General features: G+C 39.0%; 1 protein-coding gene across 1 annotated transcript; it reads left to right on the top strand.

Annotated features, from left to right (window-relative positions):
- Positions 1–28,444: 28,444 nt before the first annotated feature.
- LOC307171207 (uncharacterized protein) lies at positions 28,445–33,000 on the top strand. The gene is made up of 2 exons (XM_079892695.1): positions 28,445–29,592; positions 32,758–33,000. The coding sequence occupies exon 1, from the start codon at positions 28,672–28,674 to the stop codon at positions 29,587–29,589; it is 918 nt and encodes a 305-aa protein (XP_079748821.1). The 5' UTR covers positions 28,445–28,671; the 3' UTR covers positions 29,590–29,592; positions 32,758–33,000.
- Positions 33,001–54,666: the final 21,666 nt, after the last annotated feature.

Here is a 54,666-nt window from a genome sequence, read left to right as displayed (position 1 = left end):
TGCAAATACACCTATAAACAATCACACATACATATACACTTCCATGCAAATACACCTATAAACACTCGCACATACATATAAACTTCCATGCAAATACACCTATAAACACTCGCACATACATATAAACTTCCACGCAAATACACATATAAACACTCACACATACATATAAACTTCCATGCAAATACACCTATAAACACTCGCACATACATATAAACTTCCATGCAAATAGACCTATAAACACTCGCATATACATATAAACTTCCATGCAAATACACCTATAAACACTCGCACATACATATACACTTCCATGCATATACACCTATAAACACTCGCACATACATATAAACTTCCATGCAAATAGACCTATAAACACTCGCACATACATATAAACTTCCATGCAAATACACCTATAAACACTCGCACATAAATATACACTTCCATGCATATACACCTATAAACACTCACACATACATATACACTTCCATGCATATACACCTATAAACACTCGCACATACATATAAACTTCCATGCAAATACACCAATAAACACTCGCACATACATATAAACTTCCATGCAGATACACCTATAAACACTAGCACATACATATAAACTTCCATGCAAATACACCTATAAACACTCGCACATACATATAAACTTCCATGCAAATAGACCTATAAACACTCGCACATACATATACACTTCCATGCAAATACACCTATAACCACTCACACATACATATAAACTTCCATGCAAATAGACCTATAAACACTCACAAATACATATAAACTTCCATGCAAATACACCTATAAACACTCACACATACATATACACTTCCATGCAAATACACCTATAAACACTCGCACATACATATAAACTTCCATGCATATACACCTATAAACACTCGCACATACATATACACTTCCATGCATATACACCTATAAACACTCGCACATACATATAAACTTCCATGCATATACACCTATAAACACTCGCACATACATATACACTTCCATGCATATACACCTATAAACACTCGCACATACATATAAACTTCCATGCAAATACACCTATAAACACTCGCACATACATATAAACTCGATGCGCGCATACACATCCATAAAACACTCGCGCATACATATAAACTTCCATGCAAATACACCTATAAACACTCACACATACATATAAACTTCCATGCAAATACACCTATAAACACTCGCACATACATATACACTTCCATGCAAATACACCTATAAACACTCGCACATACATATACACTTCCATGCAAATACACCTATAAACACTCACACATACATATAAACTTCCATGCAAATACACCTATAAACACTCGCGCATACATATAAACTTCCATGCAAATACACCTATAAACACTCGCGCATACATATAAACTTCCATGCACATACATATACACTTCCATGCAAATACACCTATAAACACTCACACATACATATAAACTTCCATGCAAATACACCTACAAACACTCGCGCATACATATAAACTTCCATGCAAATACACCTACAAACACTCGCGCATACATATAAACGTCCATGCAAATACACCTATAAACACTCACACATACATATAAACTTCCATGCAGATACACCTATAAACACTCGCACATACATATAAACTTCCATGCAGATACACCTATAAACACTCACACATACATATAAACTTCCATGCATATACACCTATAAACACTCGCGCATACATATAAACTTCCATGCAAATACACCTATAAACACTCGCACATACATATACACTTCCATGCAGATACACCTATAAACACTCGCACATACATATACACTTCCATGCATATACACCTATAAACACTCACACATACATATAAACTTCCATGCATATACACCTATAAACACTCGCACATACATACATATAAACTTCCATGCAAATACACCTATAAACACTCGCACATACATATAAACTCGATGCGCGCATACACATCCATAAAACACTCGCGCATACATATAAACTTCCATGCAAATACACCTATAAACACTCACACATACATATAAACTTCCATGCAAACATAGGCATAATTTGCTGGTGGGACATGTCCCCACCACTATTTTCTAAGGTCGATATTGTCCCCACCATTTTTGAAACATCTCGCGGCACGAATGTACCAATTAGAGCCCTGCATTTCAGCCCGAGCCCGAAAATGTAGAGCAGAAAATGTCTCATGGCCTGGGACGTTTGCTGCACCTCTGTATACCGCTCCATGAAGCCCTTCACAGAGGGACCGAACAAACCCGCTGATGACACGGGGGCGTCGAGGAAAGTGGCGCGGTCAGACTCGGACATGTCGGACAGCGTCAGCCACAAGTGACGCTCAGTGACGGTGAGGGCAGCCATGTTGCGGCCGATAGCTTGAGCAGTGGTCTTGGTAGCTCTGAGAGCTAAGTCTGTTGCGCTTCTCAAGTCCGTCACGCGCTCTGCAGATGGGCCAGCCTCGTCCAGTGACTGGAGAAGGTTGGCCTGGTGGATCTGTAAAACGGCCATAGTATGCAGAGCGGAGGCAGCTTGACCGGCGGCGGCGTAGGCACGACTGATCAGCGATGAAGTCGTCTGGCAGGCTTTAGTGGGTAGGCTCGGCTTGGACCGCCATCCCGCAGAGGACGGGCACAAGTGAGTCACTACCGCTTCCTCGACGGGAGGAACACAAAGATATCCCCTGTCTTTCGCGCCGTCAACCGCAGAGAGCGTCGAAGAGAAAGAGGATTTTAGCCTGGCTGAGAACGGAGCTCCCCAGGACTTGGAGAACTCATCATGCAGTTTGGGGAGGAAGGGAGCGAGCCTCGAAACAGGTGCAGAGCAGCATCCAGGCAGAAAGCAGCCGTCCAACCTGTTAGGCGCGGGCTCCTTGGGCGTTGACCACTCAAGGCCGAGGTCTTCTACGGCCTTAGTAACAAGGCGGAGAAACTCGGCGTCGACAGAAGCCCTCACGCTGGATTCCTGCGTCTATGGGGCGGGGTCCGGGATGGACCAGCCCTCACTCTCGGATGCCAGAATGGAACAGCTGTCTTCCTCCTCGATGTCCCGCTCCATCTCGTTGGGCGCCGCGACAGCGGGGCGCTGGCCATCGAGAAAAGAGACGGGGGACTCAGAGAAAGAGGATCGCGGGGACCCCGCCGGCGAGTGCTCTTTCACGGAGACTTCTGGTGGCCTTTGTGAGCGGCGCGTTTTACGCCGCGGCCCAGCAGAAGGCGTAGAGGTAGCGGTTTTGGTGGCGAACAAAGCCTGTCGAGCCCGCAGGGTCGAGAGAGGCAAAGATTCGCACTCGCGGCAGCCGCCCTCGGTGAGCGCGTGATCCGCGTGGTCCTTTCCCAGGCAGGAAGCGCACAGCTCGTGGCGGTCCCCGTCGCTGAGAACATGATGGGCATTGACATGATGGGCATTGAAAAATGCCTTTGCTCTTTTAGGAAGAGAAACGTGTGTGTCGCAGCGGCGAACACACACGGAGAGATTTGAAAAAGGATATGAGCGCCGGGAGTGCAGCAGGTATGGCGAGCGAAGGTGGCGAATATCCAGCCGGGTCCTTGACTCGAGCTCGTCCCGCTGAAATGCTGAACGACGGCGTTGCTTCTCTTTCTGGATCCAGTGAAGTCCTTCGCTGAAGGAGACGAAATCACTTGTGCAACCTGTGCAGTGGAGTTTTATAGGCGAAGCCACACCCTGTTCTGGCGGGCTATGACGACAGCGCGGGAAGGCTTATCATTGGCGCTGGAGTCATGTCAAGACGCACTGATAGGTTGCAGCAGTTGCCGCAGTGCAGCCAATGCCAATAGGCGCGCGAACTGTCTCGCCTATGTCTGCCTGCTGCAGCAAATGCGTTTTACATTCTAAAAATTAAAACGATAATTTTTGCTTCAGTATTCTCGAGAAAAGGAGTTTTCCCGTAGCGTAAGCTAAACTTACGCAACATGAGAGTACTCTCGTAAGAGAACAAAAAGCACAAAAAAAGTGTCCCTGCCTGATATACAACCACTGAAAAACATAATCGGTTTTGATGAAAAAAAACACAAAAAAACTATATGAGTGCGGATTAGAACTCAGAACCTTTGACACGCTTGGCAAAAGTTCTATCTCTGGACCACTTAAAAACACGTTTAAATTAGTCGGATCAACATATAATAGGCATCACTGAACGACCAGTTAAACTCAATCAATGTACTATTTAAATCGATTGCTGGACATCGTAATGTTATATCTGTTTTATTATTAAGCATTGTGTTACATCCCCTCCCCCCGCACCCCCGCACATGCAGTGTCCTGTCCCACCCACTTTTTAAAACAAAGTTACGCCCCTGCATGCAAATTCACCTATAAACACTCGCACATACATATAAACTTCCATGCAAATACACCTATAAACAGTAGCGCGGGAAGGGGGGCTGTGAACTAACATAATATTGTACTTTAAAAACGTGAAATAAAAATAAATAAATGGACAGCGTTAACTAACGCTCTTATGCCTAATGAAGTGAGTGTTCAAGCTACTGAGAAAATGAAATAAAGTTTGAATTTGTCAGAGCTCGTGAGCGGAGAGCGCATTTCTGAATATTCCCTCGCTTATTCCGCTCAGAGTCGCTCGCTCAACCCAGAAAGGCCTGCTGGTACCAAAATATGTGGAATATGGGCTGCCTCCGACTAAAGTTTTTTTCTAGTCGACTAGTATTTGTCTATTTAAGCCATTAGTGGACAAATCGCCCCTTTATATTAATTTGATTACTTAAATAGTCTATATACAGGATAATGAGCGTGTAGCCTGTACATAATATAGCCGCACTCAAGCGCACGGCCACACGCATAAAGATTGCCACAAAGAACCGGCAAAAGTATGAGTGTCAAAAATAGCAAGGAGACATTTAATTGTTTATTAATAAACCGGTGTTTTCTGTGACGCTGCATAGATGAAGTTGGCGATGCAGACTCGCCATGAACGCCAGAAAGAAATGCATGTGATATACACATTCCATATGGATTATATAATCAGAGAATAGCCTATTTCTTTTCGTTTTGAATATTTTCGTTTAAAAGTAGACTTTTCAAGCTTTCTATAATAGATAGCCTATATTTCTCAAATCTGTGAGGCACACACTGAGTTTCGGCGCCCTCAGTTCACGCGCAATGCAAGTGATCGTGTCGGCGCCTTATTACATTGTCTGCTATATATTGCGTCTTATTTATTAAATACAGGCAATTGGTTGATAAAACATTGATCAAAATTAAGATACAATTTATACAAAACGGAAATCTCGGAAGTCTTTCTACAAAACAAACTCAATGAAGTGGTAAAAATCATGTCTTACCCACTCCATGTCTCCAGACATATTGCGCATCTCATGATGTATCTTTATTTTTCTCATGCTGCATATGCTCACTTTCATAATCAACATAGATTAAATAAAAAAATAACATTAGCCTTTAATATTTAAACATAAATATGAAACTAAATGTTTTCTTTAATGGCTACAACAGATATACAGTACAGAGAAATTTCATGTCTTGTCGTCAGCCACAACATAATAACGTCACATATTTTCCAACCCAGCCCCTAGCCCCCCTCCATGAAACAGCTTCCAGCGCGCAAATACACATATAAACACTCGCACATATGTGTGTATATGTATGTGCGAGTGTTTATAGATGTATTTGCATGGAAGTTTATATGTATGTGCGAGTGTTTTATAGATGTGTATGCGCGCATCGAGTTTATATGTATGTGTGAGTGTTTATAGGTGTATATGCATGGAAGTTTATATGTATGCGAGTATTTATAGGTGTATGCATGCATCAAGTTTATATGTTTATATTTATAATATTCACAAGTGTATATGCATTCATTACTAACATAATATGTATTGGTATGGATTTCATATAAGTGTGCACGTGTATTTCATATTTGTATTTCGAACATCCAATAGTATACATGTATATGCGAGTTATTTATAGGTGTATATGCACGTGTGTTATGTATGTACTGATAAGCGAAGTTTGATTTAAATCCTATCTGGCGCCTCATACGTGTGTGTGCCTCAAGAAGCGCATGTAAGATAGAGAGCATCTGATTGGCTTGTTTCGGTAAATCAACAGATCAATTGTCAGTGTGGGCGGGCTTTTATCTCTTCTCCCGAACCAATTAATCAGTTCAGTGTATCTAGACACAGGAGTGCCATGGCAGAGGGAGAGTGCCACAAAAAATAAAGTATAAGACATATTTTACGCCAGATTACACGAAAGTGTACCCCTGTCTTTTAAGAGATAGTCTTGCATGCTGTACAGTTTGTAACAGTGACTTCAGCATTGCCCATGGTGGGTTAAATTATTGTAAAAGACATGCTGAGGTGAGTTCAACAAGTTTCATTTCATTCATGTGCATATTATTCAGGCCGGCCAGTTGCCAAGGCTACATGAAAACAACAAACTCCTTAGACCTGTTTAAAGTTCCAATGGAATATAAATAAAAGCAGTTTACATAAATAGTATAAGCAGCTTATATAAATAGTAAAAGTAATCTACATATTAGGGGTGTAACGGTACACAAAAATCACGGTTCGGTACGTACCTCGGTTTTAAAGTCACGGTTCGGTTTATTTTCAGTACAGTAAGGGAAAGAAATGCAAACATTAAACTGCAGGTTGTTTATTACTATAAACTTTTTTTTAACAATTTGTTTACACTTTTTTAAACACTTTTTAATAAAATATAATAAAATGGATATAAAATAAAAAAAAAGAATAAGAAATAAAATACTGCTGCAAAGTTCTCCACTAAATAAAATACTCTCAGTCTCAAACCAATATCACATAATAAAATATAATGAAAAATATAAATAAATAACTATGATTACAGTGCAGCATTACCAATCCCAGCTTGTAGGCCTGCTCATATTTAAAAATTAAGGCTGGGAATCGATAAAAAAAAGAACTAATTAATTGCACAATTTGCTGTAATTAATTGCAATTCCTCCAAGCTTGTAATCATCAATAATTAAACTTATAATCACCTAATTAAATGAAACACGGGGAAAAAAGGAATAGAAAATAGCCCTATATTAAAATAATATTAAACATAAATATATCAATGTATTATTATTTTTCAATAATCAATCAACATAATCAATTTAAGATTTTTTTTTCACTTTTTTAATAATTATCAAAATAAAATATAGTCCAAAGCTATAGTACAAAGCTATTATTACGAGCATGTGATCAGAGCAGGTCATTTTACCATTGTTGCCAGCATAACTATATACCAGCTCAGCAAACAGAAGTCTACTACTGAGAAATTTCACCTTATTTGAGCGGACTTTGCTTTTCCAGTGCGTGATTGGTACATGATTGGAGTGTTTAGGGCAGTTAACGACAGAGCAGAACGCGCAGCACAAACACGGACTCGAACATTGAGCAGAGAGCGCAGCGGGCCGACACACACACACGGAACGGAGAGTGCGGCGGCGCACACGGAGCGTAAAAGCTTTTTTTTTCGCCCTGCAGTCTATTTCATTGGTTTAGGTTACAGTGACGATGGGTAAAACACTGGGAAAACCATAGACAGTAAAAGAAAAACATTAGAATCAGCTGCAGGGCGGGATTTGCGCTGAACGCGGAGACTTCCACCACTTAATATGTTCGTGTGGAAACACGAAAATGTACCTATGTTCCGCACACAAAATATTGCATTAAGTCATTCGGTACACATGTGACAATAGAAATGGAGGGAGGAGGACGATTGGTGGAGGCATGGTTGGAGCAACAGGGACAGGTAATTAGTTGTAAGGAGTAAGGGAAACATGGGGGCTTGAGGGGACCTATAAGAATTACCTTAGGGACTGGGGGAACATAATGGGGGTGTTTGTTTGTAGGACCAGGAGATGGGAGCAGCGGACAGCTTGGGACAGCAAGGGGTAGGATTTGGCCCGGAGGAGCCAGGAGGTGATGGGCCAGCACATAAGGATGGAGAGGTTGGAAAAATAATGTAGTTAAGAGGATTGGAGTTGACCCAATTGTTAACCCATGGGGGTTGTAATAGGTTTTTTTGTTAAAGGATCAAGGGACGGGAGTAGCTGGGGATCTGGAACAGCAAGAAGGGGAAGGAGCTATCGCCAGCGAACAAGGAGAAAATGGGACAACACATGGGGATGGAGAGGTATGGTGCAAAAATAGGGACTTATTGAAACTTTTATGATGACTCTAAGGGTTGATGGAGGGTATAAGGGGTGTTTTTTTATTGAAGGAACAAGGGATGGGAACAACAGAAGAATCAGGACAACAGGAAGAGGGAGAAGGGGTGACCAACGAGCGACCAGGAAGAGACATGACGGAGCATGAGGAGGAGGATTTGGACGTGATATGGATAACTACGGATGAAGTTATAGACAGTGGGGAGACCCTAGGAACGGAGCAAGGATGAGGAGAGAATGATGAGGGGAGGAAGAAGATGGGAGAGCCGGAAGAGGGAGGATCCCAGAGATTGGATGGGGGAGCAGGACTGTGGATGTGTGAAAGACAAGATCATGGGGGGATAAGTTGAAAAACTGGGCCTTGGATCCCAAGAGACGAATTGTGATAATAAGAGATTCGAATATGAGGAATTTGCAAAGATCTGGAATAGATGGGTGCAGGTAGTCTGCTATCCGGGGGCACATTGGTCGAATGCCTACGAGATCTTAAGGAATCATACCCCCATGACAGAAAGAGTGGATAAGGTGGTGTTATCATTTGGGATTAATGATAAGAATCACGCCTTGGTTGAGGCTATGGGGGAATTAATTCAGAATTAATCACATATCTTGTTTCCCCAGGTCAATTTCAGTTGTCATCTGCCTAAGAAACACACCTGTTTTTTAGCTCAGATGAACCGCATCATTGGGGAGACAGGGAAGGGAATGGAGACACTTCCACAGGAGCGGTTCCGCAAGGAATTGGATCTTACCCATTGGACGGGGGTTACAGGGAGGGCAATGTGGGAATACTGGAGGGTGCATTTAAACTGCTGAGGGAGGGGTACTCGGTTAACCAAAGTGTGGGTATCGTGGTGAACCTCTCCCAAATAAGGATCTTAAAGCAGAGATGTCACTGTTACAAAGGGGTCTGTCATTTATTCCGAGGGGGACGGGAAGGGGGAGGGGGGCTGGAATAGGTTGGAGGCGGGCTTAGCAGAGTACCATAGACGAATAAAATTGGCAGTATGTTTTGAGGGGGAACAGGTTCAGGGTGGGAGCCGAGTGGGAGTCAGGTCAAAGGACTGGTGTGGGATATTATGGAGGAAGATCAGAAGGTGATGAAGGGGGTCAGGGAGATTCAGGAGACTTGGAATCTCTCGGAGGATGAAAGGGTGGCTCTTCAAGGGATTAGGAGGGACAATTCCATGGTCATTAAGCCAGCGTATAAGGATGTGACACTGCCACATTAATTTAAGTGTTCCTTTGAAATAGTAACTTTTATGGTTGCTCAGAACGTATTACATTGGTTATATATAATGTTTATGTATGATGAATTATACTTGTATGTACTCCTGTGTAATATATTTAGTTTCCACTGTGTATTTTGGTAAGAATGGGGAATGTCTCTTTAAGGCTTCGGCATAATTTCTATGGAGGCGCACCCAAGCAAGGGAGGGTGTGTTTTGAATACATGGCGCCAGTATTGTTTGCTGCAGCTATAGAGATTTAAAGCTTGTTCTTTATGGTTTGATTTTTTTTTTTAACAACACGTTAAGAGACGGCTTTAACCCTCTGAGGTCGGCAATCACGCTCCTCAATCAGTTGAATTGAGACCCGAAATACTCTTTTGACTTTGATTTTACAAACAAGTTTCATACATCAATCGATTCTGTAAGAGCTTGAATTCTCTTCTTTTAAATGAAGTAATATATAGAAAAAACAAATATTCTCATCTTGTGAAATCTGTATTAGAAGAGAGCGATTCCAGTCGAACACATTAGAGCTCATTCAAATGTAATGTGACCACGCCCCGGAGAGCGCACGCTATTCAAACGCAAATGAATGAGGCAATCCACGCAAACCTGTGAATGCAAATTCTGAGAACCATTTCAGTCCTGTGAAATGCCCACATCAGCTGTAAACACAGCGCGCCGTGAGTGAGGCATATAGCCTACCTAATAATCCTGGAGAAAAGTTTCCTCAGAACAGTGCTGATATGAGGAGCAATAGATCCCGCTGAGGAGTGAGGTAGGCTAAGTTATCTTTTCTCAAGTGTTAATGTGGAATAACGTTATGGAACAACGTTAGTGAAGGCCTGTGTAAACTGCAAAAAGATGAATTGCGTTTCTATAATATGAATTTCTGTGAGATGAATGAAGGGTACATACAGTGCTATGCATAAGTTTAGACACCCATACTAAAGTTGACTAAAAAGAGGAATAAAAAATCATCTTTTGGAAACTGAACTTAATACCTTAATTTAAAAAATTAGGAAAAATCCAACCTTTAAGGACACCAATTTTCTTTGTGAATGAATAATGTATTGTACATAAATAAATGTTCTTCCTTAAAATACAGGGTGCATAAGTTTGGACACCCCTATGTTAAATTCCCATAGAGGCAGGCAGATTTTTATTTTTAAGTATTAAAAAAAAAAAAAAATGTTAGGATACTATGCATCCTGATAAAGTTCCCTTGGCCTTTGGAATTAAAAAAGCCCCACATCATCACATAGCCTTCACCATACCTAGAGATTGGCATGGTTTTATTTCAGTTAGCCTAATAGCTAGTTTGATTTGCATTGAAAGATGATCTTATGGAAAGTACCCCATGCCAATCTCTAGGTATGAAGGCTATGTGATGATGTGGGGCTATTTTAATTCCAAAGGCCAAGGGAACTTTGTCAGGATGCATAGTATCCTAAAAAAAAAAAAAAAAAAAAAAAAAAAAAAAAAATTAAAAATAAAAATCTGCCTGCCTCTATGGGAATTTAACATAGGGGTGTCCAAACTTATGCACCCTGTATTTTAAGGAAGAACATTTATTTATTTACGATACATTATTCATTCACAAAGAAAATTGGTGTCCTTAAAGGTTGGATTTTTCCTAATTTTTTTAATTAAGGCATTAAGTTCAATTTCCAAAAGATGATTTTTTATTCCTCTTTTTAGTCAACTTTAGCATGGGTGTCTAAACTTATGCATAGCACTGTATTTGTAAAGACTGTTTAGCCTAAATATGAATCGCGTGTCTGTGTGTGAAAGAATAAACCGCTTTAATCAACTAAAATGCTTTGCTATACTGAGATGAGTAAAAATTGACTGAAATATGTTGACATAAAATGTCTTTGTATAAGCAACGTATTAAACTGCAAATTAACATTTATATGCCCTAATATTTCATAAAACAACGTTAAAGTCAGGCGAAATATGAGACAACATTTTGTTGACTAGATTTGGGTACAGTTTTTACTGTAGAATATACTGCCACATCAAATAAGCTTTTGTTTAGCAATTTCTGCTCATATGTATATATATATATATATATATATATATATATATATATATATACTATTTTTTTCAAAAATAAAGTCATAAACTAAGATGTTAGATCAGGGTTCACCAATCTCGGTCCTGGAGGGCCGCTGTCCTGCAGAGTTTAGCTCCAACCCCAATTAAACACACCTGAACCAGCTAATCAAGGTCTCACTAGGCATACTAGAAACTTTCAAACAGGTGTGTTGGAGCTGGTTGGAGCTAAACTCTGCAGGACAGCGGCCCTCCAGGACCGAGATTGGTGAACCCTGTGTTAGATGTTCCAATGTTGGCTATATTCAAACAAATGAATACATATGATAAAATGTAGGCCTATAATCTTTTTTTTTACAAAGAAAGAGTACACTTGAAATATTGTTGAAATTGTAATTATTGTTCTAATTGTAACCTTTTTAATAAAATAGCAAAATATATTTACAAGATAGATGTAAGCAAAATCTTAAATGGTCAATTTAAGTCTTCTTCTAAATATTTATTTTGTCCTTGCATTGAGCACTAGTCAATGCCATAATTCCATAGTATTTTTTTTGAGTAGGAAAAAAAATACTATGGAAGTCATTGGGACCCAAAAACTGTCTGGTTACTGATAATCTTCTAATTAACTTCCTTTCTGTTCAGCAGAAGAAAGAAATTCATACAGGTTTGAAACAACATGAGGGTGAGTATATGATGACAGAATTTTCATTTTAAAAGTGAACTTCTCCTTTAATTCACAGAACCTACGAGCTAGACACCAGCAATCAGCTGTTAGAGAGAGAGATACTTGCGAGATGTTGTACTCTTTCAGTGCGATGCTGGAAAAGGGACGCGTGCGTGTGTTGTGGTTTAATTCTTTTCAGGGGAATGACTTCAAAGATATTTGATATCAGAAAAAATTAGACTTTATTAACAAAACAAAGCCGAGTGTCCCTCTGCAGAAAAGACCCTCCCGTTCTGTGGCTAGCTTCCTACATATATACCTGAGTCGTTGCCCCAAAGATGGTTATACATGAGGGCAATACATTCTATAGGTATTTTGAGAAATAGTTTTGTACCATGTGACATTACTGAAATAGAATTTTCTGCTGCAACAACACAGCTCTCAGGTTCCAAAGTCAAGCAAAAGTCACCCACAGACAAGGAAATAATAGTGTACAAAAACCAGTTAAATTACTTATTTTCTAAATAATAAAATCTTCAACATTCCCTCCTCTGGGGCTTATTTAAGCCCCACATTCACTATCATTTTCCAGAGTGTAGTTTCAAAATCCAGTCCCCTCCGTTATACTACCTTAGTGACTAAATTAAGTCACTCATTCTTATTTTCATTGACTAAAATTATGCCACCACACTCCGGTGGAGCAATCGAGCCAAACATCTTTCTCCATAAATTTTTCTCTCTTTCAGTTGTTTTTTCTTTTTCAATAGAGAAAGTAAAAGACTCGAATCCTCCCTAATCAACCATCAAACATTGTTACAAGTGTGTGGATGAAATTGGTTCAGCATTGTCTTATTGTCCCAGTTATGTAGAACATGTCAAACACAAAAATCCCTTATACAATTAAAAGTTCTCTTGCGGTGTAGATATCCTCTTCGACCCAGACACCCTGGATCTGGCTTATTCATTATCTTCTTCATCCTTATTTGAGGTACTTCAATCAATGTCCAATGATTGTAAATCTTAATTTGGTTTATAAGCTCAAATATATGATTTAGTTGCCCTCTCAAATTGGTTTTCATTATCTTTTTAATATGGGAAGTACACAACAGAATAATAACCCTCTTTCAATATTGCAACTCCAAAAAACATTTCTAATTTTTTAAATCAAGTTTTCCTTAACTTTTTTTTTTTTTATTCAATTGTATTTGCTAAATTAATCTCCAAACATAAGTCATTCTACTTTTTTCATGTAATTGTTTTTATTATAATAAAGGCAAATCATTATAATAAATCTCTGCTGATTATAATAGAATAATTGATTCAGTTTGCGTTTTATTCCATATGAATTAAAATAGGGCTGGGTAAAAATAATTTTATCTCTTTTTTATTTGCTTATTATTTTTATGAAGGAATATCAATTCTTAAATTTGAAGAATCAATCTTTTAGTCAGTCATGTTTTAGTTGATGAACAACCATAACACTGTAGTGCATCTTCTATCCATTAAATCGCAATATGCTTCGTTATAACGTTTTACATTTCAAATTCTGTCTACTTTATTACAAATTTAACAATAAATACCATTTTAAAATGTTTAATCTCACGTGTTGCAGCTTTTTCTCATTATAGCTCCTCAGTTCAAGCATACCTTAACTGAATACCTTTTCCTTCCTTTCTACTAATTTCTAAATGAACTATCATGAATAAACTTAATTATGTCACATGTAATCACTGAAACTAAGAAAGCTTCAAGAGCAATGTTACATTTACTTCATAAAAGTAATTCAATGAACTCATTAGACAATTAGAAAAAATAACTCTCGAAAATAACTTTTTATACTATCTTACATATACATTGTACGGTCATTTCTTTTTCTGTATATCTAAGTTTTTTCCTTAACCATTTCAAACATAAAGCCTTATAACTTAATTATTGTTAAACTTCCTTTTCTGTAATTTAAGTTTCTACATACAATTAATGTTAATCTTCAATTTTCTGGAATGACTGCTGACCCATTATTTAACTTAATTCTGTTAGAATTTATCTAAGGAATACTATTTAAATCTAAGGAATACTTCTCTGGTAATATTTAATTACTTCTTCTGACCCTCCTCTGTTGATCTCATTGCCTTTACCCATCTCTATCTTGTTCATATAATCCATTACCAAGTGTTTTATTAGTCCTTCTGGTACTGATATATGGCCTATTTGTGTCACTGTTCCTTTCCTACCTTTATTTTTGTCACAAATTTCTCTTGTGTACAGTCAAAAATTGCAAAAAATGCCTTTTATTTAATTTTCCTTATTCTTTTCCTTATTCTTAATTTAGCCTTTTAATTATTCTCCTTCCTTATTCTTTAATCCCTCCTTATTCCCCCCTTGCGCACTGGATTGCGCAAATCCATGCGCATTTGGATTGTGAATATTCAAAAGTATGTTTTTGTGCAATAACCTGTCATTCTTATCCTCCTCTGGTACCATATATATTGTTGTTACTGTTTGTTACTGAATTCGAACAATTTCCATCTGAGGTGGTCGTTCCATTAGCACTATAAATCAGTCAATAGCATATTGAATCAAATCATAATTCAAATAATAAATGAAATCAAATATTTGTTAATAGTCAGTGTTAATCTTTTCTTTAATTTTCAACTGTAGTCTTAAATTAATTATGTATACCCGTTTTATTGACAAATTACGATCTATTTTAAAATGTCATTTAGTTCTATTTTCCTTCATGACTTGTCTTAATTCTTACTGTGCAATGACAATTACTTGAATTAGTCGCTTATCATTCATTATTTTTATTATTTTTCAGATTTTTCATTATCGTTTACATTGTTTTTGATATATTCTTTAATTCAATATTTTTTCTTCCTGTGGGGTTATTATTAAGTTGCTACTAGTGTATTCAAGGGCTTTAACATTAAATTTAAAGACAGTTTGATTGATGTTGACTATTGTTTGAACTTGTACTCATCTCTGTTGATTCTCTCTTCTTTGCACAACTCCTTGCGAGTTTCTTATTCTGCAACTTTTCATTTAAAGTTTTTCTTATCATTTGCTTCTTTTTCCATTCATGTTGATCATTCTGTTAGCCGTCTTAACCGTCATTACATGTTTCACCAGGGTGACTCTTTACGAGCCGTTGCCTGGACTTCCCTCGGAGGCGAGGGGGCTGTTACTAGCACAAGCCCTCTTGATCCCTCACTTCCTGTTGTGGAGAGTAGAGGCTTGTTGGTGTATTTTAAATTGAGAGGCATGGACTCAAATGTCACTTTGCTGATCAATGTTCAAGCCTCTTCTGAGATGACAAAGTACAGTCACTGGCTCTTTTTTGTTGTTGTTGTTTGAATCGTCTCAGAAACCTTCCTGGAATTGAATTGCTCTCATCTGCGAATGCAACCTTCATTATTTCTTTTTAGTTCTGTTAGTGACAACAACATATATTAGATCATCTGCTCATCTGCTCCATTGTCCTTCTTGGTGTCACCTGTAAAATGATCATGTGGGCTGAGTGGTGTTCTGGCCTCTTTTGTGTGTTTTCTGCTCATTAGCAGTAGGGCTTTTACCCCTATCTTACTTTTTACAATTAGTCAATTCAGCTCAGTTATCTCATTGTTTTGAGTCCCACTATCAGCATACTAGTTATCAGACATCTTAGACAACACTCAACCCACTTTGCAAAAAGACAAGAGTTACAAGACAATATTTCATACTTTTGATAAAACGTCAGCTCCTTCATGATATGCTGAAAAGAAAATCAGATGTGTTATTCTCCATCATGATATTCTGAAAGGAAAGTCAGATGTGTTAGGCGCTGCGCAAATGTGGTACTGTTTTGTTTTCTTTTACAATTTTTTTTTTTTTTTTTTTTCTTTCATTTTCTTTTTCTATTGTCACTACAGTTTCGACCAGGAAATTAACCAAATCCATCCATGGTCATTATTTTATTGGGCAGAATATGCCCTGTGGGCCCACATATCAAATGTAGATACAGCTGTAGGCAAAATAATGGATTTGCCTCGGTGTACACCATCTCTCTCTCCATTCATACTCAGTCACTCATCGGCCATCACACATTCTTCTTCCGCAGGTTGTACTCTAAATGCGTAACTTATAATTTTAGCTGTGGAATTCCAAAGGTCTGACAGACAACATCACAACAGCTATTCAAACACTATTCAGAAGTGTCAGTGATCTTAAGGTTTAGTTCACCACCGTTGTTACAAACCTTTTTTCTTGTTTTTTCCCAAACTCTAATAGATTAAATATTTCAGAATAATAGGCCTTAGTATGGTGCAGTTGAGAGTAAGACAGCCAATTGTAATTTCTCAAATGCATTTTGTAATTTGTTTGGTCTACTTTTTTCATATTCTTTTGGTTTTTGCTCATGAGCTGCTTTAAGAAGAACATTGGAGATATTACTTAATCTTGGATCCATGGCCAATAACATTTCCATCTCATTATCCCAGTTTTGACAGCATTTTTAATTTCATAATTTTTGGACTTTTGGAGTTATTTCTTCTCCAATCTATCTCTTGAAAATTATTAAAACAAGATGGAGTGACCAGTATTATTGTTTTGCAAACAAAAATAATAATTCTTTGACATTTTGTGTCTATCTTTTTCCTTTGCCAGAGAATAATTATATCATGTGTTTATCCCTATTGTTGTCTAATAGCCCTCACTATTCCAAATCCAGCCTTAGTTTTAACTATTTGGTGAGTTGAGCACCCACTTCTCTGTATTTTCTTTTCTAATAGAGCTGGACTTGTACCTATTGAAAAAGCAGAGAGGGTTAGTTTAGCAGAGAATATAAAGAATTGCTATGAGACCAGTGAATAATCAGAATGAATTAAGTTAATAATAATGAACTAAATTTGACGCATTCTCTAGAGTGTTCATAAGGTTTGTCACACCTGTGGTGCCGTAAGGGTCTGTTCTTCTTTTAGCTTGGCTGTTGCTCTGCGTGTTTTGTCAGCCTATAGGCTGTCACTCAAAGGCCGTTGCAGTGCGGAATATCTGTTGTTTCTCTGCCGGACTTTTGATCGATCCTTCTCAGTTTTGCATCTCAGGATTTCTCTTTGTCTTTAGGAAAAGTCTCAAGTGAAAGATTCACCTTTTCCAGCATTAATTTAGTCTTTCTGAGTCTTTTTGAGTGGTCAACTTCCGGAGGGGAGCTGAGAACCCCTCACCCACTTCTGTCTTGAATTCATGTCTTTGCCCTTTGCCCTCTTGTTGCTTCCACAGGACACTGAAGCCATCTGCAATTTGAACACTCAGAGATCTGCATGAATCAAATTGAACTTTTACATATAATCTATTAGCTCTTTATCTACATTCCACTTTTTAACTTGAATCTTTTCACTATTTCTTTTATATAAAAATCTCACTGGTTGACCATAGCATTTCCCTCATTCTATTAGTAAGCAGTTCTTCATTGCAGGAAAAAAGCAAGCTAGTTCTGTTTTTCTATGTCAGCAATAATATAACTCTAATGATCTGAGAATAATTCAATTCAATAATTTTTCCTGTCATAAAATCAGACTTCAATCTTTCTTCTATATTTGCATGCTGTGTTCACAATAATCTAGTCTTCCTCAACAAACATCAAGGAATTCCTCTTATTTATTTACTCTCATCAACTTCTGTAAAGTATTTTTGACTTTTGAAACTTGGTCACTCAATCTTGCTAACCCTTCTGCATTGCACCAGTTATTTTTCTCTTAACACATACTTATTAATCTGCAATGGAATACTTTTCCCACTCTGTCTTCAGGGATAACGAGATACAAATTTTAGACGTCTTCAGATATAATATATAATATATTTAAGCACGTGCAATCATATTTGTGTTCATCTATTAATATTTATCATTACATTTATTGATTAAATATATATCTTATTATTTTAACTTATTTTATACTACAATATTCTGCTAAGTTAATATCTTGAAACAATTGTTTTCCCTTACTTTTCTTTCTTTTTTTTCTAATACACACCATTTCAGTCCCTTCATTCACAGGTCATTCACACATTCTCTGTCCCTTCACGCAACCAGGATCAGAGGTCACTTATTTTCAACCACAGGCACAGTCACACAAGACACAGGATCCCACAAACACTCACACACACACTATTCTGTACTCCCTGTCAGATCTGAACAATACATTAACAGATTCACTAATCAACACAGTGACACTTTTAACTATCCTATTCCATAAACCTCTGTGATTCACTTCCTCAACACAACAGAGTGAAATAAGACCTAATTCCCCTGAGCAGACTCTTATTAGATTAATAAGGTACCCGGAAATTGACTTTATCTGCAATCATGCTCATTTGTATCCTTCGAGGCCCTCTTACAAATGTCTGCAGATCAACTATCTATAGGCTATAAGCTAAACTACACCTGTATCAATCAATGCCCACTTACAGGTATAACACATCAATAACTGATATCCTTATATCAGTACGCTTGTCATCCATTCAAGGCCCTCTTGACAAGTAACACAAACTTAACTGATATCCTTATCAGTGAATTCAAACCCCCTGTGTGCATGCTTTTTGCTCATCATCCATCGAGGCCCACTTGATGAACAAACACAGAACCTTACGTACGTACGTCAAAACTCTTTGCGCTAAATCAGCATCACCAGTAGTTATAGAATCCACTCAGGATTAAACAAGCACTAGCAAACACTATCGGGAGCTGCCCCGCGCTTTTACCAACTACTTGACATCTACAAAGACAATGCATGCAATTTTTCTGATATCAAACACTCCTTTTCACTTTTTAAGTTCTTTAAATTTGGAGAAGCTTTTCTTACCACATCCGGGCCACTGGTGACTAACACATACCTTATTCAAAAGCAAAAACTGCTCACCTCAAAGTACAGCGGCCACTGTCTGTGTGAGTCACCAGCGATCCCTTTGTGGCTCCTTCAGCTCCTAAGCCACGTCCTGCCGGGGTCGCCATTTGTTGTGGTTTAATTCTTTTCAGGGGAATGACTTCAAAGATATTTGATATCAGAAAAAATTAGACTTTATTAACAAAACAAAGCCGAGTGTCCCTCTGCAGAAAAGACCCTCCCGTTCTGTGGCTAGCTTCCTACATATATACCTGAGTCGTTGCCCCAAAGATGGTTATACATGAGGGCAATACATTCTATAGGTATTTTGAGAAATAGTTTTGTACCATGTGACATTACTGAAATAGAATTTTCTGCTGCAACAACACAGCTCTCAGGTTCCAAAGTCAAGCAAAAGTCACCCACAGACAAGGAAATAATAGTGTACAAAAACCAGTTAAATTACTTATTTTCTAAATAATAAAATCTTCAACACGTGCGCGTGTCCGGCTGGTTTGCATCTAGCTTCGTCTTCTGGGTCGTTTCGCAAGACGATGTAAAGGCTCACTTGAATTTAACGTTACAGAGAAAGTTCAGATCATTTCCCTTGTGGAGGGGAAAGGCCAGTAGGAACTTAGTTGCAAAGAACGGCAGCTACGACTCGAACATGTGTTGGTCCGAGGAGAAGGCCAAAGCCTTTCCAGAGGTTCCTGGAGAAGCGTTGCCGGTGAGAAGAGGTCAGAGCGAGAGCGAGGTGAGAGAGCAGGGTGAGAGAGCGAGGAAACAGGGTCTCTTGCTTTTTAAAGACATCTGTTTATGCCCTGTTTTTGTGACAACAGCAAATCAGATCTTCTGATCTGAAGCGGGAAGAAAGTCTCTTTGTTTGTGAAAGAAACGCCTACTTTGACTTTGTCATGTGAGAGATAGAATTCATATTTCCTCTTTCAGAAAAGATAATACCCGTAAGAATACATTTCATTGTAATCTCATACATATATGTAATTCCGTGAGATCACTACGATTAGAATGATACCAGACATGGTGTACAGAATATGGGAATACAGATATGCATTTCTAACGTAGGATTCTGAGCATTTTAAGAGTCAATTGATTTCTATGATAGAACATAGAAAATCTCAATCTGCCATGGAAATTATACACACATAAAAATACATATCAAAAACATGGTTCTTGGATCGCCTGTGTGGAAGTGTATGGAATGTAGGCTTGCAGAGGAACTGGATGAGCTGCAGCTTTGGAGTCATAAAAGTTTATGACCAGGTCGAGGTCGTGTTACAAGACACTACTGAGGAACCTTTAGAATTCAAAATTATACTCTTGCAAACCACACCTCTATTATAAGGCAAACTAACCACACATGCATAATGGAATTGTACATATATTTAAAAGAAATATTGCTTATCCTGAGTTACACACAAAGGTTGGTCTCTTGGTGTGTGTGTGTGTGTGTGTGTGTGTGTGTGTGTGTGTGTGTGTGTGGAATGTCTCGAGTCTTGTCACATGATTCAAAGGCATGGGGGTTTTAGAGGGGATTCTCCAAAAACAGGGTTCCTTTTGTGACTCAAATGTCCCTCTGGGGAGCCACAAAGATGCAATTTTGACCGTTCATGGTAGACTTAGAGGCACCATGAACAGACTGTTGTCTAAGGAGACAACGAAGGATGTGTTTGGAGATCAGGATTTACTAATTTGAACAGCATGTGACCGCATGTCATAGTCATTGTCGCTACATTCCCCCTTTTTGTTAGATGAAGACTTGGGGATGGACTTCATCGAACAACAAATTAGCACAATGGATGACAGGTGGATCATGATTGTCAAATAGCAGGTGGTTGCTAGGCTGATGACTCAGCTCAAATGAGGTTGAGGTGGTCGATGGTGTGGGACCCCCCCCCCCCCCCCCCCCCCCCCCCCCCTTTTCCAGGGTTTGTAGGAAACCGCCAGACACGGCTTTGTGAGTTTGGCTGTGGATGCTCACGTCTCGTTGAGTCTGGTACAGGATGAAAGCCAAGACGAGTGTCGGGTCGTGGTCGGTGACCGTGGAGATGCACATCACAGTGTTAGACTTTCTGAGTGTGAGTCCTGCCTTGGTAATCAGGAGTCGGGGCTGCTCTCTCTCCATGCGATGCCGGATGCCGGATCTGGTGATGTCCGATTGTGGCTGCTTTCTAGCGAACCACCACAGCATCCTGTTAGAGGCCAAAGAGAGAGAGAGAGGAAGGGAGGAAAAATTTCAGCGAAGGTTGTCCTTGGTTGGCTAGGACGGTCTTTTTGCTTCGCTGAGGTTGGTATGCCACATGCTTTGATGTCCCATGCGTGGCTTTGGTGCTGCGGTGTTCAGCACATGGGGCGTCCTTGGTGGCATAGGACAGGTCTGTTCGTCAGAGGCCCGCATGACCTTGTTGTACACAGCGGAGGTAGCGTAAGCGGCTCTGAGGCGTGCAGTGTAGTTGGTAAAGTTCGTTTGTGCTGTGTAGTCACTGCAATCGTGAGGGTGGTTGGTCTGTATGTGGCGCAGACATTGGTCTGGTTACTCAACTGCAGGTCAGTCATGACCTCGAAGCAGTAGGTGTCAGTGTTCGTTTTCTGTGTCTGTGTCAGACGCGGCTGCACTGTCTTCATCTGTTGTGTAAGAAGACTCGGGCTCACCAGTGTTCTGGGGAGAGGGGTTCCAGGTTCGACGGTCTGGGCTTGGAGTTCTGGACGGCAGGTGATGCTGGTTCCAGAATCTTTCCGAGCGCTCGGTCCAATGCTTTGGCTGAGCACCGTCACAGTTGTGCTGCCATCTGCTGGTCTGGAACGGTGTTGATTCTCTGTGGTAAGGCCTGTGACTGAGGGGTTGTTGGACACTTTCTGTGTCTAGCTCTGAGCAGTGCTCAGAGACGGAGTAGATTGTGTGTCTTTTTACAGTCTTTTCATCCATAGCCCTTTGCTTGGTGTAAGCCTTGTGGGCTAAGTCTCTGAGTTTTTGAGTAGACATGGTTCGTGGGCAGACGAGCACACCGAGATGTTTACTCACGGTGCTATGCAGATTCCGCAGAAACAAAGTTCTAAAGGTTACATCTTCTTCCATATGTGGTGTGTTGATTGCTCCGAAGAGCGTTTGTCTGAGTCGGCCATAGTAGGTGTGTGGGTGTTCAAGTCGGGCCTGTTTGACATCAAGGGCCGCGATAAACCCTTGGTCTGCCTCTGGATCAGAGAATTCGCGGATCAAAGCTTGTTGCAGTTGCTTGTAATCTGCTTTGACAGTCTCTGGTTGGCGATCCAGAAAACTACGCACTTCTCTATTTGAGGTGATTCGTAACAAGTACAATTTGTCCCAAGCTGTCACATTGGCGACAGTTTGCAGGTGAAAATCAATGTATTGAAGGAACGCGTGAACACTGTGGTCTCCGGCAAACGTAGGAATGTTTCTTGCCAGCTTGTCAAGGCTTTTGGGAGGAGAGCTGTTGCTGGGGGCCCAATCCGTCTGGAGAGGATTCTGACCCTTTTCAGCTCCGCCCCTTCAGCTTTTGGTGTTTGGCTGACAGGGTTGGGGTGGCTGGCCGGGAGAAACTCTGTGATGTGTGTTTCTCCGTTCCAGCCACTCTGCAGTCTGTAAGAATGTCTCAGTTCTGCATGAACAGTGTCAAATTCATCTTGGAGCTTGTGTCTCTGCTGAGCGAGCTGATGGATTTCAGTCTCTGCTCTCTCAAGGAGAGCTTCAGCCCGTTGGAGCCTTTCGTTGAGTTCCTTCCGGGTGTTTTCCTCCGACTGCTGTCTTTGGTCTGTGTGCCGATGAAGATCGTCTAGGGCATTTTGAAGTCTTTCAACTTCCTGTTGTAGCGTTGTGTCCGTCTCGTCCTCTTCCTCGGTCAGGAAGAGTAGCTGGTCTAGACGGCTCTGTGTGTGTGCTCGGTCCTCCAGGGCCTCTGTGGCCTGGAGCTGTAGTGCGGCTGCCTTCTGCTCCAGGTCGAGGTTGGTCCTTTCGCTGGCCCGGGCCTTGGTGACGAGGTTGAGTGCGAGTTTTCCGAAGATTTTGGCCAGCTGCTCGTGGTCGTACTTCTGGGTTGGATCGTAGGTCTCAAACTGGTCCAGGTACTGTGGGTCAGCGGCGTCCTGGGGTAGAATGGTTGTTGTCATTTCTCGCAGCCATGTCTCGAGGTTGTGCCAGCGGACTGCGGGACTGGGTGAGCTCGACATCTCGGCTTACTGTGGCGAGAGAAGCACAGCACACACAAAAAGAGACAAAAATGCAAGTTTGTTTTAGGGTTAATTAGCTATACTCATACGGGCTATGCCGTCTATGAGAATTTCGGGGCTAACTGATGCCGACAGTTAAATTTTTAGAAATTAAATTTGAATAAACAACACAGGCTTGAGACGCAGGCAGAGGGATAGGCCCCGGCAGTGGGTTTGTGCCACAAAGGTGAGGGGCGTATGTCCTCTCAGTGGTCCACCTGGTTGAGTAGACACAATTTAAATTAAAATTCAAACTAGTTTAAATTAAAATTCAAATAAGCATACAAGGAGAGGTCCAAATGATAATAATAAGGAAGGAAAGAAAATTAGAATGATAACAGTGAAGTATCAATACTAAAAATAATTGAAACTGAAATTCAGAATGACTTCCTATAATCCTTACAATAACACTGAAGTTATTAGTATTGATTATAGAATAATCAAACGAGAAGGGTAGCAATGTTGAGACACTTCAATGAGACTGGGGGTGAAACAGATATTGATAAGTCGACCCAAGATGGCCACACGGTGGCGTCCTTCTTCCTAGGTGGACTATCAATGAACTGAGTGAAGCAAGTCTAAGCTTTAATTCGAAAAAGTTTTTTTTTTCGAACTTCACTTAAAGTGTGACAGTCAAAAACAGAAAAGCGAATTGTCTAACTTCAAATAATATCAGCATAAGCTAAGCTTTGAATGAAGGTAAGTATTTGAGAAGTTAGACCGTTTATTCTATAATCGGGGAAAAGAAGAGAAAATCAATGGCAGGAAATGAAAGCAGGTATTATCTGACAGCGTCCAGAAGGTGGCGTTATTGCGCTCATGCAGGCTGACGTCAGTGGGAGGCGGTGCTCACGCAGGATGACGTCGGTGGGAGCGCGTAATTTGAGAACTGCCACACACACCTAAAGGCTGTTGGTCAGTGTTTCAGCAACTGAGACTGGAATTTTTTTCTTAGAATCACTATACTTTTGGGCTCATTTTGCGCTCAGTTGCATGCGAAAAATGACGTGAGTTTCACAACATGTGACTAACAGGGATTACACGTCTGTTTAATTACACATTATCTATGAAACGATTTAAATAAAAACAGGAATTATCGTCTGTTTTAATTAATAAACTGAACAAACAGGAATTATCGCATCTGTTTAATTAATAGAGCTGTGAGCAAAACAGGAATTTTCCGTCAGTTTAGCAAATAAAGCTGCGAACAACAGGAATTATCCGTCTGTTGCACCTCCCATAAACATTAATCAAAATAGCACTTTATGATTTAATGCATAGGTTTACAAAATTGGTTAGCTAGGCCAATTTTTGACCAGGAGTTTTATCGTTTATTAACGATATAATAAGAAGGCCTATTACGACTGAAAATTGAGGAATTTAGCTCAATTCAGATTTACGTCTTCGCACTAACTTAAGAGATTTCTTCGTCTTAAAGGCGGTTTATTAAATTATGTGTTGAGTGCTGGACTGGCTGACTTTGTAGTCAGCTGGTGAGTTTGAGCGCGACTCATTCTCACAATTTAACACGCGCGTGCACAATCATTAATAAATATAAACACATTTAACTGAAACTGAATTTACCCACCAAATAAAGTTTGAAACTGCCCAAAATTTTCTCCACCATCTAATGTAACATAAACGACTCTGGGTAAATGCGTATTAGCTCAAGGATATAGGGAATTTTGGAAATATTAATAATCATAACTCATGGTCATAATAATTCAGAAATCGCATGTACATTTACTTTATCAATTATCGAGATTACCTTGTTCTGTAACTGGTCTGATCATCAATCATTCGTCCAGCGAATAAATGTCAGATTATCACAGTTAAGAAGTGGTATCCCTATTTACAAACTCCAAGAAAGTTTATGTTCTGGCCACGAACATCAAACTTTCTGAGTTTATGAATTAAAAACTACTCAAGGTAGTCTATAATATCGAGCTTGTAGCATAGATCTTTGATTTCATTGACTTATAAGGTGGGTTTTCAAGCACAGAGACAATTAAAAGTATAAATGGGTTTATTAACCCCCTGGGGCGATACCAGCTCGCTTTTTTTCAGTTCAGTTCAAAAGAAATTAATTTTGCTCTGTTGACTTTGATATTACAAGCAAGTTTCATACATCAATCAATTCTGTTAAATGTGTATTATTTTTGTGTATACTCACAATAAAAACAAAGTGTTGTGCTTTTTGCCAAATGAAGAAAAATAAACGTGATGCGAGTTCTGCCTTCTCTCTGTCAGTGAAGACCATTCTGAAACGCGTCCGAAAATGAACTGTAACTCAGCGAATACTCAGTCAAACAGGCATACAGACACACAGGCATGAAGCTTGAATTATCTTCTTTTAAATGAGGTAATTTATATAAAAAACAAATATTCTCATCTTGTGAAATCTGCATTAAAATAGAGCGATTCCAGTCGAGCTCATTAGAGCTAATTCAAATGTAATGTGAACACGCCCACGGAGAGCGCGTGCTATTCAAACGCAAATTACTGAGGCAATCCAAGCAAACCTGTGAACGCCCCCATATCAGCTCGAGAAAACACAAGTTTAATCAGACCATTGTAGCCTACGTGTTTACACCATCTGGCAGCGCTGTGAGGAATAATAATAATGGAAAATCTACCTCAGAGTGCGGGTATTGCAGGAGAGAGGATCCGAATATGTAGTAAGTTTTTTTTTCCCTTCTCAAGTTAATCGCGTTTCTGTGAATGAATGAACGGCAGCCGCAGAGATGCGCGCTGTTTATCACAGCTCGCAAAAAGACAGTTTAAATTTAAATTGCGTCTCTGTGTGAATGAATGTTTTAGCAAACTGTATTGCTATACTGAGTTGAGTAAAAATCGACAGAAATATGTTGAAATAAAATGTAGGCTATTTGTATGAGCAACGTATTAAACTGAAAATTAACATTTATATGCCCTAATATTTCATAAAAACAACGTTACAGTCAGGCGTTTCTGTTTGTGAATGAATGTTTCGGTTTTAGCAAACTGTATTGCTATACTGAGTAAAAATCGACTGAAATATGTTGAAATAAAATGTATTTGTATAAGCAACGTATTAAACTGCAAATTAACATTTATATTTCTTATAATAAAAATGAAAGACCTATGTTACAGACATATGAAAGACAACATTTCGTTGATTAGTTTTGGATAGATTATACATTTTTACTGTAAAATATCTGCCACCTCAAATAAGCTTTTGTTTGCCAATATTTGCTCATGTTAAATATAGTATGTTTTGTCAAAAATAAAGTAATCAAATAACCAATCAAATCCTTAACTTTAAAATATGTATGATAAAATGTATACTTTAGTTTTTACAAAGAAAGATTACACTTGAATTGTTGTTGTAATTGTAACCTTTTTAATAAAAAAATATATTTACAAGGTAGATGTAAACAAACTATTAAAAGGTAAATATAAGACTTTTCTTTAAATAATTTTTATTGTGTTTTATTAGTGACAAATTTGGGGAGAGGATAAATATTTCAAAACTGAAAATACAGTATGAGAATTAACTGCACAATTACTAGACATGTTTTCCTTGGATATTATAGGCCAATTTGCAAGCACAATATGTGGAAAAATAAAAAAAAATTGAGATGCTTCCAACTGTTGCTCTTGCATTCTTTCCTGTGGCTCAGTGACACACCTGAATGAATGGCTCATTAAGTATGCGGGCCCCATTGTCTCCTCAGGTGTGAACCACTAAATATGCATGATGGTGTTGGATCGTTGACGCCCACTCGAATATTGCCTTTCCAAACAGAAAGTGCTTTGCAAAATTTAAATCAATGTATTGTGTTATGTGATTGATTAGGCAGGATGATTTTCACATCATTTTGAAGAAAAGACTCTAGACGACCACATCCATTAGTCAAAAGTTTTGACACATATTTAGTATGTGTTTTGTGGCCTTATTTCAGAAACTTTAGTTTTTAGTTTTTTCAATAACCATGCATAAACATTATTCTCTCAAAAATGCAAACATGTACATTCTTGTTGCTCACATATTATGGTAGCCCTGTTTGTGCTAAATAGAGTGTAATTTTTTTTTGCCATTAATGTTTATAAGCAACTGAAAAAAAGCACAAATGTCAGGGCATGTCAGAACATCTCAAGGACCCCAAAAACACCTTAGACCCCAGAGGGTTAATGTGTAATGTGATTTAATGCATTGTTAGTATAGAATAGATTCTTATTAGATACTACACTAGTCTTAGTATAATGTATACTATTATTGATTCAGCCTCTCTATTGCTTATCTGCACACTGCATCTAACTCCCCCCTCCATCCCCAGCTCCACCTAACTGAATCTGTAATATTAATTATGTTCATTACTGTCATAGTTCATTTCATTGTATCATCCTTCATATATTTTGGCTTGTTTACAACACTCATGTAAATTGTGAGTGTAATTCATAGACTGTAAAAAAAGATGGACGACGCCCCTTCGCTCTCTTCCATTGATGAGAACGGAAGCCGCCAGAGTCCCGATATGGCGCTGACATATTGGAACTTGAGTCTGCGCAGTAGCGATCTCGGGACCAGACCTGCGCAGTAGTGAGCAGGAAGTAAAGCCGCAAAATCAACGCTCCGTCCTCACTCTCGCAGAATGCACTCAGGGAGAGAGCATTCTGCACACTTTTTTAAAAATTGATTGCAGTACGACAAGAGGCTTGTTAAAATAAAGTAAATACAATCTCCTCAGTCCTCCGAAGATCCCGAAAAAACGTCCGTTGGTGCTTCAGTGACTACTTCGCTCGGAGAACCTGTCAATCACAGCTGTCAATCATGACGTTACACCACCGCATCACGTAACTAACTAAAAACCAACTTATTTTTGAAACAGACACTTGAACTTACAACAGCGTGATAAAAACGACAGCAAATGAAAGAAACCACCTTTGGAAAAAGATATTTGAAGTGTAATTTAATTGTTTAGTTGGTCTCACATCCCGTTGAATAACACGGGGAGGCGGGGCTTATGACCTATACTAGGACCAGTCACCGGGGGGCGATCGAGACGTTTTGGCTTCACTTTTCAGGGCTTGTGCGGCACGCTTGGTGTAATTATGGACTGAGTGCGTTGTTGTGTTTGGAGCTCCGTCGAATTAATTCAGAAACCTTGTTTTTCTTCTTTACACTCTTTTACAAACAAACTTTTTCATTTTTATAGCGTGTGAACATATCTGGAATACTATTCTCCTTAAAAAACAATCGGATTGCTCTGATATCGCTACATATATCCAACCTTTCGAACTTCCGCTACTAGCCTTAGCCCGCTAGCATTACACGCGTGGTCGCGCCTATCGATCGACTTATTTACACCCGTATCACTGAAAGCTATAATTCGCCATTATAGCACATCTGCTATAATGGCGAATATAACGGATGTGTGTCTAACGTTACCTTTGAGTGCAGGTGAGGACACCTTCGAGCTGCATTCTGTGCAGTTAGAGCTGGAATCCGTGGAGAAGCAGATCCGCGACCTACTAGAGAGACAGGCCGAGCTACGAGATCGACGTTTCGCGCTTGAAACATCACGCGCCGATGCTCACAAGTCAGTGGTTAGTAACCTTCTGACTCCGACCTCGTCTACTCCATGTGTTTCTCTGCCCAGGATGCGATCATCCCTGGTTTCATTCACTCCGGCACCGACACAACAACATGGACCCTGGGTGATTCCACAGCGGAAGACGCGGGCCAGGACCAGAGCTAGGACCTCTCCGCCCCTCCCGGCCTTCGAGATCTCCACCCGGAACCGCTTCTCCCCTCTACGCGAGACGGAATGCGACGCTGTGATCATCGGCAGTTCCATCGTCCGGCATGTCCGTGCTACCATAGGTAAAGGTAAGGTTCGCACTCACTGCTTTCCTGGTGCTCGTGTTCTCGATGTTGCTGCACAGGTTCCCGGGATTCTGAACGGTGACGAGCCCGTCGGAGCTGTCGTGCTGCACGCGGGAACGAACGACATCAGGCTACGGCAGTCAGAGGTTCTGAAGAAGGACTACAGGAGCCTGATCGAGACGGTACGCAGTACATCGCCTGAAACAACAATCATCGTGTCTGGACCGCTTCCCACCTACCGACTAGGACACGAAAGGTTCAGTAGATTATTTGCTCTAAATGAATGGTTAATGTCATGGTGTAATGAACAGAGACTGCTCTTTGTAAATAATTGGAATCTTTTCTGGGAGCGACCTAGGCTCTTCCGTGCTGATGGCCTTCACCCCAGCAGAATCGGAGCGGCTCTTCTGTCGGACAACATCTCCAAGACGCTACACACCATATGACTAGTAAGTCAAAGTCCAAATCACACTCTTTGCTGTCCAAACTTAATTGATATAAGTACCAATGTAGAACATTATATTGAAACTGTGTCTATTCCTCGTTTAGTGAGATCAAATAATAAATCTACTGCAGGATCTAAGAAAAATCTAATTGTGATTAAACCAGAAAATCTCAATATTAGTGAACAAAAACAATTTATAAAGCTAGGTCTTTTAAACATCAGATCGCTTACACCTAAGGCGGTTATTGTAAATGAAATGGTCACAGATAATAGTTTCGATGTACTTTGCCTTACTGAAACCTGGCTTAAACCAAATGATTATTTCGGTCTTAATGAGTCTACTCCTCCTGGATACTGTTACAAGCATGAGCCCCGTCTGATTGGTCGTGGCGGTGGTGTTGCTATAATCTATAAAGATATTCTTACTGTTACTCAGAAAACAGGTCACAGGTTTAATTCGTTTGAAGTACTTGTGCTAAATGTTACTCTCTTAGATGTAAGAAAGAAATCCATATTATCTCTAGCCTTGGCTACTGTATATAGACCGCCAGGGCCTTACGCTGATTTCCTAAAAGAGTTTGCAGACTTTCTCTCAGATCTTTTGGTCAATGTCGATAAAGCATTAATTGTTGGAGATTTTAACATACACGTAGATAATTCAAATGATGCTTTAGGGGCTGCGTTTACAGATTTATTAAACTCCTTTGGGGTCAAGCAAAACGTAACTGGTCCCACTCATCGTCTTAATCATACGCTAGATTTAATTATATCACATGGAGCCGATCCAACCGATATAGATATTATACCGCAAAGTGATGAAGTCACTGACCATTACATGGTCACTTGCATACTACGTACTGCTGAAATTTGTCATGTTGCGCCGCGTTATCGACCAGGCAGAACAATCCTTCCAACAACTATAGATCATTTCTCAAATAGCTTACCTGATCTATCTCAGCTGCTCAGTGAACCCAAACAAACAGATGAACTAGAGGAAATGACTAGCACTATGAGCACCATTTTCTCTAGTACATTAGACATCGTTGCACCAATTAGATTAAAAAAGGTTAGAGAGAAAACTAAAGCACCATGGTACAACAGTGTTACGCATGTTCTAAAGAGAGAAACTCGTAATTTAGAGCGTAAATGGAAACAAACTAATCTAGAGGTCTTTAGAGTCGCATGGAAAGACAGTATGTCACGTTATAAAAAGGCCCTAAAAGCAGCCAGGGCTGAGCATCTCCGCAAACTAATAGAAAACAACCAAAATAATCCTAGGTTTTTATTTAACACCATCGCTAGACTAACAAATAAACAGACGTTACCGGAGCAAAATATTCCGTCACAGTGTAGTAGTAATGATTTTATGAATTTCTTCACTGAGAAAATAGAAAGCATCAGAAACACAATTGTAAATGTACAATCTTTAATGGTGTCTTATGATTCAGCCTCAATTATCACCCAGCAAGAACAATTACAGCGCTTTGCAACTATAGGACAGGAAGAGTTAAATAAACTTATCATTGCATCTAAACCAACAACGTGTTTATTAGATCCAATACCAACTAAACTACTGAAACAAGTGTTACCTGTAGTGGAAGAGCCTCTTCTCAATATTATTAACTCGTCTTTATCCTTAGGTCATGTTCCAAGAATATTCAAGTTGGCAGTTATAAAACCTCTTATTAAGAAACCACAATTAGATCATAATAACCTAGCAAATTACAGACCCATTTCAAATCTTCCATTTATGTCTAAAATACTAGAAAAAGTTGTGTCCGCTCAACTGTGCTCTTTCTTGCAAGAAAATGATATCTATGAAAAGTTTCAGTCTGGATTCAGACCGCATCATAGCACAGAAACTGCGCTCGTTAAAATCACAAATGATTTACTTTTAGCTTCTGACCAAGGCTGTATCTCAATACTAGTTTTACTTGATCTTAGTGCTGCGTTCGATACTATAGATCACACAATACTCTTAGACCGACTACAAAACTACACTGGTGTTCAGGGACAGGCATTAAGCTGGTTCAGATCATACTTATCAGACCGTTACCATTTTGTCTGCGTAAATGGGGAAAAATCGAAGATAACGTCAGTAAACTACGGTGTACCGCAAGGATCTGTGTTAGGCCCTCTACTATTCTCAATATATATGCTGCCACTTGGTAATATTATAAGAAAACATGGAATTAATTTCCACTGTTATGCTGATGACACTCAATTATATATTTCATCACGACCAGATGAAAACGCTAAATTATCTAAATTAACAGAGTGTGTTAAAGATATAAAATACTGGATGACATGTAATTTTCTGCTATTAAATTCAGATAAAACGGAGGTATTACTTATTAGTCCAAAAAACTGCCCACAGAACCTCTTACAATACAACTTTAATTTAGAAGGGTGTCCTGTTACTTTATCCTCTACAGTAAAAGACCTGGGTGTTATATTAGACCGCAACTTGTCTTTTGAAAATCATATTTCATATGTTACAAGAACAGCCTTTTTCCACCTTAGAAACATTGCTAAGCTACGTAACATGCTATCTGTTGCTGATGCAGAAAAGTTAGTTCATGCATTCATGACCTCGAGACTAGATTACTGTAATGCTTTATTAGCTGGTTGTCCTGCATCCTCAATAAACAAGCTACAGTTAGTCCAAAATGCCGCCGCTAGAGTTCTTACTAGATCAAGAAAATACGATCATATAACACCAATTCTGTCGTCTCTACATTGGTTACCTATAAAGTTCCGTATCAATTACAAAGTATTGCTACTGACCTATAAAGCCCTAAATGGTTTAGCTCCCGTGTATTTAACGGAACTTCTATCGCCCTACAATCCATCGCGCTCTTTAAGATCACTAAATTCGAGGCTTCTGGTCATTCCTAGGATATCTAAGTCCACTAAAGGAGGGAGAGCTTTTTCACATTTAGCTCCTAAACTGTGGAATGGCCTTCCTGATATTGTTCGAGGCTCAGACTCGCTGTCCCAGTTTAAAACTAGATTAAAGACGCATCTCTTCAGCCAGGCATTCACATAATACTTACATTTTATACTACAGTTGAATCAGATTGAATGCATTAATATTGCGAACAGCAGCTACGCTAATTATTTCCCATATGCTTTTCTGTTGTTATCTCGGGACGCTAGTTAAATACAGATCGTCAGCTCCAGTTTGTATCCAGCCTCTCATGGAAACTACAGATTCTCCAACACCCGTGCAGAGACGACTCGGCGCCTGTGAAGAGACGACTCGACGCTGGCGATGTTTATGCCCTAAATCAATACATGATTAACTAACTGTATTTCTCTATGTACATTTCTGAAATGCACTTTCTGTAAAGCTGCTTTGAAACAATATGTATTGTGAAAAGCGCTATACAAATAAATTTGAATTGAATTGAATTGAATTAATTATGTATGCATGATTACTGGATGTGTTAAGTTACCCCAGGGGGTTTTACTTGCTGCTGTCGCCGCTCTGTTCAGGCATGGCTGCATAGACGGGCATGTGGATTTTGCCCATAACAGAACCATACCGCCAACACTAACTGTATGCATCATTATAATAAATATACATTTGACGAAAGTGGCCCTGACTGAATTGTAAATTAGTTATGAATTGCCTATTGAACTACAATAGTGATGTGCAAAGCACTTACCATGTCTCAGTTTTTGATGTCTTTAGAGTGAGAATGTGTTGCTCTTCCACTGGTTTCTGGTGGTTTTATCTGCTGGTTTTGAACTCTGTGTGGTTGCAGTTCTCAGCTCACAAATTCTGACTGTGGTTTCAGTGATAGGCCTTTTTTACACAATTAAACGTCAAGGGTATATTATGTCAATTAATGTTATTTCCACTACAAGTCTGTGTCTATTATATTAATATGATCTTTTCTCTATTGGGTGCCTAATGGTTAGAGAGTCAGACTTGTAACCCAAAGGTCACAGGTTTGATTCTCAAGAATGATAGGAAATGTCACTACTCACTGCTCCTAATGTGTGTGCACTAACTTGGATGGGTTAAATGCAGAGGACAAATTCCCAGTATGATAATAAAACTTAATATAACAAACTTAATGAATAACAGAAAATCGTGGGGAAATAGATAATTTATCTACACTACATTTACAGAGGTGCTATATAATTTCACTTACAGCTTTTAAACATTTAAGTAAAGATGGTTTAAGTAGATATTATCCGTGTTTCTTACTGAAACCACAGTCAGAGCTCAGATGTCAGAGCTGAGATCAAACCAGCAGATAAACCAGAAACCAGCAGATAAACCAGCAGATAAACCAAAAACCAGCAGATAAACCAGAAACCAGCAGTAGAAAAGAGAAGAAAGAGCAAAAACACAGACAGAACGAGAGAAGAAATCAAGCAAGACTGCAAACGTTCTTATGCCATGAGCACAGCGCTGCAGAAATCTCCTGAATATATCTAGGTAAGACATGGTTGTTTATTTCAATTTATTTACTAATAAATCATAATGTATGCCATTTTATATTCAGTAATACACTTCATAATATATATATATACTGTATGTATATGTGATCAGATATGGTACTGCATGTGTAATATATTGCAGATATATTTACTCATGCAACATAAACACACATATAGAGAAATATATAATGTAATATATTTATACTTTTTCATTATTTACATTATAAATGTTTCATATTTTCAAAAGCACCAGAACACCTGCATGTACTAAAGTATTTAGCTAAGAGACTATCACTGTGTTGAAGAGAGCACAGACATTACTTTTAAAATATAGTAATTATAGTCTTAATAATGTTCAGCCAATCATCAACCGACCCACAGGCTCTACTCTTTAGCACAATGACCCCAAAAACACACACACACACACCAGAAAACCTTTTAAACTCCAAAATAATAGAGCATTAAACACTAACAGATCCTATTATCCTTTTAACATTAAATAACACTTCATTTTAACATTTGCTCTCCTTTAAGAGTCAGAAGTAAAGCATGCTGGGAACTAGAAATCTGATGCAATTCAATCTGTTGTAACAAATTCCGTGAATGTGTGTGTGTGTGTGTGTGTGTGTGTGTGTGTGTGTGTGTGTGAGAGAATATACATTCACATTTATCTGGGAACATGTATGTGCAGTATTTGTACACAATAAAGGATAAAACTTTGTGAATATTACATGTAATGCTATTTTTGTCGTCATTTATAAATATGTTATATGTATTAATATACAGCCATACACAGTCAGTGCATATATTGCAGCATATTGAAAAATATAAGCACTAGTTTCCCATATGGAAATCTGTTATGTAATATAACGCATTATATTTTGCAGTATATTCGCATATATTTTTGTTTCATAATGGTAGAATGCATTAATATTTTCAGTCTGAATATTTTCAGTCGTATGTTTAGCTGGAAATGAGCTTTGTGACTTCTGAAAGTTGCTCAGCATTTATTCAGCAGATACTAATTTTTCACTTTTTCATTTATTAATTACATATTTTCAGCTGGATATTCCAAAGAGATCAAAGACATCAAAGAATATGGAAAAGTATTTATTTTTCTGGGATCATGTCCCTCTACAGATAAGGGTCAGATGGTCCATCTTCATCATCATCGGTGTATGTGCAGGTCTACCAGCTCTTGTTTGGTCTGCCAGCGATCTAATTCATCACAGAAAGAATGGACACCGTATTTCAGCCATCATCATCCTCCTCCTCATCACTGACTGTGTTGAGATTTTCTTGAGTCCCTATATACTGTTAAAACTGTTCTTATTTGAGCTCCACAGGATTGAAGATTGGTCATTTCGTGTTTTTGTATCTTTATGGTCCTCATCAAGAGTCTGTGGTCTCCTCCTGAACCAGCTGGTGGCGCTAGAGGGAATTCTCTCAGTGAAATATCCACTGGACACTGCTTCTGGTTTCTCTTCACCATTTATCATTGCTTTCTACATAGAAGTGTTTCTCTGTATCATTATCTGTGACATTTTATTATTAGAATTGTATTTTTTGGTTGATCTTTCAGTGTTCATTATATCAGTGATCACATGGATAATATCTAGTTTTGCTCTGTGTTGTGCTGATCGTCACTCTCACACATCCAGAGAACCAGATCGTCATATTTGGGTTGTGTTCATATTCACTCTGCTGCTTTATCTGCCCAGTGTTTTCTTATTCTTTAATCGTTCGTTTCCTCTGCCTCTTCAAGTTAGTATTATTCCTTGTATCTTGGTGAGTGTGAGATTGATTTCAGACCCTCTCGTGTGTGTGCTGGTCTGCAGGCAGAATCTCAGTGTTCAACATCTCAACCCGACAGGACCAGTTTAGTCTGAGCTGGTCTGCTAAGATGGACTCGTTGTGATGACATAATATTTTGACCATATCAAATATGCAGAACTATTGCTGTCGACCGATTAAACAAATGAATGAATTAACCACACATTGAGATTAATCGCAGCCAACATTAAATAGGTCAATTTCATTGAATCTCCAAATTTATGCAGCTAAAGACATTAAGACAGATCTTTTACATGTTTGCTGTACTCCAGTACTAGAATGAAGGCCAGTATGACCAACACTGATACTGATGCCTCTTATTTGTTGGATATATTTATAATTTTAAATTTCTGGGGATAAAATTGGTAATTAAAGTCATTCAGCATACAGTTAAAAATATTTTTATTTATTTAATAGGCCTAAAATTGACAGATGTTTATGTTTTATTAACAATCACTGAACATTCTAAATATTATAGCAACTTTTAATTGACATAAACTTTCCTTTTATTTAAAGCTGGAGTCCGTAGCTTTTTTGGGTTATAAATTATCCAAAATATTTTTTTGAGCAAGTACATAACCCAGTGTTCAAAACTCTCTGCTTGCCTTAGCGCGATTCTAAATGGTGAGCGTGTAATGATGTTTTAACTCCAGTGGTACTGGTGGAAATTCGATCATGTCTTTGCGTCATTACGTCACATCTGTCCACATAAAGTCACATCTGTCCACATAAAGTCACATCTGTCCTGTTGTTTTACAAATTTATTAAATGTTTAATTTAGGTTTACATTGAATTTAGCATGTTAAGGTTATGTATAAATGATGATTATCAGAGTTTCTAGCAAGAGACTCCGGCCAGTCCTGTTTTCTGCATTTGTAAGATTACTGAAACTCTTAATGGCTCTTGGAGCTCGTGTTTTAGCAAGAGAGTCCTGCCAGTCCTGTACTCGAGTCTCAGCATTTGAATAGATATGCTGAGTGGATTAGGATTGGCAACACTCTCAGTCTAGAACAGGTTCCTAAACCTGTCTCATCACAAAGTTTTGGTTCCTGCCCCTAAATGTATATACAGTAAATTGTAAGAGATTGTTCCCTTAGTCAGACTTGATGAACTACAGACTTGGAAGAATAAATCTCTTCTGCTTAAAAGATACAACCCAAGCCTCCTGGTCTTGCTTCGATGAAGGAATAAAGTTTCTAACAATTTGGTGCAGTGAGCCGGATGGAGAAAAAGGAAACTCAACAAAGAATGAACTTTTCCAGATTAAATCTTGAAACTTCAAGCTCAAAGATCTGAATCTTGAAACTTCAAGCACAAAGAATCAAGACTGAACTTTCCCAGACGGAATCTTTCTCTACAAACAAACGATTTGGTGAGTTTCACTCCATTCAAAGAAGCGTTGCAAACCAGTACAAATTTGTTTTTCCTCTGCGCCATTCAGAGAAGAAGTTAACAAACAGCTGTAGAGTTTGGTTAACTAAAGATATCCTCTAAAGTTTGCTTTTAGAAATGAAAGATATCCTCTGCCAGGCAGGGAAGATTAGCATGTTAATATTGTTTATCCTCTGCATTGCCAGGGAAGTGTTCATCCTCTGTTTTATCAGGGAAGTTGTTTAATCCTCTTGCTAGAGAAGGTTTATCCTCTGTAAAGCTAGGGAAGATTAGCATCATGTGCTAATAAGATTGTACCCTCTGTTGTAGACAGTAGAGAGAAGTTTTTTAGCGTTTTTGATTGTGAGGTAAACTCATAAAATGTTTAGAAGGAATGCTAGGCTGATTCCAACAACTGAGAAAGGTGGTCTTGTGACTCCTTTATGGACAGTTCAAGTCATTGTTAGGACAGCACATGGACTCCATAGTGACTGAGTCCGTCAGATTGATTTTGACAAAGAAATTTGGCATTCAGTTGGCAATGCAGTTGAAGTGTGTGGAGCTAGACAAAAGCCTCAGGGAAAAGGTGTTGATACAGTTCCATCTGCAACCCCCATACTGCAGCTACAAGCAGTCAATACAGCTTTATGTCCTAAAGATATTGAGAGACTATCCCAGAGTTTACCCTCAGCACGCACAAGTTTTTCTGAATTTAGAAGAGCATTGATCAGCAAAATGCGGCTCTATGATATGTCTCTAGCTGAAGTCACCCAGCTAATATCATAGATCTTGACTGAGTCAGAATCAGAGCATGCGAGCGGAGTGGAGCGGTGAGAATCTCCGCTCATCGCTCACGGAACTGTTCACCCCTCCGCTCCCCCGCTCAAAGCTACATCAGGCCGCTCCGCTCCTTATCGCTCAGCGCTCAATGATGTTTGCTTCGCGCTCCACTCAAATCGCCCCCCACTCTCGCACCAAAAAAGGAAAAAAATCTACATGTATATCACTTTTAGCTTAGACCACAGCCTTACCTCCTAAAGAACTAATGAGTAACAACAACATTTTTCAAATAGAAATGTTTTATTTCAAATTACAGGCCTATGTAAGAAGGAATATAGCCTACACAAAAGGTCCTGTAAAATTAAACGAATAAATGGGCCCAATAATATAAATAAAAATTATATAAACAAAAATATACATACATTTTTTAAAAGTAAATTAACTATAAGGCCAGATAAGTGAACTTTTGCGCAACTCGCACGATTCAAATTTAAATTGGCTTCCATACACACAAACTGCTGTAAAATTAAACGAATAAATGGGCCTAATAATATAAATATTATTACGGACGACACAAATTCGGCTAAATAAAACGAGATTCCAAAATTAATCTTTGCTGACTAAAACGATGTCTCCACATTCGTTTTCTTGTACCACATTATCATTGTTAGTTAGTTATATTAATAATAGTACACCTGACCTGTATGACTTCTCATTTTCCTTTTTGAAGTAGCCTTTTTGAACTCCATTATTGAGCCGAGTTTTGACTGAAAATAGTCTACTGTTGATGACTGTGCAAGACAGATGGATCCTGGTTTAGGTTTGACTGAGCATGTGTCACGGAGTGACAAGCGGCCTGGCGGAACTTTTCTTTTTGGGATATGTTCCCCTGGGGAACAATGACAGCAGAACACCAGAACGGTTCCGGTTCCCTATAGCCGTTTCTCAATATGCGTTCTTGTCTGTACTTGTGTTCTTGTGGACTTGTGAAACATCATCAGTCGCTGCCCAAGTACTGTTCCAATTCAAAGTTCACATCTAGCCAAGTCCGGTTCAAATACCCAGATGTGTTCTTGATCCGCCCCTTATACCGAGGATGCATCGAGAGGTGACTTGTGCGAACTTGAGACAGCCAGGTATCCCAGAATGCATCTCACACCAACCAGCAAGCGTCAATAGCAGAGGAGAAACCCCGCGTAATTTAAAAATACTGCTGTAATTGTGTCACGAAATGTAGTTTTAAGAGTATTTCAGGCGAGAATGTAGTTGTTTAAAGATCAAATCTTTGGTTTATTTATAAAGATAGCGCCTATTTGAAAATTTGATCTGACGGTTTCGGAGTTGTGAGAACCAGGCAATCGGACGCTCGGCGCTCGTACCCCGCCGAGAACAGCCTTTCCTCGGCTAGTGCTGCTGACTTGCCGCTAGCTCGGATGTCTCTAGTCTAGTGGTTTAACGTGAGATATAAATCGTCTTGTGTATATCTAACGGGCGATTGATTTATTTATTTAATTTGTCTCATTAATCTATAATTGTTCCCTGGCAAAACGTTAAGCTGAGGGCAAAGTGAAGTTTCATAGCTTTATTTAGTCAATTTAACTTTAACGTTGTAGCCTAGAGAGCTGACTTTTGTTTGACTGAATCGTTTGCTTTACTATTGTATAGCTTCTTATACCTTTTAGGCTACTAATACTTTTATAATGGCTATTATTGATCATTAAAACTGACATTTAACAAAAAAAGGTTATGTCATTTTATTTTATATATTTAAAACATATAAAATATTTTATTATAGCCTACATGTTGCCTACATTCTCTTCACTGTATGTACATACTATAATAAAATAAAATGACACAACCCTGTCTCTTTTTGCTAAATGTTAGTTTTAATGATCAATATTATGTTTTTTTTATTCATCATTCATCAAGAGTCAGGGTTGTGCTTTATATTTCGTGTTGTTATAAATATGCAGTGAAGATAATCAATTGCGTTGCCTGAACCACATTTGTGTGGCCACTGGCCATTATGTTTAAGATTTTTTTAAATGAAAAGAGGCAGAGTGGTGGTTTATAATGTGGCAAGAAGCGGAATTGGCTCTCAATAAATAATCTACCTTATGGTGATAATTGTCGACTACGCCACCCCAGAATACTGGGGACTAACAGCCCTAAGGGCGCACAAGTTCGTTGATCAAAGGATGAGTGAGGAGACGTGAGTCTAATTGAAAAAAGAGAAGTACACTTTTATTTATCAACATTGAAAGTATAAATATTTAAAACGTCACAGCAAGATTCTTAGAATCAATTTTACAGTAACGTGCACAATATGTACCAGACACATAACAACCACAAACCTATATTTAAATTGAGCTAGTTGACCAGGAGTGGAGGCACCTGGAGACACGGGCTAGCTGCCTCAATTAGAAGAACCCCAGTAACCCAAACACACGCCCCCGCACACGTGAGGATTGGATACAAGAAAACACGGCACTAGGTGTAAATCACCACACGCTAACAGCTAGCCTCCCCACTCCAGTACCCCCAACTCCTGCACAGAAAATAAATATAAACCCAACAAACTTATAAAAGACAAAAATAACACAGCAAACGAAAACAAAACACAAATGACTTATCTTAAGGAAACAAAGAGAAATTAAAAGCACAACTTCACTGAGACTCAGCAATTATAAATTACAATGCACAGAATGAAGTATGAAAAACAATAAACATTCATAAACTCAATATGCTGATGCACAATCAGAAGATCAAGCAGGTGGCAGCTGGTGAAGACAGACCAGCCAGCAAGCCGCACCAGCCCCGACGCGTCACGACACCGCAACAACGTGCACAGTTACTATAAACTAAACGTTGAGGCAAAACAGCAACGTAGTCACAATTAGGCGCTTCACGAGTTAATATTGACGCTCAATCCCATTGAGTAGGCAGGGAGGACCCTCAGATCTGCAGAGCATAACAAGAATATGTAAAAGAAAATAACAGATTACTAAAGAAATTACTAAAAGCTATAATTATACATACCGCAGGATGGTCATCGTAAACAAACCATTCATGGTCGCACACTATGCGGGAATGCAGCCGCTCGATCCGAACAGTCATCGTAAACAAACCATTCATGGTCGCACACTATGCGGGAATGCAGCCACTCGATCCGAACAGTCATCGTAAACAAACCATTCATGGTCGCACACTATACGGGAATGCAGCCGCTTGATCCGAAACATACCGCTGTAAATAACATGCTATAAATATTTACTGAAAATAAAACGGATAACAGCGAAACACGATCAATACTTGTTCATAAGGAGGCTGAACATACCTGTGATAAGTAGACAGCGAGCGCACAGCAGACGGAAGACAAGGACACAGTCTAAACCGTCGACGGCAACAGATGACATGACGGCAATACCAAGACGCATATCCGGTCGCCAAAACGCACTTTTATACTCCATACAAGGGCAGCCAATAAGCCACACGCATGCGCACGATCTCCCAATAGGTGGAGTTATTCCACCCTGCTACATCTACCCCCCCATTACAAATCGTCGCCCCGACGATGAACAAACCTCAGGAACCATCCCAAGACCTAAAGGGGAGCTGATTCATCACTGGATGTTACACCAGAACATGACCCTTGTTACAAGCCCTTTTGCCATGACGGCTACATGACAAAAACATAAAATAGAGATACTGATTACAAGTCCTTTTGCATCAATGGCTACACGACGAGAAACATGAGGGAAACACCTGTTACAAGTGTCCTGCCATGACGGCTACCCAACGATAAACACATGAGAGATACTTGTTACACGACCTCTTGCCATGACGGCTACACGACAAGAAACATGAGGGAGACACCTGTTACAAGTGTCCTGCCATGACGGCTACCCAACGATAAACACTTGAGAGATACTTGTTACACGATCTCTTGCCATGACGGCTACACAACGATAAACACTTGAGAGATACTTGTTACACGATCTCTTGCCATGACGGCTACACAACGATAAACACTTGAGAGATACTTGTTACACGATCTCTTGCCATGACGGCTACACAACGAGAAACGCAAGAATGATACCGAATCCTCTCCCGTGCCTCTCCCTCTAAATGTTGCAATTCTTACTCGATAACTCACATCCCACTTACCAACCATAGAGGGAAGCCAGCCGATAGAAGAGACCTGGTTCAAACCACCTACGCTGCTGTTTTGCCTCAGAACATAAAAATATAAAAGACATACAAAACACATAATTTCTCTTTTTAAACACACCCACGTCTCAGCCCAAACACAGATCACCCTGCCGACTATACGCCAAATGTGGCAAGAAGCGGAATTGGCTCTCAATAAATAATCTACCTTATGGTGATAATTGTCGACTACGCCACCCCAGAATACTGGGGACTAACAGCCCTAAGGGCGCACAGGTTCGTTGATCAAAGGATGAGTGAGGAGACGTGAGTCATATTGAAAAAAGAGAAGTACACTTTTATTTATCAACATTGAAAGTATAAATATTTAAAACGTCACAGCGAGATTCTTAGAATCAATTTTACAGTAACGTGCACAATATGTACCAGACACATAACAACCACAAACCTATATTTAAATTGAGCTAGTTGACCAGGAGTGGAGGCACCTGGAGACACGGGCTAGCTGCCTCAATTAGAAGAACCCCAGTAACCCAAACACACGCCCCCGCACACGTGAGGATTGGATACAAGAAAACACGGCACTAGGTGTAAATCACCACACGCTAACAGCTAGCCTCCCCACTCCAGTACCCCCAACTCCTGCACAGAAAATAAATATAAACCCAACAAACTTATAAAAGACAAAAATAACACAGCAAACGAAAACAAAACACAAATGACTTATCTTAAGGAAACAAAGAGAAATTAAAAGCACAACTTCACTGAGACTCAGCAATTATAAATTACAATGCACAGAATGAAGTATGAAAAACAGCTGGTGAAGACAGACCAGCCAGCAAGCCGCACCAGCCCCGACGCGTCACGACACCGCAACAACGTGCACAGTTACTATAAACTAAACGTTGAGGCAAAACAGCAACGTAGTCACAATTAGGCGCTTCACGAGTTAATATTGACGCTCAATCCCATTGAGTAGGCAGGGAGGACCCTCAGATCTGCAAAGCATAACAAGAATATGTAAAAGAAAATAACAGATTACTAAAGAAATTACTAAAAGCTATAATTATACATACCGCAGGATGGTCATCGTAAACAAACCATTCATGGTCGCACACTATGCGGGAATGCAGCCGCTCGATCCGAACAGTCATCGTAAACAAACCATTCATGGTCGCACACTATACGGAAATGCAGCCGCTTGATCCGAAACATACCGCTGTAAATAACATGCTATAAATATTTACTGAAAATAAAACGGATAACAGCGAAACACGATCAATACTTGTTCATAAGGAGGCTGAACATACCTGTGATAAGTAGACAGCGAGCGCACAGCAGACGGAAGACAAGGACACAGTCTAAACCGTCGACGGCAACAGATGACATGACGGCAATACCAAGACGCATATCCGGTCGCCAAAACGCACTTTTATACTCCATACAAGGGCAGCCAATAAGCCACACGCATGCGCACGATCTCCCAATAGGTGGAGTTATTCCACCCTGCTACAATAACATATTTTGTTTTATTTGTAGCCTAGATACATAAAGAGATAACCGGATAGCCAGAGCGAGCTGAGTGACGCGATCAAGTACGCCGCTGTTCCATTTGCAGAATTATCGGACTTGTGTCCTCCCGTCCTCGGGAGTTCGTTCTCCTGAGTCGAACTTGTCAAGTCCGAACTGCCAAGGACTCAAGTCCGAACTTTGCGTACTTGGTATTGAGAAACGGCTTATGAGAAGATCATGGCGGCGGGTGAGCCTTGATTAGAAAACTCACGTCAGGTGGCGTTATGATCCATGATTGGGACACGTATTAGGAGAGAGGGTTATAAAAGCCATTTGGAATGAGAGAAGAGGGCGGAGAGGACATGTGAAGGGGCAGAAGGCAGGAAGGGAGAATAGATGTGAGGCACGCAGCACGTGAGCGGCCGCGGATGCGGAGGGAGGCCGCGGGAGAGAGAGAGAGAGAGAAAGAGAAAGAGAGAGACAGAAGACTTTGGCTGGATTGCGGGTGTAAGCCTTGGTTGCACCGTGAGTCTGTTGAATTACAGTTTTATTATGGAAATGAGCACGAGTGAAACCTTACAGTGTGTGGTGAATACACGAGCGTGGGAATTGTGTTTCTGCTGTTCACTCGCAGTCACAGCTGTCCATTATTCTCTCTGTCTGAGCCCTGTGAGCGTACAGCTGTGCTGGTGAAATACTATTAACCTCTTCTCTGCCTGAGCCCTGTGAGCGTACAGCTGTGCTGGTGAAATACTATTAACCTCTTCTCTGCCTGAGCCCTGTGAGTGTACAGCTGCGCTGGTGGAAGACTATTAACCTGTTAAGCCTCACCAGTGCGTCGGCGCACTGAAGCGGTTTTTTTTATATATAGCTCAAAGTTACTATCAGATTTAATGTTATACTTCGACAAACTATACATCATTAAAAAGATATAAGACTCAAGTTTCAGTATTTGACCACTATTGTATTCTGAGAAACTTATAGCGACAGTTATTTCTTAATTTGTGTCAGGAGTTATGAAATGAAAAAATGAGTCGATACCTTTAATATGAATTATGCGCGTCAGCTGCTTTCATTCATAAAAAACTCCCGTGCTGTCGTCATGACAGCGATACACAAAACAACGTCCTTCAGGGCTTTAGCTCAAAAATGTGCAGACTTGGAGAAATATTGATATATTCTCATAGATTCACATCATATTTCTATAGACAGGAATAATATTTATTGAATTTATACCAAATGCGTCGATGTAATCATTATGAGCGCTTGCATACTCTGATACTGTGTTTTCAATCCATACCAACAGCCTGAGGGCGCTATTATGCACAATAATAGTCCATATATGGAACATGAAGAAGAGCCATGATCATGTGACATTCCAGGACGTCACTGATACACACAAAGCTACAGAGTTCGCGCTGTAAAATGCAGATACAGATGTTTTGAAGATAATAAACATGATTGCAATGATATTTGAGTTGCCTGTGTTTTTCAAGACATGCCAGGTATTTTCATAATAATAGATTATATTTATAATGTAATGCTAATCTATATAGACTATCATTGTGCAGAACAGTATACAATAGTATATTTTCTGTCTGATATTTTTATCTGAAGCCAAATTAGATCACAGAAGATTATTTAAAACACTCATCTTGCGTTTTAAAGTAAGTTTGGAGCACAAACATGGTTTTAATCTCATAAATTGTCGTGTATTGATGGTGTGCTAAGCTAACATGCTAGCTAGCCCTAGGTGCACCTGCAACCTAGAAGTTATACTTTTATATTTTTTTGAATGCTTACTGAAAGTTTCTTTATTCAAGAATGTTCTTTATTCTTTATTTAAAATGTGAGGTGAACTTTGAGAAAAGAAATTAGGGACTCAAACCCTATGAATAGCATGTGAATAGCCAGTCGTTAGTAACTATAATGCAGACAAAAGAAATGCATATTTCGAGCCATAACCAGGCTGGAGAGGTGTGAATGTGTGCAGGGGGAGACTGAGACTGAATGGGGCTCGTTTGCACCACAAAACAATAGAGACAATGGCCCTCATTTATCAATCTTGCGTAGAAATGGGCGTATATATTGGCGTAAGATTATGCTTACACTCCTCTCATCGCCTGATTTATGAAGCTGTGCGTACCTTTGAAATCCAGGTGTACGCAATAACTGCCCTTGATAAATGCCGCGGCTGAAATCGATCGTCATTAGAATAACACGCCCCTATATATTCAAGTCTCCGCTCCCCCCACGCCCTCATTTTACGCCATGGACACACGGAAGACGGCAAAGAAGAGAAACTTCTTTGAGAAAGAGAAAGCGAAACCAGGGAAGTGGAAATAAACAAAATTGATTTCTAGATTTTTATTATTAATGACGCTTATTGTTATTTAGAAGAAGAATGTCGTTATTATTATTTGTATTATTATTATTATTTAAAAGAAGAAGAATGGCATTTTTATTATTTTGTCAGTCTGAATTATTTTTTTGGTCATTGAAAGCCTTTCATTACTAAACCCAGTCCGTGCACACCTGCCGGGCCCAACCCTGGCCTAACCATCGTTTCAAAGAATAGTAAAACGGCGAGCGCGTCGAGTATAAACGCCTCGTCCGTTTGGGGAGGTGCGCGCGCCTTCTGCGGAGACTCGCGCTGCGGAGCCAGGCGAAAGTATAAACAAAACGTCAGGTAAAGCGCACAGGCTCGCAACTTAAGGAATACATATGCCTACAATTCAAATGCTTTGGTAAAGTCACACAAATTAAACATTGAAGTCCATGTTGCACAAAAATAAACAATGAAGTTTATAATTACTATGTTGTTGTTTTTTTTACAGTGGGTCATATTATATTATATCTTTTAGTTTGTCAGTGCGTTTTGTGGTGTTAGGAATTGTTTTTTTTGCGCATTCCCGCACTCAAAACGTGCGTACACCACCTCCTGAGCTGGCGTAAGATTTGAGCGTGCCGTACGCCAACGTCCATATTGATAAATCTCAAAGTCACCATGGTTTTGGGTGTACGCCAGGTGTACGCTGGAAATTTGGTGTACGCACTTTTGATAAATGAGGGCCAATAAGACTGAATGGATGACTTAGAAGACGACTAAACATCAGCAGCATTTTAGTGTCAAATCAAAATAAAGTAATTTGACATGGTCTTGAAAAACATGTAACTAAATACAGAGTTTTGGACTTATTATCTTCAGATTTTAAACATAAAATGTTTAGACAGGTGGCTTTAGCTGTAGTGCATTTCTAGATTGCTCCAGTGCCAACTTCAATTTTATTTTCATGAGGATGTTTCATTAAAATTCATTTCTAATAACTTTACAAAACTTTGAAGCTATTTATAACAATTTTTGTCATTATGACAATAATTAATTCTACATTTACAATAAACTGCCAGGTGTCAGCTTTCAAATGAGACCATACTTGTGCTTTTAGTACAAAGGGTTCATGAACTGTATCTGTTTCAGTTTGGGTATGTCATTTCTGGGGATTTTTCAAAAGTGGGGTTGCAGCTTAACAGGTTAACCTCTTCTCTGCCTGAGCCCTGTGAGCGTACAGCTGCGCTGGTGAAATACTATTAACCTCTTCTCTGCCTGAGTCCTGTGAGTGCACAGCTGCGCTGGTGAAATACCATTAACCTCTTCTCTGCCTGAGCCCTGTGAGTGTACAGCTGCGCTGGTGAAATACTATTAACCTCTTCTCTGCCTGAGTCCTGTGAGTGCACAGCTGCGCTGGTGAAATACCATTAACCTCTTCTCTGCCTGAGCCCTGTGAGTGCACAGCTGCGCTGGTGAAATACCATTAACCTCTTCTCTGCCTGAGCCCTGTGAGTGTACAGCTGCGCTGGTGAAATACTATTAACCTCTTCTCTGCCTGAGTCCTGTGAGTGTACAGCTGCGCTGGTGAAATACCATTAACCTCTTCTCTGCCTGAGCCCTGTGAGTGTACAGCTACGCTGGTGAAAGACTATTAACCTCCTCTCTGCCTGAGTCCTGTGAGTGCACAGCTGCGCTGGTGAAATACTATTAACCTCTTCTCTGCCTGAGTCCTGTGAGTGTACAGCTGCGCTGGTGAAATACCATTAACCTCTTCTCTGCCTGAGCCCTGTGAGTGTACAGCTGCGCTGGTGAAATACTATTAACCTCTTCTCTGCCTGAGTCCTGTGAGTGTACAGCTGCGCTGGTGAAATACCATTAACCTCTTCTCTGCCTGAGCCCTGTGAGTGTACAGCTACGCTGGTGAAAGACTATTAACCTCTTCTCTGCCTGAGCCCTGTGAGTGTACAGCTACGCTGGTGAAAGACTATTAACCTCTTCTCTGCCTGAGCCCTGTGAGTGTACAGCTACGCTGGTGAAAGACTATTAACCTCTTCTCTGCCTGAACCCTGGGAGTGTACAGCTACGCTGGTGAGATACTATTAACCTCTTCTCTGCCTGAGTCCTGTGAGTGTACAGCTACGCTGGTGAAATACTATTAACCTCTTCTCTGTCTGAGCCCTGTGAGTGTACAGCTACGCCGGTGAGATACATAACCTCTTCTCTGCCTGAGCCTGAAGAAGAGAACGCGGAAGAAGAGAACGCGGAAGCTGTGAATTATGTTCATTCCTCTCTCTGTCTGAAACTGCTGAGTTACGTCCATTTATGTCCATAGCTCTCTCTGTCCGAGTCCTGAAGAGAACGCTGAAGAAGAGAACGCGGAAGCTGTGAATTATGTTCATTCCTCTCTCTGTCTGAAATTGAATTACGTCCATTTAATGTTCATAGCTCTCTGTCCGAGCCCTGAAGAGAACGCTGAAGAAGAGAACGCAGAAGCTGTGAATTATGTTCATTCCTCTCTCTGTCTGAAAGTGCTGAGATACACGAAGAGAACGCTGAAGAAGAGACTTTTTTTTGATTGTTTTTATTTATTTAATAAAGAATATTTATTTTGAATGTTGTGTCCGCCTTTTCCCTTCGGGTCCATGGTCAGCTCCTCAGGGGTGGTACGCAAGCGAGGGGTGGGCGGCCCGCTGGCGCTCCACCCCGACCTGTGACGCATGCTTCAGACTTGTGGTGTGAGCTGAGCGAAATTGGAGGGGGAAATAGGGCGACGCTCCGTCCTTTTAAAAATGCCGCTCTGCGCTCTGTCCAAGATCCGCTCGCTCCCGCTCCACTCCGCTCACATGCTCTGGTCAGAATTCAATGATTTTGAAAGTGCTGTAAACAATTCTGAACTGCAACAGGCCAGTAAAGATGAATTGAGAGAGGAAGTTTTGAGAGTGTTAAAGAACATTGTTGGACCAAAAGTGGACTGGTCAAAATCAGTAGTTGTGTTCAGAAGAAGGATGAAAATGTGTGTGAATACACACATAAAAGGTTTTGTCAGGCAGCCGTAACTTACAGTGGAATAGTGGATGATTCCGAAAGTGTGCTAGCTGACAAAGGAGCTCTAATTCGAATTTGGGCAGATGGTCTTGTACCTGAGTACAGAACAGCCTTGCCATTCCTAGATAATACGTGATCTAACAGAACTCTCAGAAGTAACCTAGAAAGTTTAGCTATTTGGGAAAGAGATTCTGATGTTAAAGAGAGAGTAAGAATTGCAGCAGTTTCTTTTTTTCTTTTTTTTTTTTTTTGATCAAGGTGTTTTTATTTAGTTTTACAAGTTGCAGTTTACAGTACAGCATAAATCCAACAGAACTAAAACCCATCCACCCCCCACAAATACCAGACAAACAGTGTTTACAGTATGAAATACATAGTTCAACATACAGAGCCTCACATAGCCAGATAATTTAAAAAACAACAACAACAAAAAAAAAAACAGGAGTTCACATTGCTATATTGTCTGCTTCCATATATTCAACAAACATAAAGAAAGGCTGCCATATGTTGTAAAATATTCTAGTAGACCCCCTTATTGTGTATCTGATCTTCTCCAACTTGATGTGATGCATGATTTCTCTAACCCAATGACTATATGTTGGAGGTACTAAGTCTTTCCATTTCAGTAATATCAGTCTCCTAGCTAGGAGAGAGCAAAAAGCCACCATTATTCTTTCCCACATCTCTAGATGGGAGTCTGTCCGAGTTACACCAAAAAGTGCAATGAATGGACACGGTGTAAGCCTTTTTGCAAAGATCTTTGAAAAGGTCTCGAAGATGGGCTGCCAGAAAGAGTAAAGCTTTGGACATGTCCAGAACATGTGTAGGAGAGTGGCTGGATCTTGCCCACATCTATCACAAGTGGGGTCTATATCAGCATTGATCTTAGAAAGTTTAAATTTAGACCAGTGCAGACGATGCACAATTTTAAACTGAATGACAGCATGTCTAAGACAGATGGAAGAAGAAAAAATTCCCTGTATATTTTGTGCCAAGTGTCATCTGTGATTTGCTCATTTAAATCTGTCTACCATTTATTTTTGAGGCGGTCCAAAGGCATCAAGTTATGAGAAAATAGTGTTTCGTATATTGTGCTAATAGATCGTTTTGTGCTAATAGCTCGTTTTCTGACTAATTAATTTACAATCAAAAATCGAATCCAACAGGCCAGTTGGAGGACGTAAGGGAGAACATATAAAGTTTGAGAATACAAAATTCCGAAGTTGCAGGTATCGATAAAAATGTGATTTGGTAATGTGATATTTTTGTACAAACTGTTCAAAGGAGGCAAAGCTGCCGTCGATATATAGATCAGACAGTGATACCATACCTCTTCTGGACCACATATCGAAGACCCCATCTATTAATGATGGAACAAACATATGATTCAGTGCAATTGGGGCAACCTGAGAAAGATCTGTAAGTGCAAAGGATCTTCTGAATTGGTTCCAGATCTTGATTGAGTGCAAAATCACAGGGTTAGAGGTAAAGTTAGAAATGGGCCATGTAAATGGCAACTTGGAACACAGTAAGGCTTTTAAAGAAGTGGAATTTACAGATGCCCCCTCCAGATTTAGCCATCCAGTGTCAGTGTTGTTAACCGCCCAATAGTAACATAAGAAATTAGGGAGTGCCATTCCTCCCATTGAGCGAGGTCTCTGAAGTACACTTCTTTTTATCCGGGGCGTTTTTTTGTTCCAAATGAAACTTGATATCTGATTATTTAATTTTGTAAAAAAGTACTTAGTTAAAAAGATGGGAAGGCACTGAAATATATATAAAAACTTGGGCAGTATATTCATTTTTACTGTATTAATTCTTCCACCCAGAGAGAGAGGCAGGGGATCCCATCGTTCGATATCCTAAGTTTGACAACAGGGGCTGATAGTTAGCAGCATAAAGATCTTTATGTTTATCTGTAATCCATATGCCGAGGTATTTAAATTTTTTGGGGCTAATTTTAAAGGGGAGTGAATTTAAGGAAGTTTCATCATTACTAGTTTATTTGTTTATTTGTTTATTTAAGAGGATCCCCATTAGCTGACGCCGAGACGACAGCTGGGTCATTCCAGAATTGGAGGACATTTAGGCATCCATAATTTTGAAAAATTGGCCCTTTATTTTACTATTTTTTATTATGTATTTCATAAAAACAGGCAATATACCATTAAATAATTTGATTCGTCCAGCTCAGGTATCAAAGGCACACTTTTTATAGTACTTTTTTTTTTTTTTTTTGGTGCTGGATGCAACCCTGTTACCAATACTCAGGAACCCGAAAAAAGTATATTTATTGATTTTTTTAAATATAATTTCCTGCCATTAGGTATAGAAAGTCACAATCACTCTATATAAATATTTAATTTTAGATATCACTTGATTTAAATTGATTTAAATTCATTTCAGTAACTTTTGAGTTCCATCTTTGCCAAATTTTTTACTTTTGACATGTTTTATTTGACTGATTTCAGCATATATTTTCAAGTATTTGCTAAAATGCATAATGCATATAATCCTTCAAACTACGGTAATGACAATAGCTCAAGCCCCTGTGAGCTAAAAAAGGTAATTTATTATTATTTTAATAAAAATTATACGGTAACAGGGTTGAAATTTAAGTAACAGGGTTGCGAAAAGTTACAGGGTAATACATTAATAACATGAAATGTATGCTAAATTATAATCAAAATTATATTAATTATTTAGCTTAATGTAATGGGTGTTATATTTGTTAATAATTGTTAATATTTCACTCAAATTCTCTCCTTTTGTTATTATCATTTGTTATATTTCTTTCATTATTTTGTATTCTGGAATTATTCTTTTAAAATTTCTAGTGCTGGGAAAAAATTAATCGCGATTAATCGCATCCAAAATAAAAGTTTGTGTTTGCATAATATATATGTGTGTACTGTGTATAATTATTTTATATATGTATATATAAATACACACATATGCATGTATATATTTAAGATTTGTATTTATTTATATAAAAATTATTTATATGTATATATAATATAAATTATGTATAAATGTATATACAGTATATACATGCAAATATTTCTTAAATAAATACATGCATATGTGTGTATTTATATATACAAAATAATTATACACAGTACACATACATATATTATGCAAACACAAACTTTTATTTTGGATGCGATTAATCGCGATTAATTTTTTCCCAGCACTAAATATTTCATTAATTTATTCTTCTAATATTGATTTTTATTAATTAAGATGCTAAATATTTAGTTTGTAAATTAAATGAAGACCGGTCACATGAACTATTGATAATAGATTGTCCCTTATGAGTGGACTGAAGGAGATTCAACCCTGTTACTCTAATTATGGTAACAGGGTTGCAAATTAATGCTAATGTTAGCTTTTTCTCATGAATAGAAACTTGCTGTTTAGCTAGCTCTAACTGTTGTCTTTAGGACAAACTTACTTATGTAAAAAAGAAGAAGAAAACCTTCAAATTAATTTGTCTTATTCTGATAATAAGTGTAACAGGGTTGCATTTGTTAGAGTGACACATTCAATCAAGGCTAAAAATTGTATAATAACATGAAAAATCAAAGAGAGAATATACCTTTGTTCTACCCATTCTGGTGGCAAACTGCTTAGTGATGTTATTTCCTGTGTATCATGTCACTCACTGTTTTTTTTCTTCTTCTTCTGCCAGTCTAAATATTTCGGTAACAGGGTTGCACGATGTTGGGGACATAACTTTATTGCAACATTTCTATTATTTAAAATATTTATATCAATTAAAAAAATGCTTTAACAATTAAAAGAGGCATATATAAACAAAATCATGCAAAAAAAGGGATATTTAAAATGTATTTTAACAGTTATATTTAACATTCAATTTGGTCATCTAATCTAGAAGGTGGGACAAGAGAAAAATGGCATTTAAGTGGGAACTATAGACTTTTTTTTATTTTCATTAATATTTAGGGAAAAAAAATCTTCAAGTCTATGTATATTTAGTTTCAGGACAAGTGTTTTTTACACAGTGACTCATTTTTTTGTATATTATACATAGATTATTTGAAATTTCATAGGTGGGACATGAAATGTCCTCCAATTCTGGAATGACCCAGCTAGTCTTCCTGGGGTCCAAACAATACATACAAAACCCAATAATTACAATCACAATTATTTCCAAATATATCATATATAAATACACATAAGAGAACAAGAAAAAATAACAATACAAAAAGTACTGATTAAAATAATAATAAAATAATGAAAAATAACATAGCACATGATACAACCTCGCTCAACCAATCCAGACGATATTATGATGTTGAAAACAAATACAGTCTCTCTCTGCGACCTCTCCGACAAATAGCTCTTAAACCACTTGATTGCTGAGGAAGTAAAACCATAACTAATAAGTTTGGAAATCAAAATTTCATGGTCGATCACATCGAAGGCAGCACTGAAGTCTAGTAGTAGTGTACCCACTAGCATTGAGTTATCAATTGTTGTTAACCAGCTATCCGACATTTGTGTCATTGCAGTGCAGGTGGAATGACCATACCTATAAGCATGCTGAAACATCGTAGTCAAATCATTGTTAGAAAAGTAATCTTGCACTTGCTCAAATACAATCTTTTCCAATAATTTACTTAGAATAGGCAAAATGCTAATATGCTGTAAGGAATATGACTTAGCTCAAATGATTATAGGGAATCAAAATGATGAATCGGGTTGATTCATCTATATTCTTACAATATTAATAAATTATTGAAGCTGAAATTTAGACCCATTCGTATACATCAATGTTCAATTACAATGAATTATAATTCAATCATTAATATACCAAAAGGTCCCTCTTTCAGATCAATTAATCAGAGTAATTTTAAGGGAAATTAATGTATCAATTAAACAGTTGTTTGTCCCGCAAACTGGTCGTAAAATTAATTCCATCAACTTCTCAACAAAATTATCTCTTTCTTATAATTCGAAGAAAGCTATATTTTCTGGCCATGAAAATTACTTTCTTGTTCTTATAAAATGTAGGTTACTTAACAGTAGCGCATTTGTAAAGCGTAGCTTGATCGTCGTTTCATTGACTTGTAAAATGAACACTTATACAGAGACAATCTAGGATATAATGGGTTTTTAATAATTGGACTAATACTACATCGAACTAAGGAATACAAGTTCTACAATTTACATGAGTATGCATATAACAATACAAACAGTAAAGACAAATACAAGACTAAACGGATAACAGATGAGAGAGGGAGAGGATGAAAGGGAGAAAGTGAAACTAAAGTTCAGGACGAGAGAGATCACCGAGATGATCTCAGCATGGCAAAATCACAGGCAATTTAACCTTGAGAGACAACAAGAAATCAGATTCATCAAATCACAAATCAAAATACTTGCGTATGGTTCTCTTTGTATTTGCTGAAGAAGAAGAGCTCCTTAAGAGCTGGGCGTGTTTCCCCGTGTCTTTGGGGCGAGCAGACTCGCGCGAAGTTTAAAGGTTCACCGAACGTGAAGTTGCCAGAGACATGATTCAGAGTTCGTCTCCCTTTGTGGAGAGGCGAATATGAAAAT

Source organism: Squalius cephalus (assembly GCF_949319135.1).
Source record: "Squalius cephalus genome assembly, chromosome: 14".
NCBI lineage: Eukaryota > Metazoa > Chordata > Actinopteri > Cypriniformes > Leuciscidae > Squalius > Squalius cephalus.
The sequence above is the reverse complement of the archived record's forward strand: the minus strand, read 5'-3'. Positions and strand labels throughout refer to the sequence as shown.

Bases quoted from the DNA above. Each gene is read 5' to 3' on its own strand.
- LOC307171207 (XM_079892695.1), top strand. From the start codon at position 28,672: ATGGCGAATATAACGGATGTGTGTCTAACGTTACCTTTGAGTGCAGGT.